We start from the raw sequence: 72089 nt of genomic DNA, 5'->3' as shown, positions 1-72089 counted from the left end.
AATTGATGTCATTCTACAGAATACCTGATCAGTACTCCCCAAAACTGTCAGTGTCATCAAATCCAAAGAAGGGAAGGAGACTTTACAACCTAACATAAAATGGCACCCTGGGAAGGATTCTAGAAAGAAAAAGACATTAGGGGAAAAAATAGTGTAATCCTAATAATCGGTAGAGTTTACTTAATAGTAATATGCTGTTGGTTTGTTAATTGTGACAAGTGTACCATTGTGCAATGTTAACATAAAGTATTAAACATAGGGGAAATTTGGTGAGGGTATACAGAAACTATCTGTACTTTGCATCTTTTCTATCAATCTAAATTATTCTAAAAATTTTGTTTATTTAAATAAAAAAAAAATAAGACCCCAGCTTATAGGATAAAGAGCTAGCATGAACCAAGTATCAAGTTCCCAAGCAATCGGATTCCGGGTCAAATTTGGCCTTAATGATGAAAGGGAGGCAAAGATACAGTTAACCTTGATGCTATGACTTTAAACCAAGATAATACTCCTGTACATTGTTAATTTATTAGCTGATTATGCAAATTTATTGTTATGCCTTATGACTTGAAAGATAACAAGATATGTACCCTGCCTTTAAGCACCATATAGTCAGTCTAATGGATAAGATACAGAAGAAAAAGTATTGATTAAATTACAGTGAGAGAAGTTCTGTGATATGTACTAAATGAGTATGATAACAATAATAATATAATTTACTACATATATTGGGCATCTTCTTTGTGTAGATATATGCATACGGAGTTGGAGAAATCGGATAGTTAATAGGAATGGGAAATCAGGAAAAGAGTTCAGAGAAAGTAGTCTTTGAGCTTATTTTTTTCCAGGATTAGTAGAACTTAGAGAGGTGAATAAGTCAGAGATGGCCATACCTGATAGAGAGAATGGCTTATGCAAAGACATAACAAAATGAACTAGCCAAGTGGACTAGCAGCAGGTGAGAGGGATGAAGTCGTGAAGGTTACACAGGTGACAAAGCTTGGGATTAGGGAGTGCTAGTTGGCCAGCAAGGTAAGTGACTGTGGTCAGAGAGGTATGATTATGAGTGGCTGATGCTCTACCATAAAAACAGGTTTTAGGCAAATAGCTCCAGTCACCTGAGAAAGAAAGAGTGTTGAAGCATTGTGGGCTCCATTTCTTGTATCAAAATGACGTATATTTAAATGAAATGTTGATAGCCAGTGCTGGTAAGTGGAAGGGGATGACACGCTCATCACAACTATTATGAGAATAAATTAGTATGACCTTTCTGAAAAGTGTTTGGTAGTGTGAATTCTAAAACTTAAAAGTAGTTTGACCTAAAAAATTACTCTTATTGTGAGAAAATAAATTTCTGTTGTTTAAGGCAATTAGTCTGTGGTATTTTGTTATGGCAGTCCAAGCTGTTATAGAGATCATTCATTAATTCAATAAGATATTCATGATGTATTCTTAAAAGGACAAAAGCAGTTAACTAAAAATTATAATGCAACATAAACTGAATTTTGAAAAATAAGTATTCTGTGACATAAAATTTTTAAAAAGAGAGAGAATATATTCAAAATGTTAAACAGTGCTTCTCTCATGGTGAAATTGTTGGTGATTTTAATTGTTTTATTCTTTTCCCTTTTCTATAGTTTCATTTTTATTAATCATAACCACAAATGACTGTTTGTCAAATGAAAATAAATAAAAAATAATAATAGATAATTGGAGGTAAATGGACAAAAGTTATTTTGAAATGTAAACAAGGAAATGTCAAAGTTCTAGTTCTATAAAATGGGGCACTGGGGTGGAAAATGCAATGTCCAGAAGTCAATTGTGGGGTCATATGCCTTCAACTGGAGTGAAAGTCAAGAAAATGAGGAGGTAATTCAAGGGATGTCATTATCTCCCAGGTATACTAAGATGATCTCCTGTTAGGATCCCCTTGGATCTGGAGGAGGTCAACCCCATAGTGAAGCAGTTTATGTCATTCTCGCCTTGGTCAAGATTGGCTCAGGGGTCAAAGCCCCACTAAGTATGCAAATGAGAATATCAGAGGGTCAGGCCATGAGACCCATGTGCATAGTAGGGGAATGGTTGGGGCACTAAGAAAGACATTGGCACAGCCAATGGAGCATACTTTCCTAGGCAGCCTCCGAGGTCATGTGAACGAAGCCAAAAAAAACATAAAGGTGATAGATTTAAGAATCATATTAGAACAAGAAAGAGATTGAAACAAACGAAAACAAATATGAGTAAGTAAAAGAAAAAATGAAATTGTCAGTTAAAATGGATTGGGAAATTCAAGGTTGAGAAATGAAAATGCCAATGAATCATAAGCCTTCCAAGACATGTCTATCTATCTATCCATCCATGTCTGTGTGTATATATATATATACATATATATATATATCTTACAATAAATCTACACAATCAACATATATTTACCTTTTGCCTAGTGGCTTGTGGGAAACAATAAATAGGAAAAAGACTCAAATATAGAGAGTTCTGTTTAGCGCTCAATGGAATCCATATCCACCAACTGTTACATACGTGATTGTGGTTGCTGTAATCAGTTCCATTTAATTTCCATTTTAATTGGAAAAGGTGCACTGGAGGACAAAAAAGATGATAAGCCATCACAGAAGTTATTAATTCCAGGAGTAAGGAAGATAATGTTTGTATTTGCCAGAGAAGAGACAATTAAAGTGAGATTATGATTGAAGGGGATAAGAGGCAAGGCATACAAAAGCAGAGGCACTAAAATGTTCAATGGAATAATAGTAGCAAGAGGGGGCATGTGGCATTGTGGTTGTCTATGATAAAACTTTCCAGAAATATAATAGTCTGTCATATAATTTGTCCTGTATGATGGTAATAATCACATTAATAAATGATGGTACAATAAAAACATTGTGACATTAGACAGACTGACCAATGTGCTATAACTCTAATCTGCAGCTGCATGGAGAACAGTAAGTCTGGCATTACAACTGTAGTGATAATAATAAAAATTATCATAACTGCAAGAGTAATGGTAATTATTAATACCTTTACAATTTACTGAAAACCTACACTGCATTACTTTATCACTTCAGCTTTGAGTTTCTACTCATATTTAAAAGGCTTTTTTGAATTATAAAAGAACTTTTGAGAACATGCTACTAAGAGACACTATGATCCTTTTAAAATTTTGCTGCAAGTATAGAATCTAAGTATAATGTTAAATATTCTGTTTAATGACATAAATGACTCAACCGCAGGAACCGATGGAAAGGGTGTTTTTTGGCTTCATCCATTCCAAATGTCAGAAAATGAACTATATCTTTAAGGAAAAGGAAATTTATTGTCTCATATATTAGGGAAGGACAGTAGGGGATTCTGGGCCCCAACCATGCTATCAGAGCTGAGTTTCTCTGTTGATTTATCTCTATTTGTCTTGCTTCTCAGAAGGGCTCTTGCCACTTGGTAAGATTATTGACCACCAAGAACTTTTTATTCTCCCTTTTTTAGAAACTCATTAGAAAGGGGACCCTTCTCCACACACCAAGATTGGTCGTGTTGGGTCATGTACCGGTGCGTAAATCTGGTGTATAGGAACACTGCTCCATCAGCCAGCCTGGATCATTCCCCTATCGTATCTTAAAGCTAGCTAGTGACAGGATTTTGTAATCAATAGCCCCACTGGGACCACATGGAGTCAGGGAAAATTTCTTGAGAAAACGTGAACATGGAGGAGGGGAAAGCATGCAGGGCATACACAGGTAAAATATCAACTATATTCTACTACTAGAGAAAAGGTATATCTCTAAGGAAACATATTTTCTCTTTGTGCCACTTAGAAGTTTTATTGTTTGATGTTATTTACATCTAACAGCCCTAATAAGTTTCTGCCTTTGTCTTCTTAGATTTACAATGTCACAGCTTTTCAATGATACCTCTTCAATTTACATTCACACACACATTATATAAAATGTTTCCAGGATAAAAACAGTGTCAGATTTCTCAACAGCAACACTGAGAGAAATTAAGCCCTGCTTTAAAAATTCTGAAAGATATAATTTTCAACCTATAAACCTATAACTAGGCACATTAACAATCAAATGTGTATATACAATAAGGATACATTCACAGAAGAACTCATTTTAGGGGAGCTACTAGAGGATGTGCTTCAGCGAAATGAAAGTGAAAACCATGACAGAGCAAGAAACGGGGTTTGGGAAACAGAAGATCCAGTCCAGGAGAGAGGCCAGGAAAATTTCTGAATGTTGTGAACAAAGAGCTGTGATAGAGGTCTGTAAAGATCAAACAGTTGAAATGAGGCAGAAAAAACAAAATAAGGAATCCAGAAAAGATGCTTCTAAAAATTAAAATAAAATGATATAAGATTGAACGTCTTTGAACAGTGAAAAGTGTTAGTTCTACTGGAAAGTTTGGAAATAAGAGAATGGAAAAAAAGTATTAACTCCAGGAATAAGAAAATGTTGCACAATAATGGAAATATAATTATGGTGTACTATGTGGAACAAATTTGAATAATATTTAAGTCACTGAAATGAAAAAGCAAATTTTGATTTTACAAATAATGGCGCTGCAAAAATTCAGTGCATGCAAAATGTGTCCCAGACCACCACTGTCAGGATCACCTGAGAAATTGTTAGAAATGCAAATTCTTGGGTTCCACCGCAGAACTACTGAATCAGGACCTCTGAGAAGGAAGCCCAGCGATCTGTGTTTCCTTAAGCCTTCCAGCTGATTTTTATGTGTGCTAACATTTGAAAACCACTGCTCTAATTATATTAGAAGGGTATGAAGGTAGGTCGTGGGGGGAGGAAAAGGCTACGAAAGCTAAACATTCATCTTCCAGAGTAAAATATTAATAGAGAATGGCATAATCAGAACAGTAATATAAAAATATTCTTAAGAAATATAAATATAAATAACAGAATAAATAAATTTACTAAAAGTGTTTTCTTTGAGGAACCAAGAGTTAGGAGTGGAAAGTGTAGGACAGGGAACTGTTATTTTTATTTTTAACACTTTTAGTGGTATTGACTTTTTAAACTATGTAGATATAATTTAATAAAAACAAAAAATTAAGTGATAAATGAAAATTGCCAAAAGCATAGGTTTTCAATAAAAATAGAAGAAACTGTATATATTTTTGGAAGTGAATAATATCCTCATATAGTGTGCAAAATGTACTGGTGTCTCTTTGCATTATTTGCCTGGTCCTAGAGGGGTTTGCTACTCATGTACATATTTTCTGAAAATATGGCATCATGGCTAGAGATTAGACGATCATCTCAGAATAATTGTGTTAAAGTGTTAAAGACCTTACCAAGGAAGGTGATGGAGACTACAAAGAAATCGTGTGATCGATGTTTAAAAGAAGGAACTACAGGGGCCAGCCTGGCGGCTCAGCGGTTAAGTGTGCATGCTCCGCTTCAGTGGCCCGGGTTTCACGGGTTCGGATCCCGGGTGCACACCAACGCGCTGCTTGTCAAGCCATGCTGTGGTGGCGTCCCATATAAAGTAGAGGAAGATGGGCACAGATGTTAGCCCAGGGCCAGTCTTCCTCAGCAAAAAAGAGGAGGATTGGCATTGGATGTTAGCTCAGGGCTAATCTTCATCACAAGAATAAAAGAAGGAACTACTAAACATGATGGCCAGTTGTTATGGAGGAGAAGAAGAAAATTGAAGTCAAATATATCCATGAAACTGGAGGAGTGACAGACCTGGAAATTGGAAGCAGAAGGTCAGGAAGATGATTCAACTTCCTAGACCTTCCAGATAACAGACATCCTAAAAGCAAATGCACACACTGTAGTGTAGATAGGATAAAAACCAGGGGCTATGGAGTAGTCAACACTCTATCTCTGTAGTAGAGGTTGAAACTACGGCCTTAATCAATTGAGAAAGGAGGGCAGAATTTTCTTGAGGCTCTTGACATTACTGGCCTGGTGGCTTCTTTATTTTCCTATTCAGACTGTGACACTTCAATAAATATTGTTGGTGACGATCTATTGCTTTCGTAGTGCCAGAGCTGTGTAATGTCTGATAATATAAAACTAACACGAAATGGTGATTTATATTTCCATGATTGCTTGATGGATAACTAAACAGAATGTCTAAATATGTATGCAAATGAATTGATTAACCAGTCTCACTTTTCAAATGACCTCTGTTTTGTATTTGGCTTTCACATAGACTTTTTTGATTTATCAGACGGTTTAACTGTGTACAGTATTTGGGTTTACATAGAGTAGGGTGCATTTTAATGAAAATAATTTATCATCTTCAGGACTTAGCCAATACCTGTCCAAGTCAATCCTTGCAAGCTTCAGCATATTGCAATGGGATTAAATCACCTCTTAGAACAAGGACTTTGGGTTTTGAACTCAGTATTTAGAAAATATCAGAAACTCAATATAATCTTGTTTATAAGGATAATGATGACCCAATCTTAAAAATGATGATTATTCTTAAGCTTTTGTAACTCAAGCATAATAATAATGATGATAATGATAATAAAAATCATTTATTGAGCACCTACAATGCACCAGGTTCTATGTTAGGAGTTTTGTACATTTGCTTTATTTTTTTTTTAGCTCATCCAGGTTTCTCTATTTTACAGATGTGAAAATTGAAGTTAGGAGACTACGTGAGAGTTACTATATGAAAATGTGGTCATAAGACTGTTACGATAGGAGCATAAAACTTTAACCCAAATTTTCTCTTTCTAAGGTTATTATTTTTCTCCACACTCTGAAACAAAAGAGAGATCAGCAAAGATTATAAATTGATCTCATGTTTATCTGTTTTTAAAGCTCACATTTCTTGTGGCAATGCCGTAGTATATCACAAAAGAATTAAAGAAATTAACTTTATCCGGATACTGCATAAAATTTTCATAATGTTGAATAATTGATGCATCAATGAATGACTCAAGAAGTATGTATTGGCATGTACTAAAATCCTGACATATATTAATGCAAATAGAAGAACTAAACATAACCACTATCTGTCATCTATTGAATATCATTTTACACATGATGAAACAAAGGTTAAGAGAAATTAAATCCAGAGAATAAATAGTTGTGGGAATGAGGGGGATTTAGGGGAGTGAACCCCGGTGTAGCAAACTTCAAAGTTTCATTGGAGGCTTCAAACTTCAAACTTCATTCTTTTAATGCAATGTCACGCTGTCTCAAAAATAGAGGACAATGCTCTCTGTCAAATTAGGGAGACAAGACTAGCATCCCAGTTTAAACTTACATTGTGTACTGCAAAATAGAGTGGTGGAGGAATTAAGAAATAAGGGACTGTGTAACTATTATTTAAGTACCTACTGAATCCCGTATGCTGTGTATAGTATTTTACATAATATTTTATTTAATCTTCATCATAACTTTAAACATTAGATATTATTTAGAGGGTACTATTATACAAATAGACTCCAGAAGTTACCATGGCTCAAAAGGATTTCTTCTTGCTCACACAATATTTTCGGATTAGCGAACAGTGATGCAGGGCAGCTGTCTCCCGTGCAGTCATTCAGGGACCCAAGAACAGAGGGTTTCCATCTTCAACATGTGGCACTCAAAATCACTTTTAGGGTCACCTCCATTACATTCAGCCAGAGGAGGAAACCCCGGAGGAGAGCCACGGGGAGGGTTCATATGGACAAGCATGGAAATGGTGCCTATCACTTCAGCTCACATCCCAGTGGCTGGAAAGTCATGGCTGTACCCAGTAATAAGGAATACAGGAAGGGTAGTCTTGGCAGCGCAGCCACTTCCCAGGTGCAACTTCCATTATGGAAAGGGAAGCATGAATTTTTGGAGACACCTAGTCATCTCTGGCTCACATGAGTATAAGTGACTCTACTGTTCATATAAGGAAATTGAGGCTAAAATACATTAAATAACTTGTCCAAGGAGTCAAGGTTTTCAACGTGTTAGTTCATAGGCAAATCTCACTGGCACTCAGCAAACTGTGGACCACAAGGCAAATCTGGCCTGTCACCTGTTTTTATTCATAAAATTTTATTGGAACAAAGCCATGCCTATTTATTTATGTATCGTCTGTGACTGCTTTCACACTACAGTGGCAGAGTTAAGTAGTTGTGACAAAAGACCATACGGCCTGCAAAGCCTCAAACATTTTCTATCTGGTCCTTTACAGAAAAAGTTTGCTGACTGGGTTAGTTTCCTATTGCTTCTGTAATAAATTACCACAAACTTAGTGGTTTAAAACAACGTAAATTTATTATCTTACGGAACTTTAATAGTTCTGGAGGTCAAAAGTCACAAATGAGTCTTACTAGTCTAAAGTCAAGGTGTTAGGAGGGCTGCATTCCTTAGTGAAGACTCTAAGGGAGAATCAATTTCCTTGACTATTTCAGCTTCCACAAGTCATCCACATTTCTTGGTTTGTGGCCCGCTTCCATCTTCAAAACTAGCAATGACTGGTGGAGTCTTTCTCACGATGCTTCATTTTAACACTGACTCTTCTGCCTTATTCTTCTATGTTTAAGGACTCTTGTGATTATATTGGGCCCACCTAGATGATCCAGGATAATCTCCATATCCTGAAGTCAGCTGATTAACGATCTTAATTTCATGTGAAACCTTAATTTCCTTTTGCCATGTGATCAAAAATATTCACAGCTTCTATGGTTTAGGATATGAACATCTTTGGAATATCATTATTCTGCCTATTATATTGACCCTACTCTAGACTCTAAGTAATGAATTTTTTCATTCTACCACCTTCTTTCCCTGAAGGAAAAGTATGGCTTTGCCGCAGTCAAAAAAAAAAAAGAAGTGAATCAGAGCTTGGAAGGATGTATAAAATATGGATGCGAAGAAAGGATGGAGAAGAATACTCAAGCGGGGAAACATTTGAAGAAATCACAAGGAAAAAGTTGTTGAGTCAGAATGCGTAGGGCATGGAATGGAGGAGAGCCCAGGGTTCTGCATAAAAAGAATACACAAAGGCTCTGGAAGTTGGATCTAATTGGGTAGAGTCAGATTATGTAGGGCTTTAAGAAGATGAAGAAAAATATCATTTTTTATAGCAAGGTTACAAAAGAGAATCCTTTTCTAGCTTAGAGAAAGAATTTAGAGGCATAAAATGTAAAATAGTTGGCTCTTTTGTTTTTCAAATTTGGAAGCGCTAATAATAGCTATTATCTATTGAACATCTATTCGGAATAGAGCCCATTATAGACATCAGTCTGCAAAGAAGTTATAAGTGTTCCCAAGTTATAGATAAGCGTGCTGAGATCCAAAGCAGTTGTTTTTAAGTTCAAGGAAGCAGAACGAGTAAATATTGGACCTAAGCTTTCTGCCCCAAAATGTCTGAAACCATGTTTTTTTACTGTATATTAAGGGTAATATTGAGAATTTCCATCTATTTTCTTAATTTCTTGGAGCCTGAAATGTAGATCTATTGTGTACATCTATACCAAACATAGCTGGAAATACTTACTCATAGCTGATACCTATGATTTGATTTTTCTCTTACTTTGTTGATTGACAAGATTCAATAAAAAATAACCTATATGATGAAAAATATGGGCATTTTAAAAATGCACGTTTGAATCCATTTGCAAAACACCATTCAAGAACTGGTTCTATGGATCTATGATGCTCTCTTTTGCATTTTGAATTGCAAGTGCCCTACCACCATTTCTGCAGGTCAATGTGAAATTCTTCCAATGGTCCTAAATACAGAAAAGAATAAATTGCATTTTCAGTACCATGGAAATAATTATATTTTCAAGGTTACAATCAATCATCATAAACTCAGCACCTTCCTCTTGGGAGAAGAATGATTCAAATCCCTGATGTATTGCTTTTGTCATTTTGAAAAGAATATGCCCACTAATACAGCAAGTTATGAAACAGTCTGCGTGAGAGAGATTCATCGTACTCTCTTGAGTCTTTACTTCAATTTTTGTTCCATAAAATAATAGCAATGATGATAATAATATTAATATGTATAATTATTATTTTTGTGGTACTTCATTACTGGAAAATATCTTTATATTCAGCGTCTTGTTTAGTTCGGACAATAGTCCTCTGAGTCGGTACAACGATGATAATCATTTCCATATTATAGAGGTAGATTGTCAAGGTAGTTCAGAACATCTTCCAAGGTCATGCAGTTAGTAAGTAGAAGAGCTGGGAATCAAACCCAGAGCTCTTAAGGAAGGAAAATCCAGATAGCCATTGTGTATGTTTTTAGAAGTTATATAAACAAAGCGAATCCTTTCTTCTCACTTGTCTGTGAACAGAACTATCAAAATACAACAGTTCATTTAACTAATTCTGATTTCAGTGCTCCTAGCTTCTGGTCTTATCTGCCCATCTTCAAGTACTCCGACACCTTTGATGCAAATGCTGGCTGTGTTTTCTTGTATTTTTGCTACAGCAGAAAACTACAGGCTGGATTTCCCATTTCATTTTCAATGAGGCGCTGACTTTCCTCTCCATCTAGGTCCCCACTCCGCTTAACATCGTTGTTTCTTTTCATTGATTCTAGCTGTTGTTTTAGTATTTCTTCATGTTCCCCCTTTCCGTTTGAATCCATTTGAACCTCAGTAGTGGCTAAAACCTGTCTCTTTGATGGCCTAGTTGAAGTTTGTACAAACATTTTCCTACTTTGATCTGAGAAGGATTGGAGTGGGGGAGAGCAAGGAAGAGCGAGAAAGAAGGATAATTAAAAATGGATACAAACGGACAAATGATGTGGATTTGTTTTCTTGAAATGGAGAGAAAAAACAACAACTCAGAGAGGCTGACGTAACTCAGGAAAACAAAAGGGCCCAGGATGTAGGGAAAACCAGGACCAGAGGCCTCTGGTAAGTTGCAAATGTTCTGAGTCCTTGGATGCATTGGTCGAAACTGACTTGAGGCCAGAAAGAGATTTTATTTGTGAAAGAATATGAAACATATGCATTAGTAATAACTATGCTCAACAGTGTTCCCCTGGATCAACTTGTGATAATCAGCATAGCCATCTCTCCTCGAACAGCCTGCAAATCAGAAAGTGCTTGAGTGAGTCAGTGGGTTAGGGCTCTTTTGGACAGAAGGCACCTTGCTCAAACTGACAACTCAATCAGATACAGACTTACTAATTTAACAGAAAACGTAAATGAGATGTTTGCTTAAGATGTGGCTAAATCCAAGTGCTCAAAAAAGGTTGTCAGGAATCTATTGGTCTTCATCCTTCCGATTTGCTTGGTCTGTGTTGGCTTCAATCTCAGGAAGGAAATTGCATCTTGGTGAGCACTCTAGGTTTATTTTCCACTGCACCTAGCAATCCAAGTGTAAAAAGAGATTCTCTTTCCCAGCAGTTCTGGCAAAATTCTCTGGGATCGAGGTTCCTGGACTTAGAGTGGGTCACAATCCATTTGTGAAAGAATAACCATGATTGTGACTGGCTAGGGAACGTGCCCACGCCTGGAGCCAGAGTATAAGGCCAGACCATCGATTTAAATTCGGGAGAAGTAATTTTCCAAAGAACATTTCAGTGCCATTATTAGAAGAAGTGGGAACAGATGTTGAACAGGCACAAGACAATGGATATGCTCCACAGATAACTAGAGATAATAGTTGTTGATTGCTTACTATGTGCTAGCTATTTGTAATTGCTTTACATAAAATAATTCAGTTAATTTTTATAACACCCTTATGTGAAAGGACTATTACCGCTTTTTTACAGGCCACAGAGTAGTTAGGTTAATTTCTCCCAAGTCACAAATGGAATGATGCCTTGCTCACATATTCTGAGCATTTGAGAGTGATTGTGGCCCAGCAAGGTGAGAACAGAGAGACTTAGTAGGTGAGAACCCAAATTTACTGTCCGGGGACAAACCAGGCTGTTGAACAGTGGAGGTCAGCCTGGAGATTAGGAAGGTAGAAAAACACTGTCAGGAAGAAGAGTAAGTATCTGATAGCTGACTATCATGGGGTGAGAGAGATCTGAAGTGAAACACTTTTTCCTGATAGGGTGCAAATGAGGATGAACAAGAGGTCTCCTTCTCTTGCCCAAAAGGTACCCATATTTTGACTGGACCAATGAAGATGGCCACTGAGTCCACACCCTCTAACATGGTTCAGCTTCATTCCACAGCATTTCCTCTTTCCTTATGTGATGGGGCTTCTTTCTATAGCTCCACTCAAAGCTCTTCCTTGCTGCCTGGCTATCACATGGGCTGTGTGCACCTCTTTCCCACATGTGATTCCCTAGTGAGCTTCTACCCATTTTTCAAATTTCACCTGCAACGTCCCTTGGAAGTCCTAAATTAAGTCTCCTTGCTCTAAGCTCCCAAAACCTCTGATATTTGTCCATCAAAACAAGAATCACATGTTACTTTAGAAACTTGGCTCATGTTTGCCTTGGCTAATACACAAAAAGCCCTCTGAAAAGTGTCTTCCAGCATCTGGCTACAGGATCATAGGTCTTAGTTCTAGGATTTCACATTCACTCCCTTTCTCTTCTATTTATGATATAATTGTTTCATTAGTGGCTAAACAAGTATCAAATAATTCCTCTTCTCCCTATACACACACACACACACGCACATGCATCTCACCTCCAAACAGTGTTCCTTGGTTAAAAATGAGCAAAATCTTAGGCTTAAGTTCAAATGGAGCCTTTTAATCCTTCCTCCTGTTTTTCCCTCAGTTTGGAGGGTGTGGCTTTACCACAGCAGTCCCAGTGAAGGTCCCTCTCAACTGCATATAACAGCATATGCTGATTAACTAATACACAGACTAAGCAAGTTTTTATGGAAAGAACCAAGTACGAGCAAAAATAAATAAAAGGAAACAGTTGTATTTTTAGGGCTTTACACTTTTAAAGATCTTAACCTGGTTCTCCCTACCAAAACAGAAGAAAAAGTAAAAGGCAGAGAGAAAGAAACTACTGATCCTTGTGGTTCAGGATGCTCTTTAGTTTCTGAATATTACCCACATTTTTTTTTTCCTCATCAACTTCCTGACTGAGGGAGCTATACCATGAAGTGCAATAAGCCCATAGAAAAGTATGTATAACTTCAATTTTCACCTAGAAAAGGACCCAGAATCCCCTATTACAGAGCTCTAAATATAACATTTAGAGAATGTGGTATGGTCTGGCCAAACGGAAACTCACCTCTAAAAGCCGCCAGGAACACATCTCCAGGCAAAAGAAATGTTTCGGTTATTAGCTTGCTGCAGCAGGGAATGATTTAGCCCATGGGAACCTAGGTGGGAAGAGAGAATTGGGAGTAGCTTCCTATAGGATTCAAGCTTGTCTTAGAGGGTTTTAAGTAGGGTTTAGAGAAGCAGAGACCATTTGGGGTTCAGATGTTATCAAAAAGTAAGGGCAATTTAATGACTGGGTATCATAATCTAAGAGGCAGGTGGAATAAAGTGAGGTTAGAATTGCCATACAAAAGGATTAGCAATCACTCAAAGAAAGGCAGTGACTGTCAGGAGATGCGGATGGTTAGTCATTTCTGTGGCCATGAGGAGCCTTGTCTATGTCTTATCCAAATGGTTTGAGTGGCTATAGTGTTTTCCTTGTCTGAGTATTATTTATGTTCCAATGGGAACATTGCACTCTGGTGTTAACGGGACTATTTTTCACTTTCTCAATTGTTCAGATTGGAATAACTAGGTGAGGTTCCTTCCTTCCTGATCTTAAATCTTGTTTCGCTCTCCCTTCTCTGACCTCGGGGTGGAATCTTACCATTATAATGTGATAACAGCATACTCACCAGTACCAGAGGGAATGGAGTGAGGTGGACCAAGCCCAGATAAAGAATTACCCTTCACAGCTCACTAAGCCTTGAGCATGCCTTAGGAAATAGCAGAGGGAAGATGTGGCACTTCCTTCCGTACAGAAATGAATCTAGCTCCCTCACCGATCTCTGAACACAAAAAAAGGAGCATGGAAGAAATCTCACTGTTTACTGCCTGTAAGACACAGTAACCCAGCCCACTTATTCAATGTGTTCCAGCAAATGTCTCCGATTCTGATCAATCAATTCAGTAATACGGCCTCCCTTAGGAGGAGTTGGTAAAAGAGGCAGATGCAGCTTAAGGATGGGGAAAGCATCTTTCAATAATACTTGAAGACAGAAGAGTATCATGGTTAAGGACATGGGCTTTGAAGCTAGAAAACATAGAATCAATTCCTAATCCCATCATTACCTTTCCTGCCATATTAGACAAGTCACTAAGACTTAGTTCTAAAAATATATTCAATAAGGTTGTTGTAAGGACTAAATGAAGGAATATGTAAGGTTTTTGCCTAGTCCCTGGCATACATTGTGCACACAGTAAATGGTAGCTATTAGCAGAATTATAGAAGAGACCGTTAGGTCATGATACTCCAGAAAAACCAATGCTGAAATAAAGGGAGTGATTTTTAATAGTGATGACCTGTTTGGTCAAAGGGTTTCTTTATTCTGTCTGAGATGCTGGTCAGTTCCTCAGGATATGTCTTAATATGTAAAAATTAGAGCTGTACAAATAGAATTTTCTGCCTATCCTACTAGTAGTAAGATTGAGGTAAGTAATTCATGCATTCTTACACTTAGCGTGCATATTTTGCTAACCTTCTATCTGTCAGACATTGTGAAGAAAATTGGGAATTAAAGATGAAAAGATGGTTCCTGTCCTTATGAAACTCTCAGACATTATTGAAACATATTTAATATTGATAATACAAAACCTAAATTCCTATTATTAATATAAATTGCAGACATTTAAGAAGTGTCTGATGTTGTCTGTAGCAGAGTCAGGAGGTGTGGTGTAGTGACAAAGACAGCACTAGAAAAGAACACTGGTCCAGGACTCTGAACTTCTGTTCCTCCATATTCAGAATAAGAAAATTGGAAAAGAGGGGTAAGGATGTGTTTTCTGATTACAAGATCAGATGCTTTATTTATTTATTTTATATATTTATTTATAAACAGAACTAAGAGAACTTTTTTGCTGGTAATTTTAAGAGATAGGTCCATTATTGTTGCATTGAAGTGTGTTTGGCTCTTGCTTAGGAAGAGGCAATTGCATTGATTGACTTCTGAATATCTTTGCCAGTCTTGAAGTTGTGAGGAACACTGAATTATTGGAAATTCATTTTTCCATAAGTCTCAAAACTAATCATCTTCAGGGGTCGGTGATTCTGATTTTACTCAGAAATGTCATCAGAATACACTCTTGCCCTTTGTTTTCCCAAAGTTTTTACTTGCTTCTCTAATCAAAAGATAACACTTCGACAGCCAAAGTAGAATGATACTTTGCAAAGCAGTCTTGATCACTTTTGGTAATATCTGGTAGGAGCCAAAGAGCAGTTGGTACTCTAGTAACAATGCCTCAAACTCACAGTTAGAGGCACAAGTCCAATCCTCTCTCTGCCATAAACTTGTGGAATGGATTTGGTAAAGTTACCTCTCTGGCCTAAGTTTCCTAAAAAAATAAAATAAGAAGATGGATTGGAAACATTTTCTCACAAGAAAATTGCGAAAGCTTATAGGTTTGGATGATCTCGATATGCAAGGCACTTTCATTAGTTAAAAAAATCCCTTCAATTTAATGATATAAAGGCCAGGTGTTTTGGTACACTGTGTTATCAACAATTCATCTGGATAAAGGATATTTGCAAGCTTCTGGCTACACGCTGTTGTTGGTAGATTGAAATCAATAGAGCATTTAAACGTTATTGATTTCATTTCAGATTTAAGGGCCACCTGTATATAAAATATATGAAACTGAGCTGAAAATATATTTTCTTACATTGTTTAATAACATTCAAAATGGGGTTGATTTAAAGATTTTTTAGAGGGAAAAAAACATAAATCTTGTACTTAATCTCTTTCTCATGTTAAACAAGTATTTATTTCTTATCAAAATAATTTTAATAATAGCTACCCTTTACCAAGTGCCTGCTTTACAGCAGAAACTGTGCCCATATTATCTTTAATTTTCATAATAACCCACAATATAGGTATGGTATTGTTAGTTCCCTTTCATAGATAATATCAAGTGCCTGGTAAACGGTGGATTCAGGCTTTGAACCTAGGTACAGCAGATCTAAAAGTTTCTGCCGTGTTCATAATACAACTTCTTCTCCATAATTTATCTGAGGCAGAAAAATATAAAGGAGAATATCGCTGCTTGTCTAGAAAGATCTTCCTTTCCACTGATGAATCAAGTCTCCCATATCAATGCATGCTCTTGTTAGTCCCCTTCCTTTGAGTCTGAGCTGACCCCTGATATTAGCCTGTGACTAAGAGAACGCAACACATGCAGACTTGACTTCTAAAGCTAGCTTAGGAGAAGCTAAGGCTTTCTTGGATTGCTCCCTCTGAGAGAATGTTCCTCAGCCTGATCACTCACTTTCTAGCTGGCCAGTCTGGCTCCTAGCAGGTCCAATGTCATGTTTCTACTGAGACAATGATAACCTAGATTGATGTCCATGCAGATGTTCGAGTGGAGAACGCAAGCAAACGGAAGAATCCTAGGCTGCGGTAACCTTGGTTCCTTCCTGTCTTCAATGGAAATGTGTGTGATGCCCTGTGCCAGACCCTGGTGATACAGGGATGAATGAGACAAGGCTCCCAACCACAAGATGCTCATTGAACTGAGGGAGACACAGACCCATTGACGAACAATTTAGAACAGAGGTGGGGAAGACTCTGAGAAGAACTTCTCAGGTGGAAAGTATAACAGGTGTGGTAATTCCTAGCTAACAGAGTTTGTGGTCTTTGGCGGAAAACATAAAACATGTGCCCAAACCTGGAGCTCAGCATGAGAAAGGGAGAAATAACAATACATAAAACTAGGAGGCATGCAGATGTGGGACTAGAGAGGGTCTTCTATGCAAAAGGAGAAGAAAAAATGAAAAGCAACAGCAAGAAAAAGGAACACAGCTTATATTTTATAAGGAAAGTTTTGATAAAGTCCAGAAACATTTTGTGTTTGAAGAGTTCACGCACTTTTCTCAATCCAAAGATACTAAGATGAATTTTCCATGAGATGGAAAGCTGTTAAACATTGTTCACTTGCCTTTGGTTCTAATAAGGAAACAGAGGACAATATTAAATTAAATCAATTTTAAAAATTATTTAGAGTACAATATCCCAGGCACTGTACAAGGAGGCGATCAAATCAACATAATCCTTACACTCATGGAGCTTAGAAATTAAAATAAAGGAAATACTATGAAGTAGTGGGGGAATTTGGGAAAACTGTACATGTTAAGAGAATTATCTGGTAACTTCTAAAATCATACTAACATTTATTTAGAGCTTAGCATTTCTCTAAGCTGCTTACACTATTAACTTAATTTTCATAACATATGTGTGACATAGGTATTATAATATAATGTATATCTGTGTCTATTTTAAAGACAAGAAACTGAGGTATAAGGAAGTTGAGTGATTGCTTAATGTTTTGCAGCTTATAACTAACTGGTGAAACCTGAATTCAAAGCCAGGCAATTTGGTTCTAATATTTTCTCTTAAGCACTGTGTTATAGAACATTGCATTGTTTCTGGTAGTGGTTTTCAAATTGCAGATTTCCCCAGTGTCTCCCTTTCACCAGAAATGATACAAGCTTGGTGTGGGGCTCAAGCATCACAGCTTAAACAGGCACTCCAAGTGATCTCGAAGGAGGCTGTCCCTGGCCCATACTTACGGAAACATCCCTCTAAAACTTAGATTGGCTACTTGTGGGAATGCAAGGTTATGATGATGGGTTTTAGGGACACTTATTGGTATTGTAGGGAGAATCATATGTATACACATGAGCGTTTAAACTTGGGTCCTGCAAAGCCTCCTGGCCTCCTCTCAACTCTCCACAAGGTATATATATATATATATATATATATATATATATATATATATACCTATATAAACTTCCAGAAGGCGAGGGAATGAACAAAAACTTGGCCCGCCACTTCAGGAAGGAAGTTCCTCATTCCTCCTCTATGTCAATTATGAAGAGTGAATGTGGCCAATTCTTGCCTATCCCAGCCTGCTTGTTAAAATCTTCTAAATTAACTTCACTCTATTAAAATCTGACTTTTACTTTTTAAGCATATATTTCCAATTCCAAGACACAATCGAGACATCTATACTTAGCAATATTACAACTGTTCTGTTAAAAATATTTCATCAACATGGATTTCAAGCAGAAAATGATGAAACCAGGTTGTTGCAGAAATTTTCACGCAAAGCAACTCCCCACGAGCAATATTTTCTACAAACATATGACAAACGTGTATGTATTAATTAGGGTGACACTTTATTTGACACTTGTAGTAACTATTTCCATGTTAGCAACTTCCTTTTGATCTTGTCAGTCTGTAGACTGTATAATTTGCTATGCAGCACAGCAATCGCTGCCTTATAATTCACACTTGGAGAAGGGTGGTGGTGCATGAAGATGACTTCTCCAGACAAAATATCATCAACTTCACTCATGACAGAGAATATGAATCCTATTCCTATAAGTTAATGTGGTTTCTGCTCTGAATCTCACCTATAAAATCCGATGCCCGGAGGTGGGTAGTAACTCAGGATAAAGTGGGTAGAAAGGGTAGGAGGCATGTCTAGAAGGTTCGTAAACACAATACATGTAAGGTTAAATGCAAACTTATTTTCATCAAGGCTGAGTTCGGTTATATTGCAATGGACTTTCTTTCTCTCTCCCTCCCTTCCTCTCTCTATTTCTGTCTCTTTCTTTTTTTCTCTCTTTCTCTCTTTGTCTTTCTTTCTCTCTTTCTTTTCTTCTTTCCTTTCCTTTCCTTTCCTTTCCTGTCTTCCTGCCTTCCTTCCTTCTCTCTCCCTCTCCCTCTCTCCTGCCCCTTCCCTTCCTTCCTCCCTTCCTCTCTCTTTCTTTCTTTCTTTCTTGTTTTCTTTGCTCTTGCTCTGGGTATATTCATTTTCACTCAATTTCGTCACTAAGAAATAGGGAAGGGAAGCTAGTGTCGATTGTGTACTGTGTTCAGGGATTACATGGAACTTAACATGCAGATTACAGTGCTACATTATAGTCGTATAATCTTTTCCTACAGGAGACTTAGGTAACCTTCCCAAGTTTATGCATTCATTTATTTATTTATTCATTCAACATAATTAATTAAACACCTTCTCTGTGCTGCTAAGCACTGAGGTTGGCTACACAGCCTATAAGTAATGAATTTAAGATTTGCACAGTTTTGTTTTTCCTCAAATTCCGAAGTGTAAAGAGTTTCAGGATGAGAACACTGCTGGAAAAATCTCTTCATATCAGTTATTATCTATTTTACTTTGGAATAATTCTGCCTCAAACAAATGCATTCCAGTTTCAACTCAGTTTCCTGGTCTTTTCCAAAAAAATTGGGATTCTTTAAAGTACAAATTATAGAAAATCAAACAGGCTTAAGCAGAATAGCAAATTCATTGCCACTTATAACTGAAAGGCCCAGGGGATATACCTTCCTTTGGGAAGGGGTGTAGCCAGCTGCTCACACTATATCATCATGCATTACTCTATATCACCATCATCATCATCATCATCATCATCATCATCTATCTCTCTCCTCCTCCTTCCCCCACCTTTCTTCAGTCTTTTCTTCTTCCTTCTCTCTTCTCTTCTCAGTTCTACTTTCCTGTGGGTTGTTTAGAGTTCCAGATTTCTTATAGTGAACCCCAGAAACTCTTTCAAATTACCTTCAAATTTAGAAGAAGTAGAGTTTTCTATCTTAATAGTGCTAACAAATCATGAAATTGAACTTCATTTGGCCAACTTAGGTTACATATATATTCCTTTTAAAAACAAAACAAAACCACCATGGTACTTTTTTGTCAGCTAAACTTGGGTCACTAGCATGACCCAACTAGCATGGGTCCCACTTCTTGGAAGTGGGAAATGAAACCCCACATGAACTATATTATTCAACAAATATGTATTAGGCGACTATCATATGCCAGACACACGTACTCCATATTGGGAGTACATCAGTGTCTGCACTTATGATACTTCTATTACAATGAACAGAGAACAGGGTATCAGCAAATTCTCAAACTAAATCTAAATGATGTTACCCAAAGAAAGGGAAATAGATGCTAGTCAGGCAAAAACACACATACACACACACAACAATGGTCACTATAGACAAGGAGATGTCTTTTTATTAAGAGCAGTACAATGTTGCAGCCAGAAGGCATTATATATGCCCAGTTCAGCCTCTTATATAGACAAGATAACTGAGGTCCAGACAGCACAAGTAATTCAACAAGTATTTGAGGACACTGTGGTTGAGCCCCTGGTACCACGTTTTAACCTCATCCCTAAAAGAATATTGTGCTTTTCTTTAGTTTCTTCTGACAAGCCTTTAGCATCTGACATCTACTTGCTCACATACATGGCCAAAGATAATGTACTTGGTATAGGCAAGACGCTGGGCTGGGGTCAAATTTTTCCCCTTTCTTAGAAGCAAGGCAAATTTCAGTCTTTTCTTGTCTCTATTGCTGTTGAGAATTTCTAAGCACTCATTTCTAAAAAAATAATACTTTGGAAAGGTTATGTGGCTTCTACCCATTCTCTGAAATTTATAGATATTTGAATAGGTCTTGAGCTAAGAAAGCAAAATCCCTGCTCTATGCTTTCACTCAGACTAAAATCCAGCGAAATCCTCCTTTTCAATGCCTCTCTGCCTGAATTTTCCTCTACCAGGCTCATTTTTAAGGAGCAAAATTCCTAGCATTGCACTCACAATCTCAACCACTAATCCCTCCTATTTCTCATGTACTTCCTGTTTGATGATTATTTGCCTAATATATAGGGAAATTATTCCAAACTGTTAACTCCTCATTTTTTCTAGGGAAAATTCCTGTATATTTTGATTATAAGAACCATTTCCTTTATCTATGCTTATTTTAGAGATCTCATTATTTTCTGTATATAAGACCTTCATTATTCTAATTTACAGAAGAACTTCCATGGTAGATTCTCATGCTTGCAAAGGCTTGCTGAATTCATAGATCTACATGAAGTCCCAAACTGGGATAATCTTTAGACCCTGCCCCTTCTCCCCCAACCCCTTCCAGGGGAAACCTACCCTTGAGAGTTCAGTTTGTTTTAGTAATGGCAACAAGATACAGCAGGATCTCCAAGGGAGTCTATTACGCCTTTCAATAGAAGCCCTGGTATCCTCTATGGTCAACCTCAAAAACCATCAAGTGGCTATTTGTCTTGTGGGGCTATAGGTACCATAAAATAGATAAGATATCAAGCTCCTTAGCATGCTGTCTGATCTTGTCTTTGCTTACCTACCAACTACTTCTACCATTCCCCCACCAAAACTTTATATTCCAGTAGTATGGATTTGCTGCTATTTCCCTGTTTATACTAAAGTTTTATAATGCCTTCAACTTTTACATATGCTGATCTTTTTGTCTATTACTCCCTTCTCTATTTGCCTGCCTAATATTCTCTTTATTATTTAACTCAAGTTACATATCATCTACTCTAGGAAGTCTTTCTTGATGATACCTCATCTTCAAATATACAGGGTGATTAAATATAATTTAATACATTCAAAAAAGGTATTATTCCACTGTATATAAACAACAGTAAAATAAGGTAGGAAGTGAGTTATGGTGATTTATATCTCAAAGAAAAACTGACTTTCTGATGGCTTTCAAGTGATTTCTGCCAAATCTTCTTGCAATTGATTATTATATTTGTTTAAAAATCTCTCAACATCCAATTGATTCTGTGAAACCAGTGTGACCTTATTACCAAAGACAGACAACAGTGGTACAAAGAAAATTACAGACCAATATCACTCACTAACACAGATGCAAATATCTAAATAAAATATTATTAAACAAAATTTAATAATATTAAAAATAGTTAAAATCATAAAAGATAATTTATCATAAATAAATTAGATTTATCCCAGGAATAGAAAGGTGGTTTAACATTAGGAAATGTATATTTCATCCATCAAGTTTACACAGTAGGAGAAAATATAATTTCATGAAATTTAACACCTATTTATAACAAGTCTCTTACCAAACTAGGACTAGAAAGGAGCTCCCTTAAACATATTAAGGGTATATGCACTCCACCTCCCCCACAAAAAAACTACAGGAAACATTATTCTTAATGGTAAAAATTTAGAAGCCTCCACCCTACTCCTCAGCATCAGCAACAAGACAAGTATGTCACTATCACTGCATCCAGTTAACATTATCTTCAAGATGCTAGTCATTGTAGTGAGATAGATAGATGAATAAATAAATAAATAAATAAATGGAGAAGAAAACAAGCCACTCATTATTTATAGATGATAGAACTGCCCTCATTAAAAAAACTTTACAAAATCTATAGTTGAAATAGACAGCAACATGATAAAAAATAATATTTATAATAGCAGCAAAAATTAAAATATCTAGGAATAAACAAAATACACACAATGTATTTGTGGGAAAATATATGACTGATGACTAACTTAAAAGAATACTAAAATAAATGGAAAGTTAAACCACATACATCGATAAGAAAGTTCGATACATAAAGGTGTTATTTCTCTCCAAATTGAACTGTAGATTCAATGCAATTCTGATGAAAACTTCATTGTTCCTTCTTTTCTTCAGGAATTTAACAAGCTGACTCTTAAATACACGTGCGAGAGATTAGGACCAAGAATAGTTATAAGAAATAGAATAATTTATGTAAACATGCTCTGCCAGATGTTAAGATGTATTATAAAGTTATATTATGTAATAATGTGTGGTATTTGTACAGAGATGGGCAAACTGACCAATGAAATAAAACATAGATTCCAGAAACAAAATCACTAATATATGGCAACTTGTTACATGAGAGATGACATTGAAGATCAGGGAGAAAATGAGAAACTGTTCATTACATGAAGTTGACGTAATTGTTTATTCTTTGGAGAAAATAAATATAGATAGATCCCTGAGGTATATCACATATGACAGATCCAATTGAGTAAAGATTAAAATGAGAAAGAAACACTTCAAAACTGTTAAAAAATACAGACGACTATCTTTTTATTTATTTATTTATTTATTTATTTATTTATGTGAGGAAGATCAGCCCTGAGCTAACATCTATTGTCAATCCTCCTCCTTTTTTTTCCCCTTTTCTCCCCAAGGCCCCAGTAGATAGTTGTATGTCATAGTTGCACATCCTTCTAGTTGCTGTATGTGGGACGTGGCCTCACCACGGATGGACAAGCAGTGCATCGGTGCGTGCCGGGGATCTGAACCCGGGCCGCCAGTAGCAGAGCGCACGAACTTAACTGCTATGTCACGGGGCGGCCCCAGGAGACTATCTTTATAACTAGATTTTCCTAAAAAAAATAAAACCTGTTTATCATGAAAGTAGAGATTGATAAATTCAATTATATTAAAATTAAAATCTGTTCATCAAAAGATGATATTAAGAAATCTGTAATGCATATAACTGCATAGATTTCTCTCTGGACTTTATTTAAGAATTCCTAAAAAACAAACCCAAAAAATCAATGTGAACAACCCACATGACCCAGTTGAAAAGTTTGCCAGGCAAGAACAAGTATTTTACAGTTAGGAACATGATAGGCAAAAAAAAATAAGATAAAATAGTAATAAAAAAATAAATTAACCTCCAATTTCAATCACAGAAAGACAAATTAAGACCATGATGAAATACTATTTTATACCTTCTGGATGGATTGGCAAAATTTAAGAAATATGACCTTACCAAAGTGTTGCTAAAGCTGTAAAGAAAGTGACTCTCATCTGGTGCTAAGAGAAATGTAAAGTCATACAACCACTTTATGAAAACAATCCAGAGTATGTCATAAAATTGATCATTCACATACCCTGTAATCTGGCAGGTCCATTCAGCTATGCAGTTGAAATCAGCCCTAGAAAAACATCTGCTTCTGGGACAAGGACATGTCAAGGATAATCCCAGAAGTGCTTATAACAGCAGATTACTTAGATTGGAAGGTCAGTTCAGGGGCTTTTGTTTATTGTTTTGCATCTTGGCTTATGTTTGTGTTACATATTTTTTACTAAACTATCAAATATTGCATAATTTAAAACATTAAAACATAAAAGAAATGCATGACGTACAAGGAGCATAAATAACATTCTAAGAGAATTCAGAGGAGAACATCATTACAGTGTTATTTTAAGCTTGTGAGAGCAGGGGAATTCTTGTATGTAGTAGCATTTTAACAGGCCCTGAAGGATGTATTATTCATTATTTATACCTTGTCCTGTTTTTCAAAGAATTTAAAATTGCATATAAAAAAATGTTATGAAACAAAATTTAAAAATAACAAGGTGCAGAAACCAGGGTTTAGGGAAAAATAATGAATGAAAAAGAAAAAGAAAGGCATAATATTAGTAAATTGGAATTCATAGTGTTCAGTTAATTTTTGTTTAGAAGGTAGGATATCAATTTGCCTCTAGTCAAATGAAGACAAAAATACTATCAACGACTGCATCAACAGTTAATAGGTCCGTTAAAAGGGAAGGGCAGAGGTTTGTTGTTTGTTGCTTAGTGGTTTGTGTTTTGTTTTTTCCTGGCACTATTTTCTTAAAAGGAGATGCTGTGAAACATGGCAATAAGGGCGATTCTGAGCAAAAGGAACAGAATTAAAATACCAATGTGAAAATAAGCAAATGAATAAATAAATAAATGGCAGATGTAAACAGGAATCAAAGAGGAATTCCACTTGATTTTGCTATGATGCTTGATGACGATTAATGAGGTTCCAAGGAGAGACTAGGACCAGACAGATTGAGAATGACACACAGTGATACTCAAAGTGTGGTCCCTGGACCAGAAGCATCAGCACTTCCACGGAACTTGTAAGAAGTACAAATGCTTGGCAACACTCCAGATCTACTGAATTGGAAACCGCAAGGATGGGGCCCAGAAATCTGTGTTTTAACAACTCCCCTAGCAATTCTGATGTATGCTAAGTCCTGAGAACCACAAGGCTAAGGAGCTGGGATTATAAACCATATGTAATAAAGGACCACTGAAGGTATTGTTCAATCCTAAACCTCCTTTAAATTCCCATGCGCCTGTATCCCAGGGTCCAAGATACTTTCCTGCTGCTATCACCTAGAAGGGGAACTATGAGCCAAAGTAGATAACTGCAGGCTTCTTATGCGTTTCAATCTTGAAAGAAAATTTTAAAGCAGAATTTCTCAAGCTCAAGAATTTTGACATTTGGGGCTGGATAGTTCTTTGCTTTGGGGGAGCTTTCCTGTGCATCTTAGGATGTTTAACAACCTCCCTGGCCTCTCTACCCACCAAAAGCCAAGAGAACAATTCCCCTAATGTAAGACAATTAAAAATATCCCCAGGGGCCGGCCCCATGGCATAGCGGTTAAGCGCGCACTCTGCTGTTGGCAGCCAGGGTTCGGATCCCGGGCGCGCACCAACACAACACTTTTTCAGGCCATGCTGTGGCGGCGTCCCATATAAAGTGGAGAAAGATGGGCACAGATGTTAGCCCAGGGCCAGTCTTCCTCAGCAGAAAAAGAGGAGGATTGGTATGGATGTTAGCTCAGGGCTGATCTTCTTCACAAAAAAAATAAATAAATAAATCCACAGACATTGCCAAATGTTTTCTGGGGGACAAAATTGCCCCTAGTTGAGAACCACTGCACTAAAATATTTTCAAACTAAGAGGTATAGTCTGGGTGTCATTCTACACCTGGGATTTTTCTCACCTATGTCGTTGGTCTACCAACACTGTGTCAAATTTCAGATTGGATAGGGAGTTCTTCTAAAGAACTGGAGTATGCCAACTCAAAGTACATGTTATAATAAAGATGATGATGAAATGATAATGATGATCATGATGCAAAGAAAACTACTTATAATAATTTAGCTAAAAGACCTTAGAATGCTCTTCCCCCAGAGAGAGAATTCAGAAATGTAAGCAGTTAATGAGTCCCCGTTAAAGCCGATGTCAGACCAGAAGAATCAATTTCAAAGAAGGTTTTGAATAATAGCAGTCTTTATATTTGAGTATACAGTTATCTTAGGAATTTATTAAACAGTCATATTCCTGGGCTTTATTCTAAGTTGTTTTGATTTCATAGACTTGGTTGGGGCCCAGAAAATAGTATTTTAATAAGCACTCCAGGTACTTTTGATAAAGATGTATGTAGGAACTACACCTTGAGAAATACTGCTCTTGGAACGAATAATGAGAGCAATGAATCTGAAGAAAGCTGAGTTACCTTGCTAATTAAGAAACACTTCCTGGGCCAGCCCTGTGGCCTAGTGGTTAAGTTCGGCACACTCTGCTTTGGTGTCCTGGGTTCGGTTCCCAGGCCCAGACCTATACCACTCCTTGGTGGCCATGCTGTGGTGGCGACCCACATACAAAATAGAGGAAGTTGGCACAGATGTTAGCTCAGGGCGAATCTTCCTCAGCAAAAAAAAAAAAGAAAGAAAGAAAGAAAAGAAAAGAAACACTTCCTTTCCAAATACAGATTTTAGTCTGAACTATTCACTGCCACCTCCTATCGACAGAAGCAGCCAGAGAGATGATGGTATAAATAAGTGAAGCAGCCCTGATATAAAACAATAGGCACTGATCGGGATTGTAGCTAATTAAAACACAGTGGTTGCTACAGAGCTAACCGTGAGTATTTTCAAGCAAAAATAAGGCTCATGAGTGCCAGGTCTCCTGACATTTCATCATAAGCTGGAATTTCAGATTTTTATGTCAGTTTGTCTAATCTTAAAAGGACGGTTATCAGTAGTTCAATTTTTGTTCAGGCTCTTCATTTTTCATGCTGGATTGGGACCAAAATCGCTTGTTGTGACATTGGTAATAAAAGGAGTAGTCCATTTGAGGACTGGTGAAAAGGAAATAATAGCAGGAGCATCCATGTCTAAGCTGCAGGTTTCCTTGAATTCCATCTCCATTGTACCCATAAATCCCTCACTGCTTTTTGTTTTCTCTTGGTTTTTTTGAGTACCATAGCTCAGACTTTCAGTATGTAAATCTGTCTATACTTGTACAGATGGTGTGTTGGCTTGGGGAGAAGGAAGGGAAAAGATGCCAAGAGGAAGGGAGACATTTCCAGCCCCGTCTCCTGATGGTTCCAGTGGAGACTGCTGCCATTTCATGTGCTAGACATATCTGTCTGAGTTCCCTGTGGAGAAGAATGATCAAGAAGGATAGGTAGAGCCAGAGTTGGGAGAGGAGCAGAAAGACATAGCACTGGGGGAGCTAGCCACAGTGTCAATCAGTCTAAACCCTCTGCTTCCATACATAAGTAGGATTAGCAAAAGGAAGGTGGAAGGACAGAACCTGGGTAAAGTTAATAATAGCTATCAAATATGGAGTACCTAATATATACCAGGCATTGAGCAACTCCTGGACAGACAGATACATACATATATACTTATATATCAGATGCTTGGTGACTCACAACTGGTAAATCTTGAAGCTGGAAATTAGAACCGAAGTCTATCTGTCTACACAGTCCATGCTCATAATTATCATGCTGTGTTTCCACTCATAAATGTTTTAAAGAGCAGTGTCTCTGCAAATACCAAGTGCACAGTTTTGAATCATGTCTGCTCTTGATGAACACTGCTCTAGAAGCCAGGAGGTTAAAGAATGTTCTTATAGACAACACTCAGTCCTGCTTCAATGCAGTTCTCTAATTCTCAAATGCAACCTGTTATATGACAAATATAAATTTAGCGATAGCTTTTCAAAATTTTTGGCAGGGAAAGAAACACTACCCCATAAGGGTAAATATGAAATCCTGAAAGAAATATTTAAAAGTATATATTTAAAGTGCATCTTAAAATTGAGAAAATTCGGTGGCTCTTTTCCTTGGCAAAGTGTCCAGAGTTCTATAAAGCCCTTCTCCTTGCTGTAGCCCTGTGAGGAGGAGACGCATGGAAATTCCTAGGCAGCATATTTACAGAATTGGAAAACTTGGATAATTCCGGCATCTTCACAAGTTTCTGAAATCACAAAGAAAAACAGAAATGGTTTGAGAAAGGGAATACTGAAGAGGAAGACTGTGTCATCAAGACTGAACTTTGAGACTTTGTATACAGACATCTTAAAAATTTTCTGAATTTAATAAAAGATTATTGATACAAGAAAATGCCTGTTACATCAGCCTCTGAGACCGGGATTTACATGGAGCCAGAAGAAGATACACATTGGAAGCAGAACCAGGTAATGGAAAACAATCAGGAATAAGACACTTCTATAAGCATTTTGTGCTAATTATCTCCCAATTGTTGAACATCAGTATTTCACATTGGGACTGCTATTAAGTTTTAGGGCAGGAAAATTCTTCCTTGCAGAGACTGACCCAAGAATTGCAGAATGTTTATCTCTATCCACTATCCACAGTGCCCAGTATCCAGTAAGTTCCCCCTCCCCAGTAAGTGTTAACACCACCAGGCAAGAAAAATGCCTTTGGCCATTAAATGCCCCTTAGCAGCGCAGAACCAAAAGCAGTTGAAAACCGTTAGTTACGCCTGTATTCTGTTAATTGATTAAATGTGTGGTGAAATACTTGTTTAAAACATTGTAATATTTATTCCATGAGATTTGCTCAAATAATCTTGTTTGAGCTAATAACATCTATAGAAAAGAAACTCTTCATGTATAGTTAAGAATACTTGTGTTCCTTGAATCCACCAACATTTATAGCCATGATTCTAGAGGACATTGCCCCAGGTGTGGGTGGCCAGGCTCTACATTCATCCTTCCATCTTGAGAATGCTACCTGGAGAGAGCCACCATCTGTTTGGATACTATCCGAGATGATTCACTAAAAGTCATCTTTACTGTCTTCTCCATTTAACTCTAGAGGTTGAAGAGGGGCAATTCCAGTATTTCTATTCCATTCAACGCAACCCTATTGCAGTCAATGCTAGTTCAGTGAAATTATACTTATAGTAACTATAGTTTTGACACTGTACTAAATGTTGGATATAAAATGATAACCAAGACATGGTATGGACCTTGAGAGATTCATATTCTAGTGTGAGATAAACACAAGAGAACAAGTGATTAGTATAGAATGTGATAAATTCTAAATGAGATGACAGTACAGTGCTGAAGCAGTGCAGAGAGAAGGTGACGACCCCCATCACAGATAGAGGAGGCAGTTTAGAAGGTGCTCAAATGCCAAGCTCCTAACGATAAATAGGCATTCATCACATGAATAGTCAGATGGATTTTTTTTCTCTAAGCATAGTGATTATCATATGAAAGGTAAAAGGCCTTTAATCAAAATAGTCAGTTCATGGAACAAAAAACATTACAATATTCCTATAAAGAAGAGCAGAGAGTAGTAGGAAACTAGCCTAGAGGTAGAATTAGATTCAGCTCACTTAGGGCCTAATGCACATAAGATGACAATTTCATCCAATTGCTTAACACCCACAAATGGGTCTCCATTACTACAGAACACTACTCAGTGATTAAAAGAAATGAACATGTACCACCATGGGTGAAGCTCGAAGTAATAATGCTGAGTGAAAGAAGCCAGACATAACAAGAGTCTGTGTTGTATTATTCCATTTATATAAAATTCTGGAAAATACAAACTAATCTATAGTGAAAGCAGATCAGTGATTGCCTAAGGATGGAGGTGGGGGTGGCAGGGATGGGGGGAGAGAGAGATTACAAAGGAGTACAAGGAAGGTGATAGATACGTTCACTATCTTGACTATGGGGATGGTTTCATGGGTGTACTTATATGTCAGAAATCATGAAATTATATACATTAAACGTGTCATTTGTTGTATGCCAATTATAACTTAATAAAGTTGACAAAAAATGAAACGGAATATAAAGCATTATACATCAGATTTGACTGCATAAAACCTCTGTGAGAATACACATAGAATCCAAATAGCAGTTTCCCACTGGAATAGTATAAGAACTGGGTGAGTGGGGCCCAGGAAGAAAGGGGACTTTTCTTCACATATCTCTCAATTCAGTTAATCAGATATTATTAAGCACATTCTCTGTGCCAAATACTCCTATGGACATTAAAGATGTATTAGTAAACAATATGGAAAAATCACTATTATTTAGAAGAATATGGCGTGAACATGTTTACCATATAATTTAATTTAAAACATAAAATAGAAAAAAACACAGTTCAAACTTTATTTGTAAAATGTTTATTTCTAAAATCACTATCATTGCATTCATATATATATGTGTGTAATGTGTATATATCCGTGTGTTTGTGTGTGTGTGCACTATTCATATTATTCCTCCTTCCTAGAATGCCTTTCCTGGCCTCTTACTTATTCACCTTTTAAAGTTCTATTTACTCTAGAATTGCAGATCTAGAATGCTTCTTCCATTGTGAAGTTTTTTTCTAAGCTCAGACATACACTGAGCACCCCTCCTTGTGAGTCCTCCTAAAGCCTCAGCCATGCTTCAATCATAGAAATTGTTGGATTGTTTTTCACTTATTTATTGACATTGGTGTCTCCTTCACTAGAGTGTCATCTTTATGAAAGCCATTATCTATACTCAGAGACATCATCAAAGTGCCAACACATAACTATATACTTATTGAAAGAATTAACGTGCTGCTTTTCTTTTTTGCCTTGGTACCTGTGTTCTAAGGCATGGATGGAAAAGAGGTACAATCTGTTGTGCCAACTCCAGTCTGCCAGGGTTGGTCAGTCGCCCTCTACTCACAAGGATTCAAGATCATTTCTGAATTTTAGACCAAGGGTCGTGTTTGTTTAGGAACATCTGCCAGGGTTTAGGAGGGAGATAAAAGGATATAAGCACGACTTACTTTTGATAAATTTAGGAATTTGTAATTAAAACAGTGTATAAAATAGTACTTTAAATCAGTTTTCTATCCAAAATAGAGTGCCACGGTTTCTTTCTAGAATGCATGGTCTTTTTTCTATTTGCTGTTAGGGGTGTCAGAGTTGAGATGCCCGTCATCTTCTCATGAGTCCTTATTTAGATGAGAAAAGAAATCAGTGACAGATATATGGCTCTATAAAAAATTAACATTAAATCAGGGGTTGTTGAGAGATGAGAAGAGAGCAAAGGGAAAGAGGGGGAGTGAGAGAGAAATTAGTGGAGGTGGACAAAGAGATATGAAGTTTGAGAATTCTCCCTGACAGGGAAAGCCAAATGATGCACTGTTCTGTGGCAAACCTGACCTGTGTCCCTGCTGTTTCATGAAGGTCAAGGGATTTAAACCAAAATCTGAGTCAGGTCAGGGAGAGGAGAAGGGCCACAAGATGCAACGTCACCAATAGGTTAGAGAGTTTAGCGGAAGCATGAGGAACACAGAGCTGAAAGTGACCATAAAAATGTAAAAGTTACGGGGCCGGCCCGGTGGCTTAGCGGTTAAGTGTGCGCGCTCCGCTACTGGCAGCCCAGGTTCGGAACCGGGCGCGCACCGACGCACCACTTCTTCGGCCATGCTGAGGCCTCGTCCCACATACAGCAACTAGAAGGATGTGCAACTATGACATACAACTATCTGCTAGGGCTTTGGGGAAGAAAAATAGGAGGAGGATTGGCAATAGATGTTAGCTCAGAGCCGGTCTTCCTCAGCAAAAAGAGGAGGATTAGCATGGATGTTAGCTCAGGGCTGATCTCTCTCACAAAAAAAAAAAAAAAAAAAGTAAAAGTTACACAAATCTTGGAAGGGCAACAGATTTTTTATGAAATGTGATAGTGGGGTCAAGAAGATTTTATGAAAATATCAAAGAACGGGGGTCATCTGGGTTACAAAGAGCATAATATGATCATATACTTCTATACAGATTACAATAGATCTTTGATCATTATTTTATTGGATTCTTATGACTATTCTAGAAGATAAACAGGTTACGAATTATTATCCATTTGGAGGGAACTGAGGCTCCTAGAAGTTAAATATCACCCTGGAGCCAGTGAGTCAGAGAGGGAGAAATGTGACAACACGTCTCTCCCTCCCTGTTTCCCTTTCACCACTCTCCTCCTTTCCCTGTCTTTCCCTCCTTCCTTCCTTCCTTTCTTTCTTTTTGTTTCTTTCTTTCCCTCTCTCTCTTTCTGTCTTCTTTTTTTCATACCAAACTGAGCACATGTGAATCTTCGTTTACTACTTAAAAGCTTGTACTTCAGGGATCATGGTTTTGAACATAAGTGGTAAACATATATAGCAGTAAACAAAGAAAATGAAGCCATATTTTTAGGGCAAGGATACTTTATATGTGATTTACTTTTTGAAATAAATATGTAATATAAACTTATATCTTGTTATTGATTTTTTTGTCCCAGAAATTAAGCACAATAAAAGACTCTGATTATATGGATCTGGCTTAGTTAGCCTTGATCACTTAAACTTTTACTAAGACGTGGCTTCTTGGGGTTCTGTGTATATCTATCAATATATTATATGTGTATAGTGTACTGTATATGTAAATGTGTATGCACATACACACACACATGCACACACACACACATATGTAACTTTAAGCAAATAAACAATTTTAAACCAAAACCAAGGAATTGCCTGTTTCTTTCTGTGGTTGTTCGACTTTACATTTACATTTACAGGAAATTACATTTATAAAAGCCCCTTCGGCCGGAAACAATGTTATACTCTGGATAAGAAACTTCTTTCTTCTTTGATGAAGACATTTTTTTTTTTCTTTTTATGGGAACTGAACTATTCTCCAATTCCCCTGGTGGGATATGAATTAGTAGAGTAGAACAGAGTTTACCCTCAACAGCTGCAACTAGCACCTGTGTAGTATTTTTTAATCCTTTTTCACTGCAGTATGATAGAGAAAAAAGCAGGGGAAAATGCTTTATGGTACCTTCCAAGTGAGATGCTTAATGCATTATCAGGAACAGAAATTCTCAGTGGGATTTATCCATGCCTATTAGGAATTAGGCTTAGTGAACCAAACCTGAGAAGTATATAACATTTCCCCAATCTGCACTGAGATTGCCAGTGGGATCCACACTGGTCAGTTTCTGGTTTCTCTCCAATCTGTCATACTAAGGTTCCCCAGATAATTTTATCTCCTACTTTCTTTGATCCACAGCCTATAGAGCAAAGATATTTATAACACCACATTGGAATTGTGTGAGCATCATTGGCCAAGACAGAGTACACAATCAGCTTTGCTGTATGCCTGCTCCGCATCATTAAACATTAATGAAGTGATCTCTAATTGTTCCTCATTCCTGAGCTCCAGGCTGCTTATTGCTTGCTACACTGCGTAGCTTCCCTTCGAAATCAAGCTAACTCTTCCAAATGATGAGATGGCAGGTATGTGTTTCCCTGTGGAGGCAATACCATTAACCTGCTATGAGTTGGAAGGCAAAGGAAGGGGAAAGATCTAATCATGGGCATCTAAAAAACATCCTCGCTGTTGCTTTTAGCTGCCGATTCTTTCACCTCTGAATCCCAAGTACTGCCATCAACTCTCAGGTATGTGTGAAGATCTAACTCACCTATCAAAAATATCTTAGCATCATCCACTGCTGTTTGGAGTTTTTCAGCCATGGGTGTGCATAAATGTGTAAGATTTCTGGGGAAACTTCTTTAGAGAAAACATTGTAAATAATGTATATTAAGAGAAAATTGTTCAGAAAATCCAGAAGATTATAAGGAAAACAATAAGCCAATTTTCACCATTACAAGAGATAAGGGCTTTTTATGCTTTGTACATATATTTTGAAAAAACGCTTTAGATGTGTCTCAGCGAAATGAATCCCTCCCATCAGAAATAGAAATAATGATCAACTTATACACGTGTTGAGGTAGGAGGAAAGTTTTATTGCTGTTAAAAAAGAAAAGTAAAAAGAGAAAATGCTAATGAAGACTGTCACCACACTTGACAATTTAATAAGTGGAGATTATGAGAGTATTATTATCTTAGCAGAGTATTTCATTTCACCCAGAATCTCCCCATAAAGCTCATGTGGCAAATCTAACTTAGAATTCAGTGCCAACTTTTACATTGGACAAAAAGGACCTGAAATCTCCAAATGCAACAAACAGTTCCTGTTGACCAAGTAGTAAAATAAAATTCAGGAAGGAGTAATGGTGAGTTTGTGAAATTCAACACCCTCAGGAATTCTTAGACAGAAGACTTTCAATTTTAATGAGGGCTGTAGGAGATTTAAGGTATACAAATGAATGTGGTTCTGATTAAAAATATCAGTCACATAACATATTGCATGCAAACATTTAAATGAAGGCCAAGTTGCAATAAAGTTTTTATGGGGTCAGGTTACATCAAAATGCATTCTGAAGAATTCATTTGATTAACATGAATCCATTAAGTAACAAGGGAAGTAAATACCAATTATTATTTGTTTTGAAATATTAGTGTCTTGCATTAAACCCAAAAGTATCCAAAAATATATGCTCCTTTAGGTATCCATTCTGCCATCATCTTAGATCACTGAATTTCTCCCTTCCCTTCAAGATCCCCTATAGTGTCAATCAGCCATCTTTTTGTTTCAGTAGATGCATCTGCGTGTTTTGACTTAGTTTATTGCCCTTGTGGCTCCAAGGGTTGAATGCTTACAGCAGTGCCTTGCAAGAACACGTGTTGGTGGCTGAGACCTCTGCATGCCTGTCACTTTTCTTTGGTTTGTGTTATACAGCTGAGTGGGTCTGTCCATTGAGTGACTGCAGGGACAGGGCCTGAAAGACAGTCAGAAATCAGAGTGACAACTTAGCTCAAAACAGAACCCCTTATTACAGACTGATGTACCTCTGAGGACAAGTGCCTGCAGCTGACATTTCCACCATGTCATGGGCTTAAAAGTACATGTTTACTTAAAGCCATAGGATTTTCAGATCTGCATAGGAACTTTGAGTCTTTTTGACTTATAGTTGAAGAAAATGGCACCTACAGAAGTGAAGGGGCATTTTTGCCCGGTAAACGTCAGGACCCTGACTTGAACTTACACCTGCTGGTTCTCAGTCCCCCTAGAAACCAGGCTCTTTCCACATTCCCTTAATGTTGCATTTTTTATAGCCCTGGACCAGGACTGCTGGGGTCTTAGGTACCTCCTTGGTATCAGTAGAGTTTTTTTCTCTTTTTAGATTACAATCTCCTTCTTAAACCACTGAAACTGCCTTGCAAATATGAACAGCCGATTTTTAAGGAGAATTTTAAATGAAAATATGGCTTACTCAGTATAATTCCATTATCTTTTCTGGGAAAGCCACTCAAAGTCCAGGTCTTGTTTCTGTTTAATCTCTCAGTATATTTATTGATATAGGATCCCTTGTTATACCTATAAAATAGGTACTTAATCAATGTATTTTATTTGATTCAATTGTTTCCTTGAATTATTTGGGGTATGTGTGCAAAAGGAGAGTGGCTGTCAAGTGAATGGAACTGTCCACACCAGCAGTATTCAAGTCTATTCATAGTATGGAATAATTCTTCCCATGAAGAAGGTTATGAATACAGTAGACAATTAGTTCCAGCTGTGCTGTCTTACCTGTCCACCAATTTACCCCTTCTTGGCCTAGGCAGTATAAAAAGAAAGGTGTTAAGAAGGTGTTAACAATAGAGTTGGAAGGAGGGTTCAATCTATTCCAGATGTGGTAGTTGACACCTTGTCTTAACTTTGTTCTCAGTCTAACACTTCATATATCATTGACAATGGGCCAATCAGGAAACACACCCGAAGATTGAAGTATCATGATTAGGTGCTAATAATTAGGGCTGGAATTGCTTTGACTGAAAAAAACATTTTGGTAGTCTGTTTCTCAGAGTTTCATACTAGGTCTTTTTTACCTTACTTTGCAATTATCCGTTTTTTAACTCAATTTTTCAATTACACTCCTTTTCTTCTTTTGCTCACTCTATTTGGAAAACATAGGTTTGCTTTGTTTCCCTTTTTTCTACCCTATTTGGAAGCCACAGGATATGATATTCTGAGCAGCATTGCAGAACCTAATTCATCAATAGGTATGGGTTCAATGCTACCTTTTTGCAGAGCAAGAGAGTGAAAAAGGAAAATACGTTTTTATTTTTATTTTGAAAAGTGTTTTCATCCAAAAGACCTCTTGAAAGAGCTTCAGAAACCACCAGGGACCACACTTTGAGAACCATTGAATTACAAGATACTCACATGAAACTGACTATATTTTCAATAGGAGTTTGGAGCATGGATCTATATAGAGGAGGTGAAGCAGAGGTAAATGCTGAGATTTGAAAATGGGTAAAATGCTGAAAAGGATGGAAGATGTTTCTTATACCAGGAAGAGAAAAAGCAAATCAATGGAGGAAAGAAAGAATTTGACTAATGTAGAATAAGTTGTTCTAGAACCCAAGCCTCCTCAGGTGTGACAATGCTGATGTAGTGCTTCTGTGAGGGAGCAGTCTAAGACATTTACAGATGCTTGAGGATATGTTTCAGGTATAAACACCTCCAAATAAGGAAATGTTCTCCAAAATCCATGCCAAACGTATTGTTCTCCAAAACTCTCCTCCAGTAGATTATAGAGGAGCCAGAGTGCACCAGATCCCTCAACAGATAAAGATCCCTATCTACACAGAAATGAATGAAGCCAATTACCTTAGACTGGGGAGCCCTAAACCGGGGTGGGATTGTAATTCTAAAGTGGATATTCAGGTTAGACCTCATTGAGAATCTGATATTTAAACAAAGACGTGAAACACATGAGGATGTAACCATGTAGACATCTGAGTGAAGAACATTTTAGGCAGTGGGAATAGCCAGCACAAATGCCCTAGGTCTAGAAAATACCTGGAGTGTTTAAGAAAAACTGTAACGATACTAGTGTGGCTAAAGCAGAGTAGCAATGGAAATGGTTTAGAGAAGTAACAGGAAGCCAAATTGTGTAGGGTTGTGTAGGTCATTGTAAGAACTTTAGCTTTTACCCTAAGTGAGATGGGGAGCCATTGCAGGGTTTTGAGCAGAGGACTAACATAATCTGACTTATAATTAGAAAAGATTACTCTTGGTGATTAGGCAATAATTGAGTGAAGGGGGGGGCAAAGATGGAAACAGAGACAGTGAGAGGCTATGGTCAAGAGTCCCCAAGGTGACTTCCATCAATTCCTTCCCTCTCTGTATTATACACATGCTGCTTCTCAGCATTAAGAGGTGGAAGCTCATTCCCCTCCTCTTGAATCTGGGGTAGGCTTAATGATCTGCTTGAGTAATAAAATGATATGGAAGCAGTAGAAGGACTTAATAAGAAGTCCTGCAGCTTTGAACTAATTCTCTTGACTCTCCAGCTTAAAATCTAGCTGCCATGCTGTGAGGAACCCAAGCTATGTGGAAAGTTCATATGTAATTGACAAGCCTGGCTGAGCTCTAGTCAACAGCCAGTATCAACTGTCAGCCAAGTGAGTAAGCCATCTTGTACATCCAGTCTCATGTATCATCTGACTGTGAATGCATGAAAGACCTCAAGTGCAAACCACTCAGCTGAGCCCACTCAACCCAGAGGATAATGGAGAAGAATACAATATTGCTTTAAATCACAAAGTTTTGGAGTAATCTATGCAGCTATAGACAAATAAAACATAGGCTATTGCTTATTCCAAAGGAAGGTAGCAGTGGAGTAGTGAGGATAGTTTAAAGTCTGAAACAATTGATGTAGAATAAAATAGATCATCTGAATAATTGAGGTGCAGGTGGATGGGAGGAAAGGGCAAGAATTACTGATGACTACATGATATTTTACCCAAACAATAGAGAGGTAGGAATTGATATCAAATAAGACGTTGGATGACTATAGATGAACCAAGGAAGGAATGGGGAAGGAATAGGCTTTTGAGCAGAAAAGTGAGAAAGGAGTGATTCAGGAATTTATTTGGTACATTGAGTAGGATAGGCAAATGGGACAAATTACAAACAGAAAGATTACTGGAAGACTATTATTAGGATCAATTTATAAGGTAAATCTGGCCTTCTTAAGAATAGTTTCAGAATGGATGACAAAAAAGAAAAACATGTACAAGTCAAAGAAAATGTCAAAGAAGACAAATGCCAATGTCAAATATAAAAGAAAGAGTCATATCGTTTGGAAAATACTGTCATAGTTTATGAAGTTAGGCATAAAGATGATGTCAAGAGTTCTATACTCAGGGACAGATAAATGGAGATTCCCCTAGAAATGAGAAATTTGTGAAAGTGTATGAAAAACTCTGAATAAATTATTCCAGTAGTAAACGGATAAAGGAGAGAGGAACATATGTACATTTCCCTTTGTGGAGAAGAGCCACCGTGGATTATGATTTTTGTGTTGTAGGTCTGTGTCAGTGTATTTTTTTTTTCTTTTGCTTGTATTTACTTTCTTTCTTTATGGAAATGATGGAAGAGAGTTTGATTTTGCTTGTTTTCAGGGGCAGGGTAAATTTGTCATTTTCTCTCTTATTCCAAAAACGTTCAGGTTAAATGTTGTGGCTTTATTTGTAACCCAGAGGCACTTGAACTTTCAATGAAAATCCGTATCTTAACAGATTTTCAGTGTAATCACAATATATTAGTGATCCAAACAGATTTATATAAGCTTTGGTTAAATATCAAAATGTTAATATTCTCTGTGCATAAAACCCCAATCCCACCTTTGCTCTTCTGAACTAGGAAGAAAGCAAATATAAACACTTTTAAAAGATCAATGCCAAAAAGAAATTTTTTTACAACAAAGAACGAGAAAAGGCAAGATTCTTTGTCTTTGTTTTTATAATCTTGTCTCTTTGCTGTGCTCCTCTGAGACAGAAAGGGATGAGAATGATATAAGAAATGGAAGTAGAGTTAATCCCATTTTGTCAAACTGCAACAAGAATCAACACATTTATTTTGCTGCTTGAAATCCAATTGCAGTTAGAAACATAATTCCATCTTTATCATATAAAACCGAATTCACTTCTCACTGTCAGTTTTCAGAGCTATTCCCTGACAGACACAGTTTGTGTTGATTAATTTCCCTATACTCTATTTACCCAGAAAGCATGATATATGGTACTTACAACTAATTTTTCAGCCTTATGGTCAGTATTTGACACTGGAAATTCAACTTAAACCTATTAATTCCATATATGGATACATATATAAAAACTATGTTTTAAAATTTGTTGACATATTATTTTCATTTCACCCAATGTAGCAGGCAATTTTCAAAGAATTTTGCATGTAACATTTCTTTTAACCTTAACAAGAAACTTATGAGGTTGGCACTATTATCTTGATTTCATAGATAGGGAAACTGAGACTCATTAAGATTAAGTACCTTGCCAATGTTGTGCAGAAAGTAATTGCAGAGTGAAAATTTAAACCTGAGAAGTCTGGCTATGGAATATATACTCCTAACCATATGCCACATTGCTTACTTATGTGCATAAGAAGAGAAAGAAGAGATAGAGTGTTATAAAAAAAAGTAGGACTGAGAAAAATCAACATTCTGAATTGTTACTAAGATACAAAAGTTTCCTTAGGGCTTACAGAAAAGTCTCCTTAGCTTGGTAATAGGAAATATCAAACAAATCTGGAGTCATGCTCTTCAGTGGGTGATTGGATAAACAAACTGTGGTATACCCAAGCTATGGAGTACTACTCAGTAATGAAAAGGGACAAACCATTGACACATGCATCAACTTGTATGAGCCTCAAAGGCATTACATTTAGTCAAAGAAACCAGCCTCAAACAGTAATATACTGTATGATCCTGTGCCAGGACTTAGCAGTAGAAGTAGGGGGTAGCTACAAGGATATAGCTCAAGTGAATTTTGGGGAGTGATGGAACTGTTCTGAATCCTGATTATAGTTGTGGTTACACAAATCTGTACATATTTAAAAAGTACTCACTTAATTTTTCCAAAATGAAAAACTCAATTTTACTGTGTGATAATTAAAAAATAAATATTTAATAATCCTGGGGGAAAAAAGGAATCTTGATTCAAGACTTTACTACACCACTTAAAACTGTGAATCCTTGATCAAGTTGCTTCAATTCTTTTGGCTTCAATTTTCTCTCCCTAATTAACAATCAATTAAAAATACCTACCCAACAGCATGTTGTAAGGATTAATGGTAAATCCTATGAGTTCTCAGCACCGTGGCTGAAAAAATAGACACGCTAAATGGTTCTGAGTACTGTTCATTTTCTTGAGAGGAACATAAAAGTAGCTTCCTTTGCACTATGTCCAGATTTCCCAGTTATAGAGTGTGATGATCTGGTCCCAGTAAGGAAGGCTCCTACAGGAGCCCTCGCTAAGAGAGTCTTTCTCCTTGGTTCCTTCTTCGTGATTTTACTACACCCATGGGAGCACGGTCTTCTTGTTACCATCTGAGCAAACTATTCTGCCAATGCAACTGTACATGACACTTTTCAACCATGAGGGTTTAAGAAATATTAGCCCCTTCTTCCTCTTCTTTCCCCAACCACCTCTGATTCCATTGCCCTGCTTAAACACCAATCTCCCTTTTAGCAAAGACTTCCCCTATTCTCCTTTCAGCCACCCGCCCCTATCCCTTCTGGTCCATGAGGCCCCAGCATTCTCCTCCTTAGTTCTCTGAGTAGCTCGTGTTGCTCCGTAACCACATACAGCCTGGGAGTTTATTAAGCGTATCATGTGCTCATGCGGTATTGTGCCAAGGAAAATCCAAGTTTCTTGAAGGCAGACAGATGTAAAACTCAAATACATTGCAAATCTGTTGTGTGTCTGGTCTTCTTAGTACTTCGTATGCACGGTTTGATTTTTCTTTAAAGAAGTCTGTAACATAGGAAACTTTACCCCTATGACGTATGAAAAGAAACAGAGTCACTTTCTCCAGGGAAAGTTGCATATGTTGGAGCTGGGACTTGAACCTAAATGTGACTCAAAATCCATTCTATTTTCTTTTATTTTACACTACACAAAAATACATTTTTTCTTTATATCCCACAAAATTTGAATACATATACAGTTTGTTAATTATCTGCAGAATTGAATTGAATTGAATCTTTCCTACCTACGTTAGCATTTTTAAGATAATAGCTTCCTGTTTCTTGAGGAAGATGATAATTTGACTTTCACCAAATACAATTTCAGGTGAGAGGAAAAGGGATTTAAAGACGTTTTTACTTTTAATTTCCAAATATAAGACTTAGGACTTTTATTTTCTTCTTTCTCTCCTCCCTTCCTTTTCTCTTTCTCTTTCTTATTGTTCTTCCTCCTTCTTCCCCTCCTTCCCCTCCTCCACTTCCTCCTCCTCCTCTTCTCTTCCTCCCTTTCCTTCTCTCTTTCTCCCTCTCTCTCCCTCCTCCTCCTCCTCCTCACCACCTTCTTCTTCTTCTTCTTCCTCTTCTTATTTTGCTTCTCCTCCTCCTCCTGTTTCTTCTCCTCCTTCCCCTCCTCCTCTTCCTTTCTCTTTTTCTGTTTCTCTCTCTTATTATAATTATTATTTTAAATTAATGGGCACTATTTTTAAGGTCAGAAGTACATATGCCTAGACACCATTAAGATGTCATAGAAAGTATTGAACACATCTGTGAATAATTTGACAATTACAGGAACTAATTTTTTGATTCCTTTTCAAGCAATTAGCTCTACGTGAGGTGGGTAAAGGAAAAAAAGAGCAAAGAGAAAATATGTCAAATCATTTTCCTTGTAAGTTGGTAAAAATGATTAATGGAAACATTGTTTCTGATGATATTGAAATAAGAATGAGGAATGGAATGAAATCTGTCGAAGAGCATTATCTCCCCTGCTTTGCTGTGCTGTGGATACCCAACCAAGTGTTGCCCAACCATAATGCCACTGGGGGAAACTTTCATTCATGGCAACAGTATATGAATCAAGTAAAACACAGGAACCCTACTAATAGGACTGAGGAAAACTTGAAACTTGATGTTCAATAGCAAGAGTCCTGCATGACCTTACTAATACATTTCAGATCTGCTAGAAAATCACATTTTACAATGTATTATAGGATAATATTTAAAATTTACTGAGAACTCAATATATGCCAGTCACTGTGGCTAAGAACTTTACATCCATTATCATATTTAACTCTCTTAATGATCAGGGGTGATTTTCCTCATTTGCATTCAACAGGAAAGTAAACTGAGTCACAAAGATGTTAAGAAATGTGCCCAAAAAACCCCACTCAGCTGGGGAATAGCAGAGGCAGGGTTGTGAGAGAAACCATTGAACTACATGCGCTCACAACAACTACACTGTATTGTTTCTCCCGGGGAACAGCAGCTACTGCAGCCACCTTCACTGCTATTTGGTGAAAGAATCTGTATTTGTAGTCCACAGTACTGTATACACATTTGCATTTAGCTGCTGAAATGGGATATTTGCTATGCATTCCCTGAAATTTATTCTGAAAGTACAAAGAGCTTTCTTTGATCACTGCCCATATGCATTCTCAATTATTCTTCAAGCTAGTTTCCTTGGAAAGATATTGATGGGATTTACATTCACAGAGAAATCCAGCTGACGTGCAAACAAAGACAAGGAAGAGGTTTAGCTCCAAGCTAGTATCATCCATAATGATTGAACTCATACTGTGAATTTAATTGTTGAACAATTGAATTTCAAACTTTAAGCAAGAGGAAGATTGTTACCTGGGTGTATTGATAGCATTATGAGGTTGTATAGACTCAGGCAAGAAAGAAATCAAGTATCATACCATTATTACTTTTGTAGAAGTGAAAGTCATCTGCAAAAGTACGTTTACCTGAAAAGCACGCAATTAGAATTCAGATAATGAACTGGTTCACCAGACAGAAAGAAAAATTCGCTGAGAACTCATATCAGTATATCGATATACGGCAATAACTTCATACAGTTTGGAGCTACTAGCAGAAAAAGCATAGTTTATTATAATGATAGTGATATTATGGCATCATCCTGGATATAATATATTTTTATGTGTGTGAGCTAAATAAAGACTGATGTTTATTTTTACTTGAATTTCTTTTTCAGAAAAAAAACGCCATGTTTACTTAGTAGACTTCGTGACACAGATATTTGTCTATGACATCCTTATTGATGTTACTTAATATTGCTCAGTTAGCAATTGTTATGGACTGATTTGTGGACCCCCTAAAAACTCACATGTTGAACCATAATTCCCTGTAAAGGGAATTCGCCTTTAAAGAGGAGATTAAGTCAAAATGAGGCCATTAGGGTGGGCTTTAATCCAATATTACCAGTGTCCCTACAAGAGAAAATTTGGATGCACAAAGAGACACCAGAGATGCATGCAAACAGAAGAAAGACCATCTGAGGACACAGTCAGAAGGGGACCAGGTGCAAGCTAAGGAGAGCTCAGACCTCAAAAGAAATCAAACCTGTCAAAACCTTCTTCTTGGACATCCAGCCTCTAGAACCGTGAGAAAATAAACTTCTATTGTTTAAGCCACCCAGTTTATGGTGTTCTGTTATGGCAGCCCTAGCAAACTAGTACAGCAACTATCCTTTAACTTATTCTGTCACATTGGCTGGAAGTTTCTCCCTATTCATAAGACCTCTGATCTCTTGGTGTTCTTAATATTGGACTAAGAAAACTGTTTTTTTAATTAAACGTAAAGGAATTGTGTTTTCAAGACCATTCTTTGTTATAAAGGCTTAACATATTCTGAAGAATAAGAAAAATGTAAGGTTAAAGTAATGGAAAAGGGTAGCTTAGAGGGGCAAAAATGTGGTTCCATTCAGCGTACAGTGAATTAGAATGGAAGAGTCCAGAATTCAAATCCCTGCTCTATCCTTAGAGAAATTATTTAACCTCTTCATCTGATTTCCTTTCCAGTGCTAGGACCATATATGAATATAAATTACCTCCAACACTGACTAAGGAGAGAGAGTTAGGTCAATGGTGAAGATGATCCAGTTTTTCTTCCAAAGTAACCTAACAGCCAGCACAATTGCAATTCAATTTCTTGCCGTATCTCAATGGACTGAAGGGTGATATTACCCGTGTCTTCTCTTAACAAAATCCAATTATGACAACCAGCAAGCCAAGTCCACTGATATCACTAACAATACTCTTCATAGGACACAAAACAACCTGATAATTCCTTAATTCAAAAAGACCACTGGCTTTGGAGTAGAAAGATCTGGTTAATATTCCAGCACTACTATGCTGTGTGTCTCAACGAGTGACTCTGGCCTTGCAGACCAGTAGGAATCTACATTTTTAAAAAGATTCCTAGTGGCACTGAAGATAAAATTTGGAAATGAATGCACTATACTAATTATAGACTTCGAAAGAACAAAAAATCACGTCTCTCTTTTCACAATTTTGTCTCTAGTTCCTTGCAAAATCTATGGTACAGAATCAGGAACCAACATATACTCATTAAATGAATAAACAATTATGATCTTCTGGAAAATATGGGTATTAATACTCATTACACAGATGTTGCAGAATAAAGGAGATAAATGACATATATTACTGTGCAGAGAAGGTGCTCATTAAAGAGTAGTTTTGAGAGTATCATTCATTTATCTTATTATATTGTGCTCCTGTTATGGTGTGACCAGTTTGCTAGGCAGCAAAGCCACAAAGGTGATAAGGCATTCTTCCTAAGTTTACTAGGAAAGGAGATGTGCAAACAGTGATTATATTATACTATAATTAATTAGAGATTTAAAATTCTAGTTTTATGGCACAGAATCAATATATTTAACTATTTCTGGGGTATTTCATTATTAGGGAAAATCTTAGTTGATACAATTAATGAATTCCAAATTGCCATAGCTTGAATGCAGGTGTTCCCATATGACAGAAAGGTGGTTTTCCTCCAAGCGTTATTCAGCTATCTTCTTCCTCAGCCGTCTTTTAGCATCTTCAGCTGGAGCATGTTGGAAGAGAGCAGAAAGAGGACACTACCCCATTTTAAAAATGAGCTTGAAAGTGATGTACATAATTTCTGTGCACAGGGCACAGCAAAAGCTAGTTAAAAGATTCCACCTAGATGATAGAGAATCTGGGAAATGGAATCCCTGCCTGCGAAGCTGCTTTCCAAAGACAGCTCCTTGCTATGGAAATTTGGTGGAGAGTTATATGTTTTTGTGCCATAGATGCCCAGAATGGGCCAACCACTGCCTGAGTGAAAGAGTCAGGAGACCTTCACAGCAGTGGTGGCACATGATCTGAGACTTGAATAATGAATAGGCATTGTCTGGGTATCGATAAGCAAGAAGGATGTCTCAGGTGAAGTGAACGTGTGCAATGGCCCACAGGTTAGATAGAGCAGGAGTAAACAGGAAAATAAGGGAGTTCCATCTTGCATCAACAGTAATTGAGTGGTAGTGAGTAGTGGAAGATGAGTTCAGAGGAATAGATGAGGAGCTATCTTCTCATTCAACTCCCTCTTCCCCTCAGAATTTTCATTGATTGGGTCTAGGTCCTCACAAACTATTGTTCTCATTCTTGCTCATTCATGAGGATAATCTCCTAGCTAGACAGGGCTACTAAAAGGGAAATCTTGCCCATTGAATGCCTGACCTTTTAATTCTCCCGGTTGACTGTGTAGATAAAGTCTGGTCATGCGTCTCAGCCAATTGGCCCTCTATTGAGAACAACAGCGCAGGGTTCTCTCATTGACACAGACATAACTTGAGTTTGCCAAGGACATGGGCGAGGGCGGTTCATATAGCGTCTGCTAATTAACTGCCTTTTGAAATGTAGGCAATTCAGTGTATTGTGTCCTGGTATTGTGTTTCCTCATCGATACCCTTCAGCTGAGAGAGTTCAATCCCCAGTGACAGCAATATGTTCATTTATTTTTAATATTCCATGACCTACTCAGGGTTATGGCCTCATTAAAAAACGATTGATGTCTTTGGCATAGGCCTGTGAAGTGTCCTTGTTGCCTGCATTTAAACATGACGAAGAAAGAAAAAAAATGAAAAAGGGTTGCCCTAGATCTTTCCAAGACTGTAACAAAAACTGACAAGAGTAATTGTTTGCTACTTCAGGGATTTACAAAAATAGACAACCAATCAAATGAGGTCAGTAAATTTTGCTTCTTGTATATATGGTTGAAAAGGTGTTATTTTTAAAGTTTTAAATTGCAAACATTAATGGAAAAACTCTGGCTCCTTATTAATTTGATTTAATTAATTTTCTGTACCATAATAGAGGACTAGAATATGTCAAATCTTTTAAACTTATTTATGTAAATCCCATAGACCATCTTTTTGTTGATCTCTCTACAAACACTATACTTAGGAGACTCATGAATAATGTGCATAAGTCTCTGTGGTCCAGACTGAGATTTTAAATACTGACAGCTGTCAAGAACTTTGACTATCACTAAATTACTTGGAAATTTACAGTTACAGAAAAGGTATTAATTTAACCAAAACATGTTTTTATACTTACCGGTTGTTAATAACTGATATTCATAATGATATTTTTCTCCTACCACCCTTCTTTGTCCTGTAGAATCTTCTGAGTGACACAGGAAGGATTGCATCCTGCTAAGCATCATTTTGTTAATAACTCCATTGCATGATAAATTGATTATTTGGAAACTGGATGTCAATATTTGGTGAATACATTAACCAAAGCACTGACTAAATATTTAATATCTTCCAAAGGATGCTACAGGAGCTATGATGAAAAGATCAACAAGCTAATGCCCCTGACTGAGATATTCATAGTTTAGCAAGGAAGACGAGTATGTGAAAATGATTCTACCGAATTAGCCAAAGTATTAAAAGAAAGATGAACACAAAGTTCTCTGGGAGCAGAGGAAGAGAGGAGAAAGAAAAGAAATTTGCTTGGAACTTTAGGGTTATATAAATACGGATTACAATCCCAGGTCCTCTATTCTTCTACCACCTATGAACGATGTGATCTTGAGTCCACCATTTTACTTCTCCAATCTCCTGGAGATATTCAAAATCCAGGGCGTTTTGAGGATTAAAAAGAATAATACAAGCAAATGACTGAAATTTTTTCTGATAGAGTGTATTCCACAAAATATTAGTTCCTCATTATATTAAGATTAAGAGAGATGAGTAGCATTTCAGACATGTGATATTTAAAATGGGTCTTGAAAGAAAAATAAAACCTTACCAGGTAGAGAAGAAAGTGAAGAAGAATATTCTAGGGGAAAAGAAAAGATCCCAAAATACAAAGCTGTAATACTACTAGATCAGTGACTTAGGGTTCCATTTCCTTTGCTTCAAGCAAAAAAAGAAAAACAGCAAATTCCTATTTTAAGAAGGAAATGAGAAAACTAACGTGTATCGAACACTGTCTAGATAGCTTAGTAAATCCTCAGGTTCAGTACATCCTATTTCACCAATGAAGAAACTAAGATGCTAATGGATGAGTTAACTTGCTCTGGATTATCAGACTAAAAAGCTAAGGCTATAGAACACTGACAACACTAAATGCTGGTGAGGGATGTGAAGCAAAAGGAACTCTTATCCGTTGCTGGCGGGAATGCAAAATGGTACAGCCACTTTGGAATACAGTTTGGCAGTTTCATACTAAACTAAACATACTCTTGCCGTGTGATCCACCATTCATGCTCCTTGGTATTTACCCATATGAGTTGAAAATTTATGTCTACACAAAAACCTGCACACAGATGCTTATAGCCACTTTATTCATAATTGCCAAAACTTGAAAGCAACCAAGATGTCTTTCAGTAGGTGAATGGATAAGTAAACTGCAGGCCCTCCAGGCATTGGAATCTTATTCAGTGCTAAAAAGAAATGAGCTATCAAATCACAAAAAGACATAGAGTAACCTTAAATGCATATTACCAGTGAAAGAAGCTAATCTGAAAAGACTGTATACTGTATGATTCCAACTATGTGACATTCTGGAAAAGGCAAAACTACGGACATAGCGAAAAGACCAGTGGTTGGCAGAGATTGGTAGGGGAAGGAGGAGGGACAAATAGGCACACCACAGAGGATTTTTTAGGGCAGTGAAAATACTCTCTATGGTATTATAATAATGGATACATGTCATTATATATTTTTTGAAACCCACAGAAGGTACAACACCAACAGTGAACTGTAATGTAAACTGTGCACTTTGGATGACCATGATGTGTCAGTGTAGGTTCATTAACTATAACAAATGTAGCACTCTGGTGAGGGATGTTGATAATGGGGGAGGCTGTGCCTGTGGGGAGATACAGGAGTACATAGGAACTCTTTGTGCTTTCCCTTCAATTTTGATGTAAACCTAAAATTACTCTTAAAATAATTTGTTTTTGTTAGTGCTGCCCAGTCGATTCCAACTCCTAATGACCCCATGTACAGCAGAGAGGAACGCTGCGCAGTGTCTTTGCACCATCCTCTCAGCTTCTGGCGCGACATCAGACAATGCTCCACTGCTATTCGCAGGGTTTTCACGGCCAATTTTTTTGGAAGTAGACGGCCAGGTCTCTCTCCTTAGTCTGTCTTTGCCTGGAAGCTCCACTGAAACCTATCCAGCATGGGTGACTCTGCTGGTATTTGAAATACCAGGGGCATAGGTTTCAGCATTGCAGCAACATGCATCCGCCACAGTATGACAACCAACAGATGAGTGGTATGGTCCCCTGACCACTAAACAAACTCGGGCTGAGAATCTTAACCACTAGACACCAAGGCCATCCCTAGGAAGCATTATTATTAATGTACCTATGCTGTAGACAAGAAAACTGTGGCACCAAGTGGTTAAATAACTACTTGTGTTTGTGCAGATGATAAGGAATAGAACCAGAATTAAAATCCAGGGAATCTGGCTTCAGAATTTGCACTTGCTTTCCTCTCCAAGTACCCATTTGGTGTATACTATATAGTAGGCACTGTGCCAGATGCTTTCACTACCATTTGATACAACCCATTCATTCTTCTACCTCCTGGCCACTTGCATTTGAGACGGATCAGGTAACTGACCAATCAAACACGTACTCCCCTTTTCTATCCCATATAGCCCTAGAAACTTGAAGCTTGGATAAGGAGTGATCTCTGCAAAACGGGAGATGAGGTTGTGGAAAATGCTCTAACATATTCTAAGAAGTGTCTAGCGCTCCCAGAGTAGCTTTAGGTTATGGGTGCAAAACAGATAAGAAGGCATGCAACCTTTTGAAGTCCAACCAGATGAAGGAACAATCGATGGCCCAGCTGCAGTGCTGGGCTACAAAACTCCTCTGCCAATTCCCAGTCATCTTCCCAGGGAGCCACATTGTTCTCATCAACATGCTCCATAAATTTTGCAGTAAGAAGCAAGCTGCTGGCTTGAAGCTGACACTGATTGAAAAACATCGCCCCAGGCCAACTGCTATAAGGAGAGAACTTGGGGTCCAGAAGGAAGCCCCAGCGCTTGTTGTTCAGCAAATTTGTTAGCATTTAGAGATCACAGGAGAATTAGAGAACACCGAGATAAGGCCAATTCCCCCAAGGGGAAATATCATAGGCTTGTGATTTTTTTATTTTTTTTAACTTTGGTCAAGCAAAAACAAAAATACAGTATCACACAGGTTGTTCTTGGTAGGTACAGAAGGATGTTAAAGAGATTTGGTCTGCCAATTTTGTTTTTTCTCTTTACCTTCCAGTGAACTTTCTTCTTTCTCCCTTCAAGCAATAGAGGGTGACCTAGGCTACAGAAACCTGGTTATTTCTCATTAGAGAGTAGCCAAGGGCTCTTTAAACTAATAAAGCAGGAGAAAGATCACAGATAAAACAAGATAGGACATTCAGCTGGAGATGACAAGAGAGTGCCTAGAGGGTTATGTTAGTAATTACAGTCTGTAGAGTAGAAATGAGACCTCTATGAAGAAAGCTACTTTGTGATGGCTTTATACCACTTTCAAAATGTTCTGCATAATAAAGTCAATTTTGAAGTTTCCATCCCCTCCCCCAATAAATATAGCAGTTCTCTCCAGGAAATTATTCAAAAAGCAAAAGTAAACACTTTTCCTCTCCAAGTAGAACTGAGTCATTTTTACAAGAGGAAAAAAAATGAAACAAAATGGGCACTATAATACATCAAGATTGTCTTCTTCAGCACGTTGGAAATTCTGGAGGGCACATGTTTGGATCCGTAAGGCAATTTCCCTCGGCATTGGCTAGTAAAAAGCTTACAATTTCTTCCCCTCCAAGTTTCTTTCAATTCTACTCTAACCAAGTCCAGGTCTTTTCTTCATATGTCTCCCTTGCTTTTCTACCACATTCTTAGGTACCTGTCAATGGACAATCAGTTGTTTTCCCACACTTTGCTTTAGTGTTTATGCATCCATGCTATAATTGATACAACAGACATCTAGAGACGAGAGTTCTGGCTGGTAGTAATGCAAAAATGAATGAAATTAGGTCCCTGGTTTGATCAAATCACTCCAGTAGAAAAACAGACATACAAATCTGTAATTATACATTGTGATGCATTATAATGTAGTGTTTGAAAACACAATCCATTAAGTCAAATGTACCTGGCTTTGAACAAGGTCCTTTTCACTTACTAAGCACATTGACCTTGGTTAAGTTACTTGGGTTTTCTGAACCCTGATTTCTTCATCATAAAATGGAGATAACTATGCCCACCTCGAAGGTTTCAAAGCAGCAAAGAAATTGAAGGTATTATATAAAATGCTTAGTAGCAAACATTCAAGTAATGCAGCAAATAACATGTTAGATAAAGGAAGTATTGTGGGACATAGGAAGGAAGGACTAACTCAGCTAAGGCTTCCCAGAAGATGTGAAATTTGAGATGGAGTTTAAAGAAGAAATCACAGGCAGAAATTTCGGAGGCAGGTAACAGGAAATCCTAAAAGTGAAACCCATATACAAGTCCACAGACCTATACAGGCAGGACAAGTAATTATTTGTGGTTGGAGTGTGGGTTCACGCTGGGTGAGAGAAGAAAATTAAACTTGAAAAACAAGTTGGGAGAAAACTATGAATGGACTTCTATGCTAGGGAATTTTAATCTCTGAAAATGAGAAATAATTAAAGATCTTTTAGAAGAGGAATGAAATCTCTGAAATATACATTAAAAAGTGAAATGTGGAACTCTAGGTGCTGTGTAGATAACAGATAACAGTAGTGAGGGGCTAGCGGCAGGAAAGCCAGTTCAGAGGATATAGTAATTATCTATATATAATATTTATTTATACTTATATATATTTATAAATTATGTTTATATTATTATACAATAATATAAACTTATATAACAATATAAATATAATAAAAACTTACATTTATATAATAATATAAAAGGAATGAAACCTAAAGTTAAGCAATAATAATAAAAATAAATGAAGGGATGGAGGTGAGAGAGAATACGGGAAACTTTATGATTGACCAGATGTAGGGAATTATGAATATGGGTATGTCAAAGGCATTTCTGAGGCTTTTACCCTGGGAGATTTAGTGATTTATGATTTGCTTAATGATTATATATAATCCACATTGAATAGACAAAATAAAGGAATACGGTGGAATGGATCATTATCCCCTAATTCTTTATGGGTACCCTGTAATATAGATTTTGTAGTGCCTCCCACTGGAGGTGGAGTGTCTTTCCTTGTCTCCTTCATGTTGAGCTTGGCTGTATGACTTGCTTTGGCCAATAGACTGTGTCAATATGCCAGTTGCGGACCGAGGCTTTAATAGGCATCTCTTACTTCTTCTCAGACTCATGTATTCCAGGGATGCACTAGAAGTACACGATCTAGGTAGCTTTTGGTCCAAGGAGAATGAGAAAGCACACGGAGTATACCTAAATCCAATCCATAGCCTGGAGACAGTCCCAGCCAAGACCAGCCAAGCCACAGCCTGAAGCAATCTTCCCAAGCTAACCTGTAGACCTATGAGCAAGAAAAGCCAATCCTTCCTGTTGTATGCCCTTTTGAAACAGTTTCTTGCTCAGCATTACTGTGGCAATGCTCCACTAATACAAACAAAACAGTGGCATTTGCATATCTGGTTCCAATTTGTTCCCAAGGCCCAGCTATCTTCCTACACTTGGATTCTCTGAGCTGCCACAATATTACTCCAATTAGTCTTTTTTCTTTTCTTTTATTTTCTTAAGACCAGTAGAGTGGTTTCTGTTATTTGTCACCCACTGAATTTCCGTATGCTTACAATTCTGCTGAGATACTTTAATCTTCATTATCTTTCCAGAAATAGTGGTAGACTAACAAGGCCACAAGTTGGACCCGGAATTATCATGTACAGGAAAGGACATTTCATTAAAGATTTAGTGAATTGATGAATTAATTAATTAATGACAGAGTGGATTCCATCTGCAGACTGTAGATTCCCTTATGCCAGCTAAGCATCTTGAAGCCACGTCTCATTGATGAGTAACAAAGGAACTGAATTAAAGAGCATGGGTAATATAAATATTTAAGATGTGGTTAAATAGAGACTAGATCGAGAAGGAATATGAGTAAAAGGAAATAATGGTGTTGTTCAAGCAAAATAAGATGAGAATTTTATGAAAGAGGAAGTGGTTGTGGGAGATCAAGATTTGGCCACTCTGAAATATATCTCTTTACCTTGATTGTTTTCTCTGAAGGACATTTGACCTCCCCCACTAACCGCCTAAAGAATTTGACATGGTGGCTCCTTCCTGGAACAGATCTTCTATCATAATGGCTGTAAAGATAATGTAGGATAGAGGTTACAATAGGAAAGGCACCAAGCCCCTTTTATCAAAAACTCTGTCTCTCTCTGACCACATTATCTATAGATGACCCTGAAAAGAATTGTCCTCCTGCCCTCTGAAGTCCCAGGCCACTACCCACCCCCAACACGTTCCTCGCCTTTAGCTGCAATACTTAAGCAAGCAGCTTAGAGAGAGGGACAAGTTGCTCATTTCTGAGTTTCTCCCATGTATACATGTTATTAAACTTGGTATTATTTTCTCCTGCTAACCTGTCTTGTTAATTATTTGGCCAGCCATAAGAACCTTAAGGAAAAGGGCAGAGGGAGATTCTCCCTCTTCCCCCGACATGGTAAATAGTATCAAATACAGAGGGATATCAACGAGGTTAGACAAGGGTTCAGGTTATGATTGAACTTTCCCCGGAGTAATAAAAGCAAACTTTGTGCCAAGGGGGTCTGAGGGTCATTGCAGAGAACAAACTTTCAGAGAAAGAAAAGCCTTCTAGATACTGAAAAATGTCTGGAAAGGAAAGGAAAGGGAATAGAGAGGAGAGGAGAGCAGAGGAAAATAGAGACAAGCTCGAAGGTTCTGCTTCAAACATTTCCTGTACCCACCTGAGTTGACTATTCTCTCTTTATTTCCATTTCTAGAAGACACATTGGTGATGAAATAAAAACTATTTGTGGTTATTCATATTGTAACTAGTCCTGCTTGTCAACAAACTAATTCTTTAGAAAACATAGCATTTAAAAATATTTTCCATTGTTTTTCTTTGGCTCTAAAATCCCCACATTAAAAAATTTGTTCAATTTTTTAAATATGAATAGAGGTGAATAAAGCTGACCATGTGGTCATAGTTCTTGTGCCTAACAGAAACTATCTTAGGTTTATTCAGTCTTTTTAGCTACCATAGGAAAACAAGTTTTAAATCTGATATTGGAACAAATGGACTGCCCTTAATCGGGTCTTTCCAAATAAGCTGAATTTCCTTTAAAAGCAGATGTGCTATGAATGTACTGAAAGGCCCATGTAGGAAAAGAATTTTTATGTGACTTTTTATAATTATATTTCGTGTATATAAAACAGTGTCTGACATAGCGATTCTCAGAGAATGTCTGTTGAATGAATCAATGCGTGAACATGTGTCTTTGGTTTCTTTGCCCTCTCTCAGTCTTAAGTTTTGGATAATATGCTCTCAAGTTTTTTCCCTCTCCCTTTGCCCTTTTCTCTCTGTTTCAATTAGTAAAATCTGGATAGGAGATTCAGCTACGATAAGAATACACTACAGTGGTACATATGTTTCTATGTTTAAATAGTTATGAAGCCTGCTCAGTAATAGCAACCACATCACAAGGTCCTTGAAAGAACTGGCAGTCAGTCTTGTTTCATGCTTCTTTTGGAGTAACTATTAAAGTGGATGAGCAGAGCAGTAGGTGCCTTGAGGCAGTGGTACGGTTGTACTCAGTGCACAGATTAATACAAAAGATTTGTATTAAGTTGAGTTTCCTGTGATGGTAAAATCTGAGACAGGAACTTGGGTACAGGCAGTTAACTGGTGGGGTGACCCCAAGAGGCAGGAATAAGAGAGTTGGAAGAGTGAGTCAGGGAAGGAAGAGGAGGCAAATGTGTGTCTTACGCTGGTTCCCACCATGAGTCTTGAAGCTCACTGGTGCTGGGGAAGCTCTGCAGAACCGTGTAGAATATGCCTCAGAATTGTCCCTCTGAAGGATGGGAAGTGGATCTTTATCCCCTGCCTCCCTTCCCCTACCAGTTAAAAAGGTGGCCCCAGGAGCATTAACGCGCCTGTATTTCTGGGCTAATCTACAGAAAAAGCTGAGGCAAAAAAGCTGAGATGCTTGCAGTAGCATGCTGCCAGTGTGCACAGAACTGCCTGACAGAGCTGCAGCTGAAACCACTGTAGTGGGCAAAAGAAATGTTTGCTAGAAAGCCTTTTAACTACTCGGGTCTCTAGGCTTGCCCCTCTCGAAACCATTCTTCAACTGTCTCCACAATAATAGTTCTTATGTTTTCGTCCATTAATGCAACACACATTTCTTAAGTGCATTCTGTTTGCCAGCTACTGTCCTATGTGTTGGTGAACAACACCAATTTTTAATGTCAGGGAATTTACATTCTAGAAAAGGAGACAGATAAAAACAAGCAAGTAAGCAAAAAAAATACAGTATCAGAGAGCGGTACATCTTATGCAGAGAATTAAAATGCGCATGTGAGAAAAGCCTAGTTAGATATGTACTCTAAATAATTTAGAAGGGTATTGCAGAGAAAAAAGAAACAAATGACTTGGCTTAAGTCATTAGGAGTGGGTATGGAAAGGATTGGATGGATTCACAATATGTTTAAGAGTTAGAGTCAGCAGATTGGCTGTGAATTAGATGTGAAGGGTGAGGAAAAGAAAAACAGGGAAGATGCCTAAATGTTTGGCTTGAGCACTCAGTAGATGGTAACGCCATTTTTTAAGACGGGGAAGCCTAGGGGAAGAGGGACTTTCGGGAAGAAATAATGGGTCTCTGACAATCTGTGTTAAATTTGGCATGATTATTAGGTATACATATGAAGATGTCAAACTTACACGTGAAATTATTGTTATCCCACTTAAAAATCCTTCTAGAACTCTACTCGCCCTCAGGTAAAGTCCAAATTTGTTGATAGGACACAGTCTGTGCTCCCAAAACCTTCCCTTTCATCGATCTACATATTCTAACGCCCAGCTACATTGACAACTATTTGCAGTTCTCAAAATGCCACATTCTCTTCATGCCTGTATATGCCCCCTTGCAACATCTTTCTATTCTTTCTTACTCATTTACTCTCTTCCAAACTTAGTTCTGGTTTTATCCTTCATAGACCTCTGCTAACAACCCTGTCCTGAGTTGATTTCATCCCATACTGAGTTGAGAATACTTCATCCTCAGTCTGTGTTCTTTCTACTTCTCTCTAACATAATGCTTAATACATTGTGTATTGTATTTTTTTTCCATTCTTCATTTGTTTTCCTAGTTAGCTGATGTGCAGGAAAATTGTATTTTAACACTGTTCCTCAGTAGTACTAGATACCTGATTCTGTTGGTTAAATAAATAAATTAAGAAATAAATGAATGAATGATAGATGAGTGAAAAATACAGAAATAGTTGAACATCCCACATGTTTAAACATCTACACATTATTGAATATAATATAATATTAGTTTTACTTTATTACTTTGAGTACTGCTCTTGAAAGTTTATAATGCCATATTCATAAGAAATTGGAAAACTTCTAACTTTTCCTTAATAGTTAAGTTAAAATGTATATCTACGTAAGTCCTCTTACTAACACAGGTAGTGAACTGAAGAAAATATTTAACATTCATTTTCATTTATTATTTGTATCCTGCTTTCTTCCCCCTAAAAGTAGTTTAATGTAGCAAACAGATAAATATAAGAGGAAAAAGTATATTTTGAAGCAGTTGACAAAATCAGGGAAGATATAATTTAAGGGTTAGTAAACAAAATAAAGTCACCAGTTAACTAAATATTCACAAGATGCAAATCCAGCCAAAAGGCAAAGAAGTATTTGGATATATATTTTTTAAAAACTAGTTCATACGTGGAATTATCAGTTTTAAGAGTTACAGTATCTATGAGATAAAAACAAATAAAAAATACTGAGGTCAATTAAAGTATTTTCTGGATAAAGCAACACATATATTCCCTCTGATTAAGAGAATGGTCGTTCAAGTAGGTTCATCTAGACTGGATTCTACTGTTCTTTCCACCTACCAAGGATATGATTCAATGATGACAGATCTAAAACTAGGTTTGTATAACTGTCCAGGTTCAATCAGAGAAGCAGAACCTCTAGGATACATATTTATATGAGAGGATTTGTTACAGAGATTTGACCATATGCAATTGTGGGAGAAGATTAAGCAGATTCAGTAACAGTATTGAATTCATGTCTGATGCTAAAGCTTGAAGTCTTCAGGGCATGCAACTGGGAAGGAAAGGTAATATAAAGTGGGGGAGAGCAGGAATGAGCTGGAAACACAAGCAGCAACCGGAGCCCATGAGGACAGACTGAAACCCATGTCTGTTCTTGCTGACTCTGAACTTTATGGTGTGGGTGTCTTGCAGAAGCCAGGCCCCTTTGTCACAGGGCTAAATACATACACCTGGTCCAGGAGGCAGAGCAGCTGAACATGGATACAGAGAAAGGTGGAGTATTGAAAGCCTGGCCACTACCTTAGGCCAGGTAGTGAGTGCACCAGCAGATAAGACAATGTGTCTGATCTACAAAATGGCTGCCGCTTCATCTCCACCCTTCAAATCTGACACAAGAATCTCTTTTGTGGTCCACACTAATAGGAAACATTTAGGAACAGGAATTCTGGAAAATGAAGTTCAGCTTAGGCAAGTTGACACATTTCCAAAGCCAACAGAGTTGTTTGGCGTGATGGAACTACAAATTTAATATGTACTGAATAAATGGATGGAAATCTGGGGTGGTTTGATAGATGGACAGGTGGATGCATGAATAAATGCATTGGTCTGTGCATTCTTCCCAAATGCCATTTCTTTGCCAGTTGTCTTTGTAAATGCCTTATCACTGATTCAAATCCTATGCGTTTTATAAAAACAATGTAGGGTTATTATTAGAATTAACATAAATTGCAATTAAATATTAACAGGAGGTTGATTCAAAGTTTGTAGTTAAAGGTCTAGCTTTAATATTTAATAGCTAACCCTCACCAAGAATGTACTTGGTCACATTAATGATCTGATTAATTCTCACAACAACATATGAGACAACATATTATCTTCATTTCACATATGAAAATTGAAGCTTGGAGAGGTCAGATAAGAAAATATTCCCTTGCTTAGTCTTCTGTGATTCTATTTCTTTTAGGGACATCTGTCAAAGGTGAGGTGTGTGCCAGAAGGTAGGTCTGGCAGTTGTGTCCATGATAGAGCAATAACAGAGGATTCAGAAATTCTGATCCCCAATATTTATCTCTTTCTTGTTCTCTTAACATTTCATTTTAGAAATATAAGAAATATGAATTCTTTCTTTCCTTTCTCTGAAAGGACAAGAATTCAGTTTTGCTTTAGGGTTATTAAGATAAAATTTATTTTTCTCTAATTTTGGCCTTTATAACCCGATATCCAAAAAGCATTGCTCTTCTCCTGAGCAATCTTACTAAACTTGGTAAAAGATAGGATGGATTCCCTAACATGGTATCATCTCATGCACCAACACTAAAGCAGAGAGATGGATGTATTATTCCCAATCCCAGGACAAAGAACACAAGGATAAAATTAATTTGAGTAGATTTAAGATATTTGATCAAAATCAGCAAAGGAGTCACAAAGTTTTTTGCATCTTTAGTTACTCAAGAGAGATGGACAAGTAGGCTCCAAGGAACTATTTAATTTTATGCATTTTATTTAATAAGATGCAAATTGTATTCTTCAAACAGAAAAAAGAGAAAATATGCAAATAAGGAATTACTTCCACCTACATAAATATCTTTTGAGTTTATTCTATGATAATTGCTCTTCTCATATTTATTAATTTGTTGGAATAGCTCAAATTGAAAACAAAATAAAAATTAATGTTATTATTTATCCTTTGACTGAAGGCTAGTTGGGATATAGATAGCCTGGATTCTCTGGAAATTTTCTAACTTAAAATTAACTTTTAAATATTTTCAGGAGACATTAAAATCACCAAAGTAAAACTGGTTGAACAAGCTGTTTATCTAAATATTATTTTCAGTGGCTTGTACAAACAGTTTCTCAACAATTTTAGGACAATTCTCACAAAAAGAAAGCACTATTCTGGTCATTTCAGATTTGAACACATTTCTTCCTGTGCATGAAAGGATTCAAGTTTGTGAGTGCCTGTGACATTCCAGGCACTGCATTGAGTACTTCATAGTGATCACATCGTTTAATTAAGCAAAAACTCACTAAATGCTTTATCTTTCAAGTTTTTGCTCAATGAACTTTAAATATTCCACAGACAAAGCTTTGCTGTCCAAGACATTCTCCCAGGCAGATAGTATAGTAGGTATTCTGCAATAACTTACGGATTAACTGATCAGTTCAATTCAATCTCACAGTTATGGACCATCTGCTCCATGCCTGACACTGGGCATGCAAAGATGAATCAAATGGGGTACCTGCTCTGAGGACCTTGGAGTCCAGCGAAAGTCAGGTGTGTGGGCAATGAAGTACAATTGAGTACAGAAAGTGTTACTATAGACACAAGGGAAAAAGTGCATTGGAAACAGATGGCAGAGCAATAAACTCTTGGTAAGCTTTATCTTGAAGGAATGTGGAACTTTTATAAGAGAAGGAGAGGACCGTCCAACAAACGGCAGTGGGATAAAGAAAATACAAACATTTGGTGAAATAGGAAGGATGGGGGAGAGCAGGTGGCAAAAGATGGTGGTCATTTCAGTGTGGCTGGAATGAAAGTTGGGTGGAAATGGAGGGAGATGAAATTGGAATGGTAAGATGGATGGAGATTGTGAAGGATTTTGAGTATTAAACTAAAAAAATTGGACTCCACAATGGAGGCAAGAAACATTTGAAACTTTGATTTTGGTTAGCTTTGATTTTAGGAAAGCAAACCTCTGGGAGCAAGATGCCACACCGTGCAAAGCAATTTTCAAATACTATTAACTGTTTCTAAGAAACCCATGATAGAGATATTATAATTATTTCCATTTTTTTAAACCATTGAAGAAAATGAGTCCTACAGAGGTTAAGTATCTTGCCTCACTCATGAAAGACTAGCTTCAAAGTCAGGTCTGAAAAGCTATTAACCTCTACACTATCAGTCTCTTTCTAAGTTTCTAAGCTGGATGGTATTGTCAAATGCACACTCATAAACAGTAATAGAGGCTCAGATACACTATAGGTGCCATATTTCTTACCCAGAACAGCACTGTATGTCAGAATTTGGCTTAAATAAGTCTAGGTCAAGACTAACTGAAGCTATATCCAATAATATAAATTAGTTTGAAAATGGAACTAAGTTAAGAAACTAGTGATTTAAAAAGTATCTGATTGGTAACCAGAACTAATAGCTAAATTTTGTTTAATCCAAACTTATTTTTCTCTTTTCATGGCCTAGAAGAAACTCAGTAAACATTTTGTAAATAAAATAATACCCTAACTGATGTAGAAATGCAACGTGCTAGGAAAAACATGGAGAGCAAAACAGTGGAGACTAGAGATAAAAAATTATGGATTTCAGTTCTCAATAGTGGTTTGTCCTTGAGTCAGTCATTTAAGATGTCTCTTTATCCATTTCATCATCTGCAAAATGGATGCAACCTTATTCATGCTATCAAATTCTCACATGCTTAATGTGAAGAGCTTGTGAAATCACGTATGTGAAATTGCTTTGTAAATTTTTACGTCCCCTGGAAACATTTGCTTTTATCATCATCATAGCTCTTTGATTAAAATCCATGTTTAACCATTGGAAAGGGGATTCTGCACCACTTCAATCTGATGTTGAGATTAAACTACCTTATTTGAAAAAGATCAGAGATGGTCTTCAAAACGCCTACAAAGTACCATGCATGTCTATACATAGCATCAACATATGAAGGTTGAGTACTTATCTGAGGCTGTGCCAAGACTCTGTCTGACAAAGCCACCCTTAGACTTCACAAGGCATCAACACTCCCTGTGAGGGCATAACAAAAGCTCTTTTGTAGCTCAGGAAAGCAGAATTAAAAATGGAAACAGCCAGAGACCTTCTTTTATGTGGAAGAGGGAAAAAAAGTGTCTAGTAATATAGGAGTGAAGAAAATTCAGGGACGGTGACATAATCTAATTACCGTCTATAATTACAAAATCAGTACACTTAATATAGAAAAGTTTGCATGTTCATTTCAGTAAAGTCAACTTTCTAATGGAGCTGAAAAGCATAGGTGAAAACCATTGTGATTTATTAACTGAGTAAAGCATACAAGAAATGGAAAATCTTGTTAGTGTATTCCCTGAAAACGATGTAGTTTATAAGGCAGTGAAAACAGGTGGAGAAAATATATTTCAAAATAAGAACTTAAAGGATGAAACAAAATATTTTGAAAAGGTAAACACATTGACATTGAAGTTTAGGAAAAAAACATATATGACTGAATTGATGGTAAAAATATAAAAACAAGATAAAATGTTTTATACGGTAGCAGGAACAGAAAACTGGAAATCAAAGTATTTGAACTCTAGTACAGACTTCGTAACTAACGAATGTGGGCCCTTGGGCAAGTCAGTTCACCTATGCAACCTCAGTTTCCTCACATATGAAATGAGGAGTTTGGAATAGACAACATCTAAGGCTGGTATAATTTTATTATTCTAAGTAAAACTAAAATAAAATCCTACTTGCCCATCAAAACTTTAAGTAGATTGTAATTTACTGATGTGATTTCAAAGGCACTAAGAAGGCTTTGTTTTTTACTCAAAAATTACACTCATCTCTCACTCCAATGTTCCAAATGCCTAAAAGAGGATGTATTAGTTTGGTAGGATTTCCATAATAAAATATCACAGACTAGGTGGCTTAAACAACACAAATTTATTTTCTCACAGTTCTGGAGGCTGGAAGTTCAAGATCAGGGTGCCAATATAGTCAGGTATGGTGAGGGCTCTCTTCCCGGCTTGTGTATGTCTGTGATCACTCTATGTGCTCACATGGCCTTTCCTAGGTATATGCAGGGGAGAGGGTGAGAGGAGGGGAGAAGGAATGGGAGGAAGAGAGAAGGAGAAGGAGAGAGGGAAAGGGGGAAGAGGAGGGAGGGGACTGAAGAGAAGGAGGGAAAGGGAAGAGAAGGGAGAAGGAAAGATCTCTTTCTTCATCTTATAAAGCCACCAATCCTATCAGATTAGGGTCCCACTCCTATGACCTCATTTAAACTCTATTACCTCCTAAAAGCCATCTCTCCAAATACAGTCACATTGGAGGTTAGGACTTCAACATATGAATTTTGGGGGGACACATCTTGGTCCCTAGCACTAATAGTACTGATTTAGAAGATGTCTAAAAATTAATTGAACTTTCCCAACAAATTGCCTCCTTCTTGGCATTCCAAGTATAGAGACAGGTGGAAAAGTTTTGTTTTGTTTTGTTTTGCTGAGGAAGACTCGCCCTGAACTAACACCTGTGCCAGTCTTCCTCTATTTTGTATGTGAGTCACCGCCACGGCATGACGAGTGGTGTAGGTCTGTGCCCAGGATCCGAACTCAACCACTATGCCACAGGGCTGGCCCCTGGAAATCTTTTCTTAAGCAGCTTTGAGTAAAGATGAAATTGATCCTTACCAAATAGAAAGAGCTAGAAATACCCATGCTTTTACTCCAGAATGTAGTTAGTTTGAGGATTGCTTACAGTTTCAGTTTGCTAATTTACCAATCTACCTTTAGATAGAAACCAGCTTTAACCCAAAAATCTGAATGAAAGCAAATTAGATCTTTTCCAGAAGAGTATAAATAAACCCAGGGCAATCTGACTTACTTTGTAAAGGAGGCCAAGGAAATAGGTGCTGGAAATCGTTATATTTTCTCAATTTATGAAACTCTCTCATGGTAGGAAGTGAATGATAGGGAAAATAGTCAAGTATAATCATACTCTATTTCTACTTTCTCTACCCTTCAGTTATTTAACCCCTGATTTCCTAAACTAGGCAAATCTGCATGTGTCAACTACTCTACAGTAGTCCAATAGATTGAATAAAGAGATGGTCATATTTATTAAAAATGCTCCAGTGTCCAAATCCAGGCAGTTTTGTAGTAGTTAAATGAAATTAACTTTGGAACCAACTTTAACAATTCCTGGATCTGTCACTTCTCTGCTATTGACCTTGGCCAAGTAACTTAAATGTTCTTATTCTCGGTTTCCTCAGCCATAAATTGGAAACATTAATAGTATTGTTTATACCAATAGTATAGTATTAATAGTATCCAATTCAGAGGATTGTAAAGAGGATCAAGAGAGATACTAACCTTTAAAGAAATGTCATGCAGTTAGCAAATGTTGGCTGCTCTACTACTACTACTTCTATTATCATTAGCATTTGGTATTATAGAGGAAATTTTCCACCATTCAGTCTATTCTGGTGGCCCAGTATAAATCAATATGGGTTTCTCTAGTTCTGTCTTTCCATCTGGCAGTATGTAAGGCACTGTCCGGGAAAGAAAAGAAATGTAAACTATATTTGCTACATAATTTGGTGAAATTATGATAAATGTTTCCAAAAGCCCTTTGGAAAAGGAAATTGAGGCCAAGATAGAACCTAAATATATTATTCAAGGTCTCAGAGCGAAGAACAGCTGAGTTGACATCAGAGTTCAGTCACCTGAGTGGAGCATCAAGCTCATTCCTCCAGGTACCCTGTCGGTTCTGAGAACCCCATAACCCTGATAGGAAAGGGCATAACTGTGCCAGATGGGGCGGAGTTATGACAGCCCCAAGAGATAAACCAGACCAGTGACCTTTGGCTCCATTAGCACTGGACTTGCATCAATTCAGCCCACAATTGTTCCAGAGCTTCAGTCAACAAATCGGCAATGGGTGATACGGAGCACATCCCAGAGACCAACTTGACATTATTTTCGGTTTCTTTTCCAGAGACAATATCTCTTCCTTATTGTCAAACATGAGTAGGGCTGAGGAAGATCTCTGGAACAGAGAGATTTAAACTTGTCCACAACTCCGGTGTCCCACATTTCCAAATTCACTCAAAATGCTTGTCTTAATATGCATACAATGCAGACTCCGGGTCAGACCTCCCTTGTGAGGTTAAATAAAGGTAAAAGCTTAAGTTTCCGTGCATACCAGAGATGCCACTGCAGTGTCTCATGACTTTCCCGTGAGTGGATTGGCAAAGGAAGCAATCACTGTACTGTAATTTTTGTGTAATATTTGTACATTCCACATCCTGACTCTCACCTCTAAACACTCAAAGGAAATCATAAGCACAGTTAATGACACATTAGATGGAAGTCCTCTGTTTCCTAAAGACATTCCCCAAGGCAGTTGTTCAAAGGGAAGTCGCAATTTTCCGTCAGAAATCCTTCTCCTTCTTAATAATGATCTCACGTGACATGCATTCCTGCTTTTTTTTTTTTTTTTCTTTATTCTTTTAATAGATCTTACACTCTGCACTCTATGGGAAATGCTATTTCTACAGTCTGAACTTCAGTCTCAGAAACGAGAGTAATCCTAGGAGGTTAGTAAGAGATCTTCTGATGGAATGTATTTGATCTACAATATAGCCTGGCCAAAAGACATCTCAGTCAGATTTCAGGAGCAAGGCCAGGGCCTGCTCAGTGTCAGAGCAGACCAGAATGCAGAGTACTCTGGCCTCTCCCATCTGCTCCATGCAGGATAAATCACAGAGCCCAAGCACGGCCAGGGCCGCAGTTGGCCATCTAGATCTGTTTCCTTCTAGGCGCAACTCACAGTTAAACGTGATAAAAAACAGCCAGTGTGACATATTTTAAACATCCAGGCGATTTCACAGTTTCTCAAAAGGAGTAGATTTTCAAGCTGATTTCCAGTTGTAAACTTAGGATGAAATATTTGTCTCTGCTCCTTAAGCAACCCAGACTATTGGTTGGCATGCAGGACACTGATAGGTGACCGGCCTGGGAGAAGTTTTGGAGAATTTGGTTTTGACTTTAAAAGAGTACTTTTAATTGCTTCAAAAATTACTTTCACACTAATGTTCTAAGTGTCGAAAAGCCAAAACCTCTTTTTTAAAAAATGTATCCCTTTAACATATCTGACAAGAAGTATAGAATTCCTCTTTCTCCCTTTCTGAAACAACCCACTTATAACTGCTGAAAAGGACTTCCTAGAATGAAAGAGGAAGTCTTGCAGTAAAACTTTTTTGAGTTATTCTAATAATGAGGCAAAATTATTACATGGTGGGGAGAAGGGAAAATATAATTTTCATTCATGAAATATTTCTTAAGTCAACATTATTTTTTCCTACTGATCCTGTGAAATCATTGGCTCATTTACGGATCCAGATTATATAGGTTCCTATCTTGGGTGAATTTCTTCTTCTGCTCTTCAGTTTCTCTGCCAAAAAAAGTGCCTACTTTATAGATTGTTATGAGAATTAAATATGTTAATACATGTAAAGCACATAATAAGCATTCAATAAGTGTTAGGTATTATTGTTAATAGTAGCAGCACTATTAGATTCTTTCAAAAATCTAAACTTCACACAAGTAATTTTTCTCCTATATTTGCATCTCTATGTGTCTAAGTCCTATTGTAATAACCTATATGCATTCCCTGGGAGGTAGGCTCGCTCCACCAGGACAGGTCTAGCACTTGGTTTCCAATGGAACTCATCCTCTTATTCGATTATTAGAATCCGTCTGTGCATATAACCTATCTATACATTATCACTTTATGTTGTGTTCTTTCCTTACGTGATAATATCCTTGCTTGTTATGTGACTTTCTAAAAGACAATCCTCTGAGCAGCTACCGGCTTCCTTTTCTAGGGATATGTCTGCATCAGGTAAGAAAAACCATGGGAATAAATTTCCTGCTAAAAGATTACTTTCACATATATTGTTAATAAACAAACAAAAAACACCTCTGCTTTTACAGGAACATCGAAAACCCTCTTTGAATATAAGAACAAATAAACTTGGGACATAGCCAGATTTGGGTCTGTATGCCATCCATCTATGTATCTTCAGCGGTTTAGGTAATGGATGAGAGTTGAATTGAACTGGAGACTCAATCAGGGTCCTGACAGGAAATTGATGTAAACCAAAAGGGGGCAATTAAGGAGAGTTTAATGCTAGGTCTACTTACAACCCAGGGGCAGAGTTCAGGAAACCAACAAGAGATGATACAGTGATAGCAAGATTGCTTTTACTCTCTCTCAACCTGTTGAAGCAAAGAGAGGGATCAGCACCAGGAGCCCAGGAGAGCTGTGCCTGTAGGAGAGGTCTGCTGGACAGAGCCTGTGACCCATCAGCCACTGTCAACTCTCTGCATTGTAATAACTGCTCCGCACTTTCTCTTCTTCCACTCTCTATACCCTGCCAGGGCTTCTCAATGACCAAATGCAAACAGAAGCCAGAAACCAAAGAACTTCTGATGACATGGTCACAGTGGGCAGCTTCCCCTGAACTCACAATAAAGTGGAAAGGGAGGAAAGTAGATTCGCACTTTGCAGATGTGAATATCCTGCAAAGTCAAGAAACACTGGAGACTGCATTGGTGTGTTTCATTTGTGTAGCCGTTTCCTTGCTGTAACAGAATCCTGAAAGCTGGTGTTAAAACCAGGCTTCCAGCTTTCAGGAAACCTCTTCAAATCAGAGTTGTAGATTGTAAACACATTAAAATAGAAAAACAACAACAGAAACTAGTTCTGTTTTTATGTCCAGAATATTTTCTAGGTTCATATTAAAAAGAATTGGAGTTAAACTGGTTTTGGACACTTTTGACTGATGAGAAATATATTCCCATTAGTTTAGTTGTTCCTCCTCCAAAATAGAAATCTCTTAACTCTTTTGACTACAAGCTCTATCAATAAAAAAAAAAAAAAAAAAGCATGCATTCCTAATATATGCTTACTTATTTAAAAAATATATATGTAGATAGATTATTCTAATATATTATGCACATGATGAAATATGTTAAAGTGGAAAGTAATACCAGAAGAGACAAAACAAACATAAATAGAGTTTCATACTTTCTCCCCCACCCCCATGCACATCTGACTTAGTCATGGCTTTGGAGACTCATTCACTCTGGAGAGCCCCTAAGAGACAACTATGGTCCCACACTCAACCAATGGCCATTTTAGGCACAAGATTATTCTACCCCAAAAACATTTTAGTGGTGAGGCTTTTAAGAGAGAACATGGACACCAAAATTAGGATCTTCTGAATGATCAGAAGATGCTAAACGAATAACGTGCATTTGAGAGACATGTGAAGCCGTCACTGTGTGCTCAGCACTCACTTCACAGAAACCACGTGGAACAGGTCTCATTTGCATTTTACAAAATGAGGAAACTGAAGCACAGAACCTGTTAGTAACTGGTTCATGATGACTTTTCTCTGTCACAAAACCCAGGTTTCCTGAATTCTAATTCAGCATTCGCTCTCAAGAGTCCCAGGCTTCCTACCTAGCAAATTTTCTATAGAACAAATTTGTGGAATAAACCAGCATTTCACTGTAAAAGAGTTTCTCTGGGAAAGATATGTCATGGTCCCTAGGAGAACTGATTTGCTTAGAGAATTTAAGCTAAATGCCTAATGCACGCTTGGCCTCTCGGTTTCTGGTTTTCCTGCTGGAGCTGAGAGATTCCAGCATTTCTCAATGGAATGCAAGTCACTCTGGGCCAGGGACTGTGATTATCATTGCTTTTTCCCCAGCACCTGACACAGTAGCTAGCAATATAGATTCCTAATAAAATGGCCAAATACATAAATGTTTACTCTATGGAAACACAAACTTGTGTGTCTTCAAGGCAGTGTGAAATTTGAAAATCAGAATTAGGGAGGTATCTCAAAATTTTAAAAACATATAAGATTTAAAAAAAAATACCATGACCTTTAAAGATCACGAAAAATACCTCAAAATATCCTCTGTAGTTAATTGCAACAAAGGGAAAGAATTCTTGGCCAGTAAGTCCACCTCGTTCGCGGCTTTCACCAGTTAACAAGGTACAGTTCAATTCCATTTTGCCTCCAACTCCTTCTCATTAAGCTTGGCTCAAATTCAAGCCCCCGAGTCCCTCCCACTGTCCCTGAATGGTCCTGATGTTTCACTTCACTAAAGAAGAGATTAATTTGTAGAAAGGCTTCAGCACATTCCTGGGTTGCTCAAGTGCACTTCTTTTCATAGAACAGGCTTTTGATTTTGCGCTTTAAATCAAAGGCAGAGAGCAAAAATTCCAAGTATGTATGGGCTTCCGACTTTTAAAAAAACAAGATTGTTCAGATGGAATTTGACACAGAAATGCTCTACCCTACTACCCTTGTTAGTCTGATTTTTCCTCAAGATATTCTTTTTCTTCTTGTAACTAAATATCAGCTTTTCAATCAAATTGGTGTTTGGCAAAGCATTAAAGATAAGTGAAGAGTTCATTATTAGTAATTTATTCATATTGACATTTTAGGGGGTTCATTTCATTGGAAAAGACAGTGGCTTCAGTTAGAAAACCTGTTTGGCAGAAAATATATTCATACACTATTTTCTGTGTTGTGGGAGATAACATGTTTAGTTGGACACTGACTCAAGCACTGTTAACGAAAACCACGGTATTTGGAAAAGTCATTTTTGAATATTTGCACAAATTTCTGAGTCAAAGATTTATGAACTAGATAGAAAGAGGTAGCATAGAACACATGAAATACTTACAATAGTGCCTTCTAAAGATTGCTTTCAATCATCCTTGAATCTTTACTTCACCGTTTCTATTTTTTGAAATTACCAATGTAGTTTTACTTAAAGCCTATGGCAAGCAAAACAAAGTCCAGTCACAAGAAAGACTCTATCTGATGTGGGATGGAGATGTTGCTTTGATCTTGCTCAGAGCGTCTGTTAAATGAAACACCAGGTCACCGTGCTGTCTTGGTCTGATTCTATCTACACGCACACACACACACTGAGGAACAATTTAAGAAAGAAAAATAGTTTTAATAGGTTGTATACTCAAAGCAATGGTTGCTCTAGTTACAAAATCATTCCACCCCTCAATATTCAATGGATGATTTTAGGGGAGAATAGAGATACCATGATTGTGCAGGACTTCTGATTGATCAGAATGTATTTAACATTCTGATATATTGTATACGTGTATATGCAATATATATATAACATTCTGAATATACTGTATTGGAGAAATATTTTGACCTTTTAAAAATGCTTTCAACATTTCTTATTTGAATATCTTTTGATCACATGAAAAGAGGTGCTCTGATCAGTTAAAATGAGGCGTCCTTGATGGTTGCAACAGAAATTTGATCACTGGAATGGGATCTAGTAAATTGAGTTAGACTGAATCGCATAGGTATAATGGAAGTAGTATGAACATCTACAGTAGCACTGATCAATTAGCTATAGGTACTATACCCTTTACCATAGTCCTGAAACCATGGCATCCTGTCCTTGATTTGGTGATATTTAAGAAGTACTCAAGTGCAACTACGACATACAACTATCTACTGGGGATTTTGGGAAGAAAAAAAAAGGAGGAGGATTGGCAATAGATGTTAGCTCAGAGCCGGTCTTCCTCAGCAAAAAGAGGAGGATCAGCACAGATGTTAGCTCAGGGCTGATCTCCCTCACAACAACAACAAAAAAGAAGTACTCAAGAGGGCACCTAAACTGCAAACCTTGCATATCGCATACAGCAACTGTCAATCAACTTCTTCTCTACTGCTATCTTTGTATTCCACGGTTTCTTCTTTTTATTTGATGAGAATATAGAACAGGTAGAGTTCCATATCTTCTTCATTCTCCTAGACCTCAGATTTAGTCAAGCTTCTCTCAAGATGAAGGAAAAACAGATTCCTGGAACTTAGATGTGGTTGGCACAGGGCTTTGACTCTGAGTGATTCAAAGTAAGGTGGCCAACCAACAAAGAAAAGTCCAGGACCAAATGGTTTCACTGGTGAATTCTACCAAACTCTTAAATAATTCAGGACAATCTTTCTCAAACTCTTCCAAAAAATAGAAGAGGAAGAATGACTCCCAAACTCATTTTATGAGGTCAGCACTACCTTGATACTAGAGCCCAATAAGGACACCACAAGAAAAGAAAACTACAGACCAACATCCCTGACGAATACAGATGCAAAAATTCTCAACAAAATATTAGCAAACCGAATTCAACAACATATTAGAAGTATCATACACCATGATCACGTGGGATTTATTCTTGGGATGCAAAAATGGTTCAACATACACATCAATAAACGGAATATACCACATTAAAAAAATGAAAGATAAAATTCATATGATCATTTCAACAGGTGCAGAAAGGCATTTGACAAAATAAAATATCCCTTCGTGATAAAAATGTTCAACAAATTGGGTGTAGAGGAACACACCTCAACACAATAAAGCCATACATGATAAGCCCACAGCTTACATCATACTCATCAGTGAAAGATGAAAAGCTTTTCTTTTAAGATCAGGAACAAGACAGGAGTGCCCACTCTCACCACTCCTATTCAATGCAGTACTGGAAGTCCTAGCCATATCAGTCAGTCAAGATATATAAACAAAAGCCATCCAAACTGGAAAGGAATAAGTAAAATTTTTTGTTTGCAGATGATATGATCTTATATATAGAAAATCCTAAAAACGGTACCAAAAAACTGTTAGAACAAATCAACAAATTCAATAAAGTCTTAGGATACAAAATCAACATACAGAAATCAGTTGCATTTCTATACACTAACAATCAAACATCTGAAAAAGAAGTAAAGAAAACAATTCCGTTCACAATAGCATCAAAAACAACAAAATACCTAGGGATACATTTAATCAAGGAGGTGAAAGATCTGTACACTGAAAACCATAAAACTTGGATGAAAGAAATTGAAGGAGACACAAATAAAGGGAAAGATATTTTGTATTCATGGATCAGAAGATTAATATTATTAAAATATCCATACTACACAAAGCCAGCTATAGATTCAGTGCAATCCCTATAAAAATTCCAATGGCATTTTTCACAGAATTAGAAAAAACAATCCTAAAATTTGTATGGAACCACAAAAGATCTCAAATAGCCAAAAGAATCCTTAGAAAGAAAAACAAAGCTGGAGGCATCACACTTCTTGATTTCAAACTACACTACAAAGATACAGTAATCAAAATGGTATGGTACTGGCATAAAAATAAACACATTCACTAATAGAACAGAATTGAGATCCCAGAAATAAACCTCACATATATGGCCAACAAATATCTAATAAGGGAGCCAAGAATATTCAATGGGAAAAGGAAGTCTCATTAACATATGATGTTGGAAAACTAGATAACCACATGCGGAAGAGTGAAATTGTACTCCCACTTACAGCAGTCACAAAAATTAACTCAAAATGGATTAAAGACATAAACATGAGAACTAAAACCACAAAATTCCTAAAAAGACATAGAGAAAAACCTTCTTGACATTGGTCTTGGCAGTGATTTTTTGGATGTGACACCAAAAGCAAGACAACAAAAGCAAAAATTGGAAAGTGGAACTATAGCAAACTAAAAAGCTTCTGCAGAGCAAAAGAAACAATCAACAAAATGAAAAAGACAATCTATGGACTGAAAGCAAATGTATGCAAATCTTATATCCTATAAGGGGTTAATATCCAAAATATATAAAGAACTCATGCAACTCAACAGCAAAAAAAAATCTGATTAAAAAATGGGCAGAGGAACAAAATAGACAGTTTTCCAAGGAAGACATGTAAATGGCCAACAGGTACATGAAAAGGTGCTCAACAACACTAATCTTTAGGGAAGGTCAAATCAAAACCGTAATGAGATATCACCTCACACCTATCAGAATGACTATTACCAAAAAGACAAGAGACAGGGCTGGCCCCCTGGCATAGTGGTTGAGTTCAGCACTCTTCACTGTGGCGGCCCAGGTTCATGGGTTTGGATCCTGGGTGTGGACCTATACCACTTGTCAGTCATGCTGTGGCAGTGACCCACATATAAAGTGGAGGAGGGTTGGCACTGATGTTAGCTCAGGGCTAATCTTCTCAAGTGAAAAAAGAGGAAGATTGGCATCAGATTTTAGCTCAGGACTAATCTCCCTTAGTGAAAAAAAAGACAAGAGATAACAAGTGATGGCGAAGGTGTGGAGAAAAGGGCAGGGCACCCTTGTGCACTCTTGGTGGGAAAGCAAATTGGTGCAGTCACTATGGAAAACTGTATGGAGGTTCCTCAAAAAATTAAAAATAGAACTACCATATGATCAAGCAATCCCACTTACAGGTATACATCCAAAGAAATAAAAACAGGATCTCAAAAAGATATCTGTACTCCCACATTCATTGCAGCATTATTCACAATAGCCAAGACTCAGAAACAATCTAACTGCCTGTCAACAGATGACTAGATAAAGGAGATGTGGTGTATTCACACCATGGAATATTATTCAGATATGAGAAATAAGAAAATCCTGCTGTTTGTGACAACATGGATGAACTTCGAGGGCACTAATGCTAAAGTGAAATAAGTCAGACAGAGAAAGACAAATACTGTATGATATCACTTATACATGGAGTCCAAATAAAAAAAGAAAAGTCAAACTCACAAAAACAGAGAGTAGAATGGTAGTTACCTGATGCTAAGGGTTGGAGAAATGGGAAGATGTTGGTCAAAGGCTACAAACAGCCAGTTATAAGACAAATAAGTTCTGGGGATCTAATGTACTGTATGATGACTATAGTTAACCATA

This window comes from Diceros bicornis, chromosome 8 (assembly GCF_020826845.1).
Source record: "Diceros bicornis minor isolate mBicDic1 chromosome 8, mDicBic1.mat.cur, whole genome shotgun sequence".
Lineage (NCBI taxonomy): Eukaryota > Metazoa > Chordata > Mammalia > Perissodactyla > Rhinocerotidae > Diceros > Diceros bicornis.
This window is presented reverse-complemented; position numbering follows the sequence as displayed.